Source organism: Urocitellus parryii, chromosome 5 (assembly GCF_045843805.1).
Source record: "Urocitellus parryii isolate mUroPar1 chromosome 5, mUroPar1.hap1, whole genome shotgun sequence".
Taxonomy (NCBI): Eukaryota; Metazoa; Chordata; class Mammalia; order Rodentia; family Sciuridae; genus Urocitellus; species Urocitellus parryii.
In genome coordinates, this window is record NC_135535.1 from 100,778,201 (window position 1) to 100,850,289 (window position 72,089).

Sequence of the window (72,089 nt, forward strand, 5' to 3'; positions counted from 1 at the left end):
AAAGTATCTTCACAGCAAAGAAAACAATGTATAAAGAGAAAGCCAACAGAATGGGAGAAAATCTTTGCCACCTCTTATTCAGATCATTAATATCCAGGATATACAAAGAACTAAAAAAACTTAACACCAAAAAAAAAAAATGAAACCAAATAACCTGAAGTAACTAAACAGATATTTCTCAAAAGAAAAAATACAGTCAACAAATACATGAAAAAAATGTTCAATATCTCCGGCAATTAGAAAAATGCAAATTCAAACTACATTGAGATTTAATCTCTATAGTCAGAATGGCAATTATCAAGAATACAAATAATAATAATGTTGGCAAGGATGTGGGGGGAAATGGTATATTCATACATTGTTGAGTGCAAATTAGTACAACCACTCTGGAAAGCAGTATGGAGATTCCTCAAAATAACTAGGAATGGAACCACCATATGATCCAGGTATCCCACTCCTTGGAATCTATCCAAAAGAATTAAAGTCAGCATTCTACAGAGTTGCAGCCACATCAATGCATATAGCATCTCAATTCCCAATAGCCAAGCTATGGAACAGCATAGGTGCCCTTCAACAGATGAATGGATAAAGAAAATATAGTATATATATACAAAATGTAATATTACTCTGCCATAAATAAGAATGACTTGTGGGATTTGCTGGTAAATAGATGGGTTTGGAGACTATCATTCTAAGTGAAATAAGCCAGTGCCAAAAATCAAAGGTCAAATGTTTTCTCTAATATGCAGAAGGTAATTCAAAATAAAGGGGGATAAAAAAGAAGAGAAGAAATATAAATGGAGTAGACAAAAGGGAATGAAAGGAAGGAAGGAAGGAAGGATGGCTTGAGGGAAAAACAATGGAATGAATCTGACCTAACTTTCCTTTGCACATATATGAATATACCACAGTGAATCTCACCATCAAGTACATCCACAAGACACAAAAAAAAACTGTAAGTAAATAGTTGAAAGATGAGCAGAGTTGAAGAAAGGGAACAAGGGAAGGGAAGAGAGGAGGGATAGAGAAAATACTGAGGACAGAATTAGAACAAATTTATTCCATGCTTTATAATCATGTCAAAATGAATCCCTATTGTTATGTATAATTTAAGAGAGCCAATAAAAAATAAATAAAAACAATATCATAAAATAATTCAAAAGAAATTTTCCAGTTATTTCTTCTAATAAAAATCAACATTTTTGCTTTTTAATACAATTAAAATGTATTAGCATGAAGTGAGTTACATTGTGATGAATAATTAATGTCATTTTTTTTTATTTTTTTTATTAGTTGTTCAAAACATTACATAGCTCTTGACATATCATATTTCATACATTTGATTCAAGTGGTGATTACTGCCAAAAGCAGAGTTTGATATACACATTACATAGCATGTCTTTTTTATATCTTTGTTACTTATAACATCTGATTTTACCTAATATACGCTGCATTATTTCCAATTAAATAATGAGTCAAGCTCAGATGACCATTAGCATCTTTAGCAATATTTTTAATTGAAAAAAGTTTACAAATTTGAAACTTGTATTAAAAAAATAGTATATACACATGACATGACAGCACATCTAAAAACTTTTAAACATATGTATGCTCTTTGACTTTGCAAAAATCTATAAATTATGAGAGCTATGCCGTTTAAAACTTAAGAACTATGTTTTTTGTCTGTACCATTACTCTATTGCTTATGTTTCCTGTTCCAATGAATACAGTAAACTCTTCTTAGAAAAGTAAGACACTTGAAAGCCTTCTATGCAAGTTCCTTATTATTTTAAAATTCTATTGGCTGATAAAAGCATTTCCACTACAGAACTGGAGAGATCTGGGAAAGTACAAGATGCACTTTGGGGCAGAACACTCAAATCATTACATTATGCCTCATGGCAAAATTAGCAGGCCAGCAAACTTTCAATAGTTTCTTTATACAATGTATTTCATAATTTCTTTAAAAAGGTTTTACAATATTACTATAAACTATCAGCATTGTTGTAGCTGTTATTACTATCAGTATCTTCACAGCATCTAAGTAAAACTTGGCAAACAATTTTGTTCCCTTCCTTCCCCCCAATTTTTTTCTGTTCTGGTACTGGGGCTCAAACCCAGAGCCTTGTGAGTACTGAGCAAATGCTCAACCACTGAGCTACATTCCCAGCCCTCTTTATTCTCAAAATCTAACTCTACTGTCTGCTCCTAGATTAAATAGAATCCTCTAAAATGAGAGTTCTGACACTGGAAAGTTCCACAGTAAACAAAAGAGCCACAGTGAGTACAGGGGATTCATTTGGTTAATAGTCATGAACCAACCCTGTGTGCATGCACACAGACGCATTTCTTATTTGCTAAAGGAAAATTAATCCTGCAGCATTTCCCCTACATTGCTTCATATTCAAAAGTAAACTGCAGACAGTTGAAGATAAGAGTTTCTACACAAACATTTAACAGGAAAAAATACAAGAGAACATTTTTATATGCTATGTGTACAGAAGGACTTCCTAATCAGAAAATAAACCTCCTAAACAAGATAAAGGACAAGCAACAAACAGAGCTCCTAAAAGTAACAATGATCTTAAGCATCGTAATCACAAACTTGATTATATATAATTATAAAAGACAAGTTGTGGAGAAATACATACTCTTAAGAATTGATGGTAAGAAGGTAAATTCACAAAGTCGTTTTAAGAAAGGTGACATGACAGCACATCTAAAAATTTTTAAACATATGTATGCTCTTTGACTTTGCAAGTTCCACAGCACAGATGAATCAAAATACCTCTACCCATACAAAAGTATGTATATACAGGATAGTCATTGGATTTTATCAGTTGTATAAACTTCCAGTTCCCTTGTATCACAATGTCGACTCCAGTAACACCAATCTTCTTAAAAAAACAAAGAGCAAATAGAATTTTAATTGAAAGGATAAAACACTTACTAATATTCTGAAGATTTTCGAAACTATGGCAAGCATATTGTTAAGAGAAAAACAATTTGAGAATTTATTATAATTTTGACTTTGTACATGAAAATATTATTCTTATTAAAAGTTAAGGGGAAAAAATGTTAGAGGAAAACAATGCTAATGAGATAAACAAATGAGAACACTCTGATCTTTGAGAACATCTCTGTTGATACATTTTGCTCCTCTAACTCCAGGTTTTGTCCAAGATAATATGCAAAAATAAAGCCAGTACACTCTCTGATAGCTTAATATAGTTATGTCACCAACTGAATAATCTGATTTTGAAGGTAGTTAATATGCAACCAGCTGAAATGTCCTTGTCTTCACTGACAGGAAATAGATGAATCATAAATGTTCTATTTTCTCAGGCAAAGTAGACTAAGTGTATGCTGGTATGATTAGATAAGTCACATTCAATCCCTAGCAAGGACATTGTGATCCAAGGAGAAAATATTTTTCTTATCTATTTTTATGAAGGCCCATCTACCTCCTAATTTTTCTCAATGCCCCAATATTCCTCCTTTGTTCTTTTTTTAATTTTCTTTTAGTTGTAGGTGGACACAATACCTTTATTTTATTTATTTGTATGTGGTGTTTAGGATTGAACTCAAGGCCTCACATGTGCTAGGCAAGCGCTCTACCACTGAACCACGACCCCAGCCCTCCTCCTTTGTTCTTAATGCCATGTGTTTTTCTGTACTTTGCTCCACTACTTTCTTTTCCTTAAAATTTTCCCCTTTCTTTTCTCTTCTTGTTTTGCCTCAGCTTTCTAGCAGTAAGTATTTGCTTAGTTTTCAAAAGCTGTGCAGAACTTGTCCAAGTCAGATGCACTATTTTCTGTCAAAGACTTGCTACTCTAATAGCCTAAAGCATTTTTTTTCCTAGAATGGCTGTTGGATGCTAGTCCTACAGCAAATCCCAGAGCAGATATGAAATGACCTCTTTCTTAGTCATTATAATGCAAAATAAAAATCTATACTGGTACACTAAAGTTTACAACTTTAAAGCTCTGCTACATATACCACTTTATATAAACTACTCGCACAGAGTTGATGACACAGATATTATTACCACAAAATTTACTGACAAGGAAACTGAAGCTCAGAACCATTAACTAATCCAAAACTACACAGTTCAGTCAAAGCTACAACTCAGGTGTTCTGGTAACTGACTGGTCCAGTCATTTTTATTTTTTTTCCTTCCAAATTTTTCCCTTTGGTGAAAGGGAATTTTCATAAAACTTTTCTTTTTACAAATATACAGAAAGTGGAGTCCCTCCTCCCAAAGATAATTTCTCCATACACATTCTTTTTTAAAAACTTTTTATTAACATATATTAACTTACATATTGAAGGGTTTGAGTGTGGTATTTCCATACACACATATAAGTGTGCATTGATCAAATCCAACCTTCCTTCTGACACCCACCCCTACACATGCACCCTTTCAAGTCTCTAGTGATCACTATTCTATTTCCAGGTTGAAATATTTTTAGCTTCCTTATTGAGAGGAAAAACTTCCATACTTGTCTTTGTGTGTCTGGCTTATTTCACTTAACATAGAGTCCTCTAGTTCCATCCATTTTGCTCCAAATGACAGGATTTCATTCTTTATAGCAGAATAATACTCCACTGTATACACATTCTCTAATACATCTGTTCATTTCCTCCTCAGAGGCCTCACTCTGGGATTATCCCTTTTTATTATACATGGTTCCGCTGCCTGCTTTTTATCTGCTCCTCCCACTCAGCATTTGTAGAAGCAACATTTCCTTTAAACTTGTTCAAGTATCTCTCCTTCTAAATATATCTTCCTTTCAGCCTGCATCTCTAATAAATACTGCCCTATCGTTTTTCTCCCCTTCACATAAGCCAAAGCCTGTTTCTCACAGTTTCACATTCCTTAGGAAGCTACAATCAAGCATCTGCTCTATAGAGACACTGAAATAACTGGATCACATTGTTTTTGTCTCTAACTCCAGCAGAAAAATTATCAATCCATAATTTGATTTCACAGTGGCATTTGAAGGAATAACCAAGAATTTAGCAATAATAATTTATATCATCTTGGCAACTTATGAGTCATCAAATCAATGCTATTAATCCCTCCTATTTGAAGTAGTTAATCTTACAAGTAAGTGTTATTTCTAGCTTCTTAAAGACAGTTTAAATTCTGTTATTTTTAAAGAAATACTTTATAAAATTATACAATTGTTTATGATTTTTAATTTAGTAGTCTATTAATAATGATGTGTTGGCATAGTCACAATTACTCTGACCTAGTAAAAAAAATCTTCTGTTGATTATTATTTTGTTAAAATGATCCTCTTCGTAGGAACTCAGAAATCCCACTCTCCTGTATTTCTCCCTAAACTGACCCATTTGTTTCATTTGCATGTTTCTACACATCACAATGACAAAACTTATGTTTATCAGTTTTCTGTTGCTATGACAAAATACCTGAGGTAGATAAACTTAAGAAGGAAAGGTTTATTTCAGTTCATGGTTTCAAAGGTTTCAGCCTCTGGTTGCTTGGCCTCATTGCTTTGGGCCTGAGGTAAGGCAGAACTTTGGGGTAGGGAGCACATGATGGAGAAAATCTGCACACTTCCATGGTGTCTTACTGTTCTGCCTTTCTGGACACATGATTTCCATTTTATGGTCAAATGCTAAACTCCTTATGCATGTTAATATCACACAAGCACTTTCTAAAACTATGCTCTTTACTATTCCCCAGGCCTCTGTCATTCCTTCTGTTCTTCCCAATTTGTTTCCTCTGTTTTACCCACTAAGTTAAAAGCAACATCCTTTACTCAGTAAGCAGCTGGAAATTTAAAAGGCACATTTTTTGTTCCCCTGAAGATTATATAAATTTGCAATATTTTGCAATATTTTTCCAAATCTATCATGAATTCCCCTGGTTTCAAATGCGATCCGCTCTCACCAATATAATCACACCAATTCCCATCTGGTCTCCCTGCCTCCCACAGCACCTCCTCCAGTCAGTCTCCCAAATTTCAGGAAGAGCCATCTCTCCAGAAAACAAATCTGAAGTCAATCCACTGATTACTCCCCAAAAACCTTAACATTGCTAATTCCTTCCTGATTTGAAGCCAGCTTTCTTGACCACACTTCTAAGTATACTAAATAGCTCTCATCTCACGGAAAGTGCCTTAATTGTTGCCACCTCCTGAGATTTGAACACATCATTTCCTAAGCTTAGAATTCTCTCTTTATCTCCTTCATCTCACAAACACCACTCATACTTCAGAACTCAATTTACATTTTTATCTCCCCTAAATTTCCTTTCCAAGGCCCCAAGTTTGGGTTGTATGCCCCTTTATATTTGGCCATTCTATCTCTAGGATCTTGCATGGTATCTAGCTCTAGTAAGATCAATAAGTGCTTACAAAATAACCAACTAGCCACATCAATGAATGGACAGGTGAATGAATTAATAAAATTGTTGTAAATAACTTAAAAATAGGTCTGTCATACTTAGAAGAAAGGAAATTCAAATGTAGATGTTAGGAGTAGTTGAGATCTTTGTTAGTTACAGTGGGTTGAAACTTGTTATGAAGGTCCTGTTACTTCTCCTCTTTTCATTTTCTTAATAAATGAAACCCCATTTTCTGTTATCATTCTTCCAGTGCCTGGATTTTCATTTGTGACCTAGTAAGATCACTAAAGTCAAAACCTACTATCTTGATCTAATATTGTTTCCACAGAGGACCACTGAGCTCTGAAACAGCTTCAGCATTGAAGGAAGGCGTTATCAGATGGAGGCACACTGACTTAAAGTGAACTATTTTTTTTTTAGTAATGAGTTATTGGCTTTTATTTTATTTATGATAAATGTCTGTCCTGTGTTTTATTGCTCTCTCTTGAATACTGCCAGATTCTAAGAGTCTTACAAAGTTGTCAATTGCATAAACTGCCCTTTCCCAGGAGATTTACTATAAAATCAGTGCTATGAGTTCTAAATTTTCTCTCAACAAAGCTATAAAAGTACATTAAAATTAGGGGTACTGAATTCCATTTTAAAAGCATCATGGATTATTTATTCCGAGTCATTCTACAATGTCTTTATTTGTTTAAGTTTGAATGCAATAGTTCTAAAACGCCATTTATTTATTTTATTGGTTGTTCAAAACATTACAAAGCTCTTGACATATCATATTTCATACATTTGATTCAAGTGGGTTATGAACTCCCATTTTTACCCCGTATACAGATTGCAGAATCACATCGGTTTAAAGTGAACTATTTTGAGCCTCCCCAGTGTTACTTAAACGGCAAAACTTCCTTGCCAACAATTCATACAAGACACACAAGAAGAGTTGTAAAAGGCACTATGGAAGGTGGTGGGGACAGAGAGAGAAGTAGTTGAAAAGCTGATTAGCTGCTTTACTGTAAAAGCTAGAGAAAGTGAGCATTAACGGGAATATGGTTTTATCCCTCCAAGAATTCTATTTAGCCTGCCAGGGATTAACCTTGACTGAAATTAGACCATCAATGACCCTTTCAGAGAACGTTCAGAGACCTCAACTTTGTTTAGAGAACTTTATGCTGTGCAAACAGGAAGTTTGCACAGAGAGCAGCATAAAGCCCCATTGCTTTGCAGTGTTTAGGACCAGATCAATTGGAGGGAGTAGGGTCCAAGACAGAGTTTGTTCTCCTCTGGGCCTTTCTCCCTGCAGCATGAGGAAGAGCAAACTTCTTCAACCAAGTCTTGTTCTCCTCTTCCTGATCCTCCTGCCCACAGATGCCTCCATCTCTGGAAAACCGTGAGTTCCTCCGACAGCCTGACAACGGAACTTAAATAATTTTTTCCTTTATTTCAGATTCTCCTTTATTTCATTCATCTTTCCTCTGAAACTGTCACCATTATCATCTCTAAGTTTCCTTCCAACCATGAGATTTTGTAAATTTGGTATATTTATTTTTCACTTAAGTCTTAGCCATCTTTCTCTAACTCACTGGATCTCTAAATCTTTAATCCCCCCCAACGACATGCAAAGCTTAAGGAACATCCAAAATTGATACTTTTAAAATAAATCAATTTTCAGATACTCTTGTTCCTATAGATCTGATGAGGACATGCTATTTTTTTTTTCTTCTTTCCCTTTCTTAATTTCCTATCTTCTACGTCATAAAATAAGGACAAAACTTTCCCTAACCAGACCTGACCATGGAGCATTGTCCTGGACTATAAAAACTCTCTAGGGTGCACTGGTATTCCCAGTGACCAGGGAGGCTGATGCCAGCGGACCACAAATTCTAGGCCCACCTAGTGAGGTCCTGTTCAAAATAAAAATTAAAGGGGCTGGGGTGGTCATGGCTCAGTAGTGGAGTGCTTGCCTAGCATGTCTGAGGCACTGGGTTTGATCTCAGCACCACATAAAAAATTAATAAACAAAATAAAGGTATTGAGTCCATCTACAACTAAAAAAATAAACAAATAAATAAATAAAATAAAAATTGAAAAGCACTGGATGTGTTCAATAGGCCCTGGGCAAAAAAAAAAAAAAAAAAAAAAAAAAAAAAAAAAAAAAAAAAAAAAACCCTCTAGGGTTCCAAATAAACGAACAGGTGAAATACAGGTATCAATGTTGCAAAAATAAAGGACTCTTCCTAACAGTATCAGAGCACATGGTAATGTAGTCTTTGTTTCACCAAAAGTGAAAAAAGAATTAAAGGAAATACCACCTGACAGATGATGAGAAACTATTCTAAGTAATACAGTACTGGGTGATTTGGGTCATAATACAGAGTTGCAGGAAGTAATGGCAATGACATGATTTTTTTTTTAATCTGACATTTACTTACTTTTCTGGGACCAATTCTTTATATCTACATAAACCAAAGGAGTAACCAAAGTAATGTCAGCCCTTATTTATTTCTTAAAATAAGAAATATCTAAAGATAGATATATAAATTCACTTGAAGGAAAAAGTTTATCATTCTCACTGAATATGTGCTTCCAAAGAATTTTAATTTTATGTCTAAGATGTATAAATCATAATTTGTAAGATATTTATTTTATTTTTATCAGTCTTACACTACAACTTTTGAAAATAATTCAATCAGAAGAACAAATTTAGTACTTACAAGTTTATAGTGGCGTTATATTTAAAAGTTAAAGTTAAATTTCTATACCCACATAAAATATTGTATGTATAAACTCATATAAATTTATGTATATACATATGCATACATATTTGTAAAATGTAAGAGTGATGTATAAAAAATTTTAAAGCATAAAAATCTTAGAATAAACTTCTGTGTGGATAAGTGGCCTGAAAATTAAAGTTCAAGAATAAGAATGAAAAGGAAAGATGTTAAATTTTTGATCATAAAAAGAAATTCTTACTTTTAAGTAAATGATATTGAGTATATTATCTCTATACTATTTAAGGTTCTTTGGGAAACTTGTGAATATAATGTAAATATTAATTGAAATAGCAAAATAATATGCTTCGCTATCATTTAAAATTGTGATAAAAATAATCTTCTCCTTTGTTGTGGGTTAGTATCCACATATCAGAGAGAACATTCTGCCTTGGGTTTTTTGGGACTGACTTATTTCACTTATCATGATATTCTCCAGTTCCAAACATTTACAGGCAAACTAGACAAAGAGGAATTAAGGGAAGGGAGGGTGGGTGGGAATAGGAAAGACAATATGAGACATAACTTTCCTATCCTCATATATGAATACATAACCAACGTAATGCCACATCATGTACAACCACAATATTGGGATCCTAATTAGAGCAAGTTATACTTATTCTATATGTATAATATTTCAAAATATATTCTACTGTCATGTAAAAAATTTTAAATAAATATAAAAATAAAATTGTGATGAAAACAGATGCTTACTTGAAAGTATTTAAGAGGTTGCACAATGTCTAAAAATTATTTTAGGAGTTCTATAAGAAAAACTGTTTAAAAACTACAGAATCAACCTTACATTATATTTATGGGTATTGAGAAATTTTCTGTCCTGTTCATAAATTACCAAGATCTACATTCATCACTAGAGGACCATTTTTGGATGGAGCCATCCTCTAGTCATGGGTTGAAAAGCAAATATTTAAAATTAAAATGACTGTGGCTAGGGAAAGTACCAAGATTTCATAAGCTGCTTTCCACAACTAAGATTTTAATGACTCACTTTCTTTGAGCCTCAGTTTCCATATTTATAATGTGAAAGCAAATACTTGCCATGTAATTTTCAGAGTTGCTGAATCCACACTTACACACGTTTCACAAAAGTACTATGCTTTGAATGGTTTTTCTGGTGCTCAAATGCCTGAGAGCTTGCTTGCCTTTTATAGCGATCCTAAAATATAACAGATTTACAACATAAGTAAATATAACTAACATTTTTATTCAGATTTTAGATGTGTACATTTTTGTGTTTCTTAAAGTGAGGTACTTATAAAGTTTAATCTGCTTGAGGCCCACCTCAAATAAAGTATTCACTGCCATGGTGTATAATGGAGAGGGGAAATAATTCTTATGCATGCCATTCAACAACAGTTTCATACTCATGAATATGTTCTTCTTAGTATAAAACTAATGATGATAACAACAATCCTGAAGGAATATAGTGCTGTTGATAGCAATGTCTCCCTTCTTTCATTCTCTTCTAACTGGACTTCCCCATTCCCAGACAATATATGGTGCTGGTCCCCTCCCTCCTCCACAGTGGGACCTCTGAGAAGGCCTGTGTACTTCTGAGCAACCTGAATGAAACAGTGACTGTAAGTGTCTCCTTGGAGGCTCTAAGGGAAAACAGGAGCCTTTTCACTGACCTGGTGGCACAGAAGGACTTATTCCACTGCATCTCCTTCACTGTGAGTGTGTCTGTTCAAATATACTCAGTTCTATTGGTCAGGGTCTGGGGATCTAATATTGTCAAGAAAAGGCTTTGGGAGGCTAGTAAGAACTTCAGGAAGGACTCTAAAGGAGAAACTAAGTGTAAGAATTACAGAGCAGTGCATAAATTTCCAACCATAAGAGACAAATATTTATAGGCATGTTGAAAATTAATTTAATGGTCAAGGAAAAATTATATTAACCAGGGAAAGAAGTATGCTGTAGACAAAGGAAAAAATGTGACTTCTTAAAATTCAAATGGAGAAAACATTTACAAAACAAACCAGGTCATGGTTCAACACAAGCCACCAGTAGTGGACTTAACAGGAAAACATCACACTTTTTCTAATAATAAAAATTGTAAGCCAGGCATAGTGGTGCAGTCCTATAATCCCAGTAACTCAGGTGGTGGGGGATTGAGGCAGGAGAATTGCAAATTCAAGGCCAGCCTCAGCAACTTAGCAAGACCCCCAGCAACTTATCAAGGCCCTATCTGAAAAAAAAATAAAAAGGGCTGGGAATGTCACTCAGTGATAAATTACCCCTGGGTTCAATCCCCAGTTACTCTCTCCCACCAAAAAAAAAAAAAAAAAAAAAAAAAAAAACTCTAAAATTACCCTGAGCAAATACCCAATATCTCTTTAGAGTCAACTATATAAGGATACTTGCAACCTAGTGCCAATGAAATATCATCATGCTTTATTTTCACAACATTAACACATGCTTCTACCATGCCATTTTAGCATAAAGCATCAACTTTGTAAAGCTTAGTGTATAAATGAATCAAAATTGTTTGGTATGAGCTCTATGAAGATATGATTCTCAGTTATAAATTTTCTTAATAATCTACTTTTTGAAAACCTTGTGTTCTGTCTTTCCATTTGAAAAAAAAAAAAAAGTAGAAGCACTTCCTGTCTATGCCAACTTTCCCAGATGGGAATGAGGGAATGAAATTAAGTGAAAAGGGAAAGATCTTCAGACAGGAGTGGAACGGGGAATGAAGAAGACTTGAGAGGCTGAATGGGTTCCCAGGATCTCGTCTGTATTTCAGGTTCCACAGTCTTCATCCAGTGAGGAGGTAATGTTCCTCACTGTCCAAGTGAAAGGACCAACTCAAGAATTCAGGAAGCGGAACACAGTGGTGGTTAAAAACCAAGAGAGTCTGGTCTTTGTCCAAACAGATAAACCTATCTACAAACCAGGACAGACAGGTATGAAGAGATTTACAGTCAAGACAGCATCAAAAAGGAAAGATCTTCCTCCCCTGCCTAGTACCCCAAATCCCTAAAATCCTGGTGCCTTAATAGCTTGTCTTACACTAAGCTATGGGCCCAGTCCAGGGTTTGGGAAGCTCACGGAAAATACTTTCGTTTCAGTGAAGTTTCGCATTGTCTCATTGGATGAAAACTTTCACCCCCTGAATGAGTTGGTGAGTCTCCTGCTAATATTTATGTATAGTCACTATTATTTGTATAAACTGGATGGGAACCTCTTTTTTGTGTTGAAGTGATAACCAGGGAAAGAAAGAATCTGATATCACTAATTTCTGATGTTAGAATAGCACAAGATCCTCATTGAAAACATTATCCCAGGTCATGAGTACATAGTTTATGTCTTGGTCTGATAATCAGTTGTCAAATACTTAAACTTACTCTTTAGATTCCAGCTAGGAAAATTAGAAAAAATTATTAAACAACGGATGCAGAAAAAAAAAAGCCTAAGTTCAAATTGACTTCTCAGAGATTTAACGTTTTTCTAAACACATTTACCAAAATCTCTGTGAAGGAATATGAAGGTAATCAATGTGTTCCTCAGTATTGAAGCTTCAGAATTTGTGATAGGAAATAACTCTTTCTATTATAGTGTAGATATCAAACCAGATTATTCATTTTTTTCTCTCAAATTGACAACTTCACATTTTGTCATCTCAAAAAAAAATTCTTCTCTTCTAGCTCCTAAGACAAAAGATGATGAAATAATCCTTGTTTCTCTTTCTCACATCCACTTCCCCTTCACCAGGAAATCTTTGGCTTAAAATACATCCAGACTACTTCTCACTACCTGAATTGTAACAACCAGGCCAATACCAGCTGTAAACAAGTTCATTGCAATTACTTTGAAACTCACCTCCCAAGCTCTACCTTCACTCTTATATACAAAATCAAATACCACATCCATTATTCTATCAGCTTTATACTTCTTTGTTCTTTCTTCTTGGCACTTATATCTATATTATATATGTATATGAATGATATATATAAAAGCTCTTTTTTATCCATCCATAATAAGCTTACATTATTGAAATGTAAGCTTCATAAGAGTAGATATATTGTTCTTTTATGCTTTGCTATATTCTCAACATATAGAATGATACAAACACATGAGTAAGTACATAATAAATATTAGTTTTAAAAAATGAATACTCAGACGTGTTATCCCATTTAGCTTTCTAACTTTGACCTCTTTTTTAATTTACAATATTTCTATGATTTCTTATTTATAGAAGCCTAGTCTTATTTTATATGCCCTTAAATCTTTTTTTAAAATATCTTTTATAGTTGTAGATGGATACAATATCTTTATTTATGTATTTTTATGCGGTGCTGAGGATTGAACCCAATGCCTCACACATGCCGGGCAGGTGCTCTACAACTGAGCTATGGCCCCATCCCCCACTTAAATCTTTCTAAGGTTAAAAAATTGAATTACATGAAAAGAAAACATTGATTAGGAGAACTATTTCCATTTCTTCTAGCTCTTAAAATTACCTAAGAATTCTGTTAGCCATATTAATAATTAGACTTAAACATGATTAGATAAGGATCTAAAAATTAATAAAGATATCATAAGTATGTCTTCCTCAATCTGTAAAATTGCATAACAAAAGAATGTTTTTACTCTGCGATTGTATGATGCAATTTCCTTTGGGATCCTCTGGATAAATTATTGGCCAGGTTGTAGCAATTCATTCTGAACGCTATTCGCACTTAAGTAATGTTAGTAAATCCCATTCCTAATAAATGGCAATACACATATATATTTGTTGATGGTCTAGTATTTAACATCAATTATTAATTAAGATGGATTAATTAAAAGTTTTATAAAATTTAACCTGGAGTCATTCCATGATTTATTATAGAGTGTGCTATTCTTCATTTACATGGAATTACCCCATAGAAATGAGAATAGGGAATATTTGGGAACTATTATCAACTTCTTTCTTTTCTTTTTGTATTTCAGATACCACTACTATATATTAGGGTAAGTAGCATGAAATATTCCATTATTAGAAGGAAAAAATAAATTCAGAGAAAATATTCTTATCGGACAGGTTCTTACAATATCTCAGAAATTTGTCATTAAGGGAGATGCCTCCAAATTCACACAAGGCTACTTGGTTATAACTCATCTCCCCTCCAAACCCTTCACTACTACCCCATTTTTCCTCTTTGTGAAAAATGAATATAAGGTAGATTTATAGATTCCTTTGATTATCTCTGATGTTCTAAGCAATTTTGTAAATGATAACTAATTTATCCATAGGATCCCAAAGGAAATCGCATCATGCAGTGGCAGAATCTCAAGCTAGAGAGTGGTCTCAAACAGCTGTCCTTTCCCCTCTCATCGGAGCCCCTTCAGGGCATCTACAATGTTGTGGTACACAAGGGATCAAGTGGAACAACAGAACACCCCTTTTCTGTGGAGGAATTTGGTATGGATCATGGAAAGTCATGGAACATTTTTCTTCATATTTAAACTTTTAGGGACTAAAATTTAAACTTATTTATAGTCCTTCCACTTCCCATGGGTGAAACTGGGCTTGGAGTAGAACTAATGACCTCCAAGGACTCCAATGATCTTTGAATAAGTCTTCATATAGCTTGGTTATTTTTGCAGTACAGTTTAATATCCAAAATAAAACATCTTTATTTTTGTAGAAGCATTCATAATTCACTAAGGTTCAGGGATCCGTCATAGTCCCTCAACCAAAATCTTCATTTGAGAGTAAAATAGATAACAGATGTATTAGAGAATAAAGCTACCTTTTTCAACGCCCCAAAGTATCACTAGAGAATTGTTATTGAGAATCTGAAAATATTAATGCCCCAAGAGTTAACAATCTTCAACCTCCTTTTTTACCAATTAACAGTGCTTCCCAAGTTTGAAGTGCAAGTAACAATGCCAAAGATAATCACTATCATGGAAGAAGAGGTGAACGTGTCAGTGTGTGGCCTGTGAGTTGATTTTTTTAATCTTTTAAGGGAAATTATTTAAAGGAGATTCACCACTTGAGATATTTTGGCTTGTTTCTCTAGCAGTAGCCTCAACACAAATACTTTCAGTACTCTGGAAGCATCCCCATCTCTAGAATGTTCTCTTGTTGTTTTTCTACTCTTCCTATTTCCTTTCATGTCTTTTTCAGAATTATTGTAACTATCATGGGGTGGAGAACTGTTTCCAGAGAGGCTATTCTGCTAGGAATGACTGAAAGTGGCACGCACCCACACATGAGTGTGTGCACACACACAGAATAGTGTTGAAGCGTAGTGACTTTACCTTAACCAGAAATAACAAAACATCTATGTGGGAAATAATCAATACATGGTTATAAAGAAAATTCTATCATCAAGATCATCTACCTGCCCTGGAAAGCACAGTGAGAAAACAAGACTAGATTCAGAATGTATAGAGATAATCATGTAACCAAAATTTCATCTAGCTCAGCAGTCTACCTAAAGCATGTCACATATCTTTCTGTAGCCATTTTTACTGAGATAACTGAACACAATAGCTCAGCATAGTTCTTCCCAACCTTAAAAATTCATGTTTCCAAGGTCTTAGATCCCCATCCATGGTAGCCCCACAGTAGCACAAAAAAAAAAATAGGCTAAGTGAAGAGGTAGGTCCTAAAGCCTAAAGAGTACTCATGTATGGCAACTGGGCCCCTCTGCCTGTGCTATTTAAAGGTAATGGTCACCAAGTGCCCAATCCCACATAACTTATGAGCTAATTCTCTTGCAAATAGCAATATAGAAAATACTCTAAATAGGGAAGGAAAAAATGCCCAGAAAAAACACAGTAATCACCTATCATATATTTATGCCCAATCCCATTTTTATAAAAGCAAATAAAATGCAATATAAACATAGGTTTATACTGAGGAAACATCATCATACTAATAGTTTAGATTCCTATGTAATTTTCAGGTGCTCAATACTTCTATTTGATTTTATTTTCTTTGTTTTGTTTTTATTGGTATTGCTTTTTCTCTTAAGAGTATTTTTAGCTCTTGGAGGAGAAAGGAAAGGGAACATGGGGGTAGGAAACATGGTGGAATGAGAAGGACATCATTACCCTAGGTACATGGATGATTGCACAAATGGTGCAACTCTACATCATGTACAACCAAAGAATTGAAAAGTTGTGCTCCATTTGTGTACAATGAAATGAAATGCATTCTGCTGTCATGTATATAACTAATTAGAAAAAAAAAGTTTATATAAAAAAGCAAATATGAACTGGTCAACATAAAAAAGTTTAAATTCAGCTTTTTAATAATAAAGACATTATTAACATGGTATTGAAATGATAAAGTCAAAAAACACAATGAAAGAATAATATAGTGAATTTCAGCATATTCCACTGGAGATTTTCTAAAATAGAAGAGTAAATGCTCAGTTTGCTTGCCCTCCACAGGTTTTGAGCCCTTCAGAAGCAGAGGGAAGTACAGAGGGTGAATATACTGTAGCTAAGAGAAGTTTCAGGTAAGAAATAGAGGTGTTCCGTGTCTGCTTTGACTCATTTGCAATGTTCTCGTGGCAGATACACATATGGGAAGCCTGTCCCAGGACATGTGACTATGAGCATTTGCAGAAAGTATAATAATCCTTCTGACTGTTTTGGTGAAGAGTCAGAAGCTTTCTGTGAGAAATTCAGCCAGAAGGTAGGTTGAAAACATGGCCTCTTAGGGGACTAATAATAAAGGCATATTGATAAGCAGTGAATAACAGCATGATGTTAACTTGGGAAGAACAATCTAGAAGAAAATCCCATGCTAGGTATTATAATTTTCTCTAAATCAATGACTTAGCACAATAGGAATTATCTTTTGTAATTGCCCACTTGAATGCTCTAGAATGCAGGAGTCCTCCAAACTCTTTGGGCATTTACTTCTAGGAAAGGAGGAAAAAAACATACATCTTTTTAATTACTTTGCTGAACAGGTTCTGCTCTCTTTCTATAAGCAAGAACTTATCACATGGCCCCATCTAGATCCCAGGGAGGTAGGAAAGTCTTCAGATGGGCAGCCAATTCCTAGCCACGACTGTCAACTATGAGAGGAGAATCCAAACTGTGGTGAAGAGTTAGCTTTATACCATAGTAAGATTATCGCCAAAATTTTAATGCATTCTATCTCATTGTCTCTAGAGAATTTCAGATGCCAAAGAATATATGTAAGAATTTAAGATATTTTTATATTATGTATAAGGATATAGATGAGATGTCATTGTGAAATACAATTAGTTCCTAGATAGTATATATGTTGTACTTATCATAGAAAATGCCTAGATTAAGTTGTCTCAAAAAATCCATTAACTGAGCACTGATCTGTCCAGTACAGTTATACATGTTTTTGTATTTTATTTTCTCTGCTCTTAGCTCAACAGCCATGGCTGCTTCTTCCAACAAGTAAAAACCACTATCTTCCACCTGAAGAATACAGGGTATGAAATGCAACTGCAGGTGGAGGCCAAGATCCAAGAAGAAGGAACTGGTTTGTGTACCATGTGGATATGGAAAAATGACAATGAGCATTTATTCATTTCCTTAGCCAAATAATGAATTAAGGGAAGGGTAGTATAAGAAGTTCAGGGACATCATCCTTCATTAAATCATTTTTTTCCAGGTGTGGAAGTAACAGGAAGAGGGTCCAGTGAAATCACAAACACCATAACCAAGCTCTCATTTGTGACAGTGGACTCACATGTTAGACAAGGGATCCCCTTCTTTGGACAGGTGGAGTATTTTGCAGTTCACTAGTCAAACCACATATGGTTTCTGATCAAGTTATACTTAATTTGTTATCAATCAACCACAGTAGGAAATATAACCAAAAGCAAATAACCACATAAAAATACATCTATTCATCTTAAATTTGTATACAAAAATCTATAAAATCATTCTAAAATTCTATCAAAATTTAAAGTTTTTTCTCTCTCTTTTGGAACAGCAATGTAGGATGTCACTTGTTCTCCTTTTCTTGATTTGTCAAGCAATCTCAAATTTTTAGTCTACTTTCTCACAAGAATCTAGAAATTCAGGATGACCCATTACCTTATCCTGCTAACACTAACTTTGTATAGAAATGGATGAGCACCTACTGGTGCTTATATTTTTTGTTTGGAAGTATCCAAGATTCTGTTATTCCTAGTATTTCACTTGTAAATATATTTACATTAATTTTCTATTAAAAGTATATTTTAAAAATATTAAACAGGAATAAAGTTCTATTTAAGGTTCCCAGATTTTAAAAGTATAAATTTTCTCACAAATCAAAAAAATTATTTTTACTTTTAAAAAATTATACTTTTAAAAATGTTTACTTGTGTTTAAAATATATATCATTTTCAAATACATTTATTTGAAAATAAAGAATTGGAATTTTGTGCCTATTATGTTTGTACATACAACTGATATTTCATTGACAAACTTAAGATTTTGTTAATCAATTATGAATACTGACCCAAGTCAGTGTATTTTGCTTGTTGCAACCAAAAGTAGCTTATAATTTAAAAAGGATTTTGAATGTTCCCACCACAAAGAAATAATAATTGTCTGGGGTGATAGATATGCTGATTACCCTGATTTGATCATTACACATTGTAACATGTAATGAAATGTCATATTGTGCCCCATAAATATTTACAATTACTATGTCAATTAAAAATAAAAACTTTTGAAGTACTTCATTGTGAAAAACAAAGTCACCTTGTGGAAAATATGAACTGTGCTACACTTCTCCTGTACTACTCAGGAGAAGGTAATTTGGCTTTACCTCACTAATACTTTGTGCATCACTTCACTTTTATATTTTTAATATGGGAAGCGCATCATAAAATCTGCCTACTTTCCAAAAGATGGAAAAATCTAGGTTGAGAAGAAGATACCATATATAAACTACCTAGAAAAGCACACAGGATAGTGTATTAGCCATTCCTCAGTTAGGTACTTATGATACTTTATGACACTAATTGTAAAAGCTAATAATCTACCTGAAAATAAGTGTTCAAATCTCAAATAAATTTGACTCCTGAATTAAAATTTTCTATTACTATATTATTCTGGTGTCCTGTCACTCTCCAAGAGTTATAAAAATTCTCAGTGTTTCTAAAATACCCAGAATACATTCTTCAGATCATCCCTATTATTCTTGTCACTTTCTATTCCTTCACTCTGCCTTAGTTTTCTTTGCAGAACTGATTACTACTAAATAAGTGTATATTATTTTTGAATGTATTTAACGTATGTCTCTTTTACTTGACCGTAAGCTCTGTGGTGAAAGAACTCTTTCTTGCTCACTGCTATATCCTCAATACCTGAAAACTATGTGCAACATATAGGAGGCATTCAAAAATTATTTGTGATGAAATGAATATCTTTGCTGTTTTTAATCTTCAGGTGCGCCTTGTGGATGGGAAAGGCATCCCTATGCCAAATAAAATCATCTTCATCACAGCAAATGAAGCTAACTATCACTCAAATGCTACCACTAATGAGGATGGCCTGGTGCAGTTCTCCATCAACACCACCAACATTATAGATACCTTTCTTAGTATCACGGTAAGTTTGGAAATAAGTTACCAATGACATGAAGTGTCCTTAAAAAAAAGTTGCAACCTAGAAGAGATGAAATTTACAAATTGTGTTTAATCGTATAAAAAGAAACAAACTAGAAATTAGAAACCAATTTAAGGTCAACTTTTAAAAATTTTGTGAAAAAAATTAATATATTGTTGTGGTTAAAAGTGTGGGTTTTCTGCCTGCTTTTACTCCCTCTATCCCAACCAACACAAACAAAATTTGGTGAGGCTACATTAATATCAGCCAATAGAATTGAAGGCAGGAATATTATGCACGATAAGAAGATTCATTGCAAAATGTCTGGATCATTTCACCTGGAAAATACAAACATTCTAAATTTATATTCACCTAATTATATGGTTTCAACATGTATAAAGCAAATACTGACAGAAACTGAAAGAGAAATGGGAAAATCCACAATCATAAAGTCCATGATGCATGTTTCCAATAAAGGGTAGAAAAAATGGGAAAACTTCAGAAAAGTGACAGAATATATGAACAAAATAATTAATAAATATAAGTAACTGATTCTATGAATGTCAAATAATTCCCAAAGTCACATTTTTTGAATTTATATAGAAAATTTTCTAAAATTAACTACATACTGGTCCTTAAAACAAGAAACAGTAATTTCTGGATTTAAAAAATCATATCAAAGATGTTTTCTGACCATCAAGGAATTAGAACTGTAAATTGTTAACAAAAAGATAAATATAAAATTCCCAAATGTTTTGGTATTAAATAATTATATTCACTATAATCTATATGGAGGAAAAGAAATTACTATGTAAATTTAAAATGTTTTAACCAAAAGATAATAGTTTGTCTATAGCTTGAAAAAATATTTTCTATACATAAAATTGTGCCATTTGAAAAAGAAAAGTGTGGGTTCTACTTTAGCAACATTTGTGGAATGTAAAATGTTACAGCTACTATGCCAAATAGTATGACAATTCCTCAAAAAAATTAAAAAATAGAAATTACATATAATAATATATATAAATATATTACCATAAATACTAGTGTGTGTGTATATATATATATGTATATACATATATATATATGCATGTGTGTGTGAATGTATTGGTGATGACCCTATTCCACACTTGGGTTACAATAAATAATAATAATCTATTATACATTTCAAAAATATGTAAGAAAGGATTTCTAATTTTCCACCATAAAAAACATGAAAAATATTTGGATAGATATGTTTAACCTGATCTAAATGTTACACAATGTGTGTGTGTATATATATATATATATATATATATATATATATCTCTCAAAACATCACATGGTGCCCCATAAATATGCACAATTATTTCATGTTTATGTATGAGCTAAATTTTTTTAATTAAACTTAGTCAAAGAGTTGAGAGTAGGCTTTCAAAAGAGATATTTGCACACCCATTTTTTAAATTCTTTTTTATTGATTTTTTAAATAAATGACAGCAGAATGCATTACAATTCTTATTACACATATACAGCACAATTTTTCATATCTCTGATTGTACATAAAGTATGTTGATACCAATTTGTGTCTTCATACATGTACATGGGATAATGATGTCCATCACATTCCACCATCCTTGCTAATCCCCTGTCCCCTCCCTATCCCTCCCACCCCTCTGCCCTATCTAGAATTCATCTATTCTTCCCATGCTCCCCTCCATCCTACCCCACTATGAGTCAGTCTCCTTATATCAAAGAAAACATTAGCATTTGTTTTTGGGGATTGGCTAACTTCACTTAGCATTATCTTCTCCAACACCATCGATTTACCTGCAAATGCCATGATTTTATTCTCTTTTATTACTGAGTAAAATTTCACTGTGCACACCCATTGTTTATAGTAGGGATTCACCATGGCCCAGGAGTAGAAACTACCCAAATATTCATCAACCTATGAATGGATAAATTTTTTTAAATGCAGTATATATATCCAACAAAAGATTTTTCAATCTTAAAAATTCTATCATATGCTACAATATCAGTAAACTTTGAGGACATTATGCTAAATAAAAATAAGATGGTCACAAAAAAGACAAATACTACATGATTCTACTTCCATGGTCTCTAATATAGTCAATGTCATAAAAACAGAAAATAGAATTAATAGTGGTTGCCAGGGGCTGGACAGAGAGAGAAATGGCTAGTTGCTGTTTAGTGGATGTAGAGGTTTAGTTTTGTTAACTTGAAAAATTCTGAAGATACTTTGCACAATAGATATACTTAACACTACTAAACTGTACACTAAAACGTGATTAAAATGATAATTTTATGTTGTGATTTTAACCACAATTTTTTCTTAAAGTGTGGGTTCTAAAGTGAAAATCAAATAAACTGGATATAAATACTGACTCAACCCTACATTAAGGGCAAATAACTGGACAAACACTTATGTTTCATTCCTTCAGCTGTACAATAGGTAAAATATGATCTAGTTCTTAGGGTGGCTGTGAGATTAAATGACCTAGTGCACTTTAAAGTACTTAGTGATGCTCCCTTTAACTGTTACATACTTTTACTCTATAAATGCCCTAACATAATTAGCATTTAGTTTCAGAAATACACCCTCGATAAATTGTCTTACTTTGCTTTTGTCCTGCTATTTTCCCAGGTGGTCTATTTCTACCCATTTAACTTGTTTTATATAGCATGCAGTCTATTCATTAATAGATGTAAATGTGGCTACACAATAAATATTGCACAGTCATAATGATAAAACCCTCTGCCTTTTAGAAGGTTTCATGTTGGTGTACAAAGAAAGGATAAAGAGTATATTTTACTGATTCAGCTTTAAATGGATCACATAAAAATTGCTAACAACTAAAACTTGAATATTTGCTCATTTATCAAGTCAGAAGTATCCTGAATGCTTTCTACGTGCCACGGTACTAGTTCTGACAAAATATTTTAAAATTTTCCTTCTTTTGATGCTCTCATATATTATCACTAGAAAATATCATAGAGATATATTATGAACAAAGCATTTTGCTGGCATAAAGATTCATTCGTGCTACTTGGGACCTTGAGGAAGCTTGGAAAGTGCCAAAGAGCAAGATCTGCATGAAGAGAAGTTGAAAATACAACTGAAATTGAGCTATGAAGCATAAGAATCCAGAACCACTAGAAGCATTAAAAGTAATCAACTTAAGATAGTCCTGGAAAGACAGGCTTCCACTAATTCACCAACTCTTTAAATAATCCTTTTTATGACTATAATGCACCAATTTTAAAACTTGGAAACTGGGTGCAGGATGCACACCTGTAGATCCAGCGGCTCAGGAGCTTGAGATAGGAGGATCACAAATTCAAAGCCAGGCTCAGCAACTTATCGAGGCTCTGCGCAACTCGGTGAGACCCTGTCTCTAAATAAAACACAAAATCGGGCTGGGGATTTGGCTCAGTGGTTGAGTCCCTTGGGTTTAATCCCTGGTAGCAAAAGAATAAAAACAATAATTTTAAAAAGTATTAAAAGTGTGGAAAGAAAAAATAAAATAAACAAATGAATAATGCTTTTTACAGAAAGTTTTTTCAGACCCCAAAGGTTGCAATATTTCCTTTATTCGTAATACTCACTTAAACCCCATCATAAAAGAAGCAACTGCTTTATAAAGCACAACTCTTCAATTTCTAGAGAATATTTACCCTCTTTAATCAGGTTTCACAGCCCAGTGCGTCTACCTGCATAGTAAAGTATCCAAATTTCAAGCAAGCTATTCAGAGCAAAGAATGCTTCCTTTGATGCGCTTCAGATATATAAATACCAAACCCAGGATGCTCTGTAATGTAAAAGCATAAACCATGCCTGCATTTGATACAAATCTTTCTCATCTCTTACTGTAGAGCAAAATATTTCTAACTACTAGTTAAGGTACAAAAGTAAACTTACACAGTTCTGTGAGAACATTGATCCTTGATACATAATCTATAAAATAACATTGTTTTTTATTCATTAGGTCAAACACAAGGATCACAGCTCCTGCTATAGCCACCAGTGGCTCTCAGAGGAAAATGAGAATGCATATCACACTGCTGATGTTGTGTTCTCCCTGAGCAAAAGCTTTATCCACCTTGAACCTATTCCTGGTAAACTGCCATGTGGCCAATCTCAGACAGTCCAGGCACATTATCTTCTAAATGAACAGGTCCTACAGGAGCAGAAGCAGCTCGTCTTCTATTATCTGGTAAGAAGGGAGGTCCCTGCATTGACTCGTCTATAGAAGGAGCTCTCTGTGGGGCAAGTAATTATATAGCTCTTTCAACACCACTATTTTGACTTCTTATCCATGTTCATTTTGAAAGTTTGACTTTTCTTGTGGCAAATTATTGAGAGCAGGGGCTAAATAAAGCAAGCATATGGCATGGAAGTCAAGACTGGAGGAAAATCTCTTTTGGGTAAACTAAATTTCCTTTTTTATTTTCTTTATGCAGATAATGGCAAAGGGAGGCATTGTCCGAACTGGGACTCATGTCCTGCCTGTGGAGCAGGGAGACAGTATGTATTTCTAAAATGTCCATATTTCTGCCCTATTCTGACCCATTTAACCTTACACTACAGAAATATTTTCAAATACAGATAATTTCCATCTAATCTCTGTAAAAAGAGGAAGTTGAAGGAAGGAAAGCAATATTTCTTATTTTCTCCCTTTATCATATATTTGTTTTCTTTTTATTCCAGTGTATTCTGTTTAATTATTTAAACTATTGATATTATGGTGCATACCATATACTTAACTGCAAATATTTATGGATGTCTTCTCAAAATGAGAGACATTTTAGCATTGCATAAAGAACGGGGAGGAGGACAGGAAAGTTCTGGGAGTCCTTCTATATTCTAGGTCTTGTTTGAAATCATTGATATCTTAATAAGTATCTTATTTCTCCTTTGAAGGTAGTTATGATTTTCAAATTTTAAATTGAGTACTTTCATGGTTGAATGGGCCTCTCCCCATAAACAAATATGGAACAATATAAATCTTTGAGGTTTTCTCCTATTCTAAGGAATCTAAGCAATGAGTTACTGGAAAACTATAAATGAACTACTCTTTTGACATCTCTGAACCACACAAAGCACCAACTTAGAAATGTTTCATGCAACCTCTAAATAGTCTACAGAGGCATTAAAAAAAAAAAACTTCCAAAGGAACATAGTCTTCCTCTGATAAAAGGACGAAATATTTGCTTCACAGAAGGGGAGAGAAGATATGAGCATAAATACAATGTGCTAAACTCTTAGCATAATTTCAGTTTCTATTTCCCTTTAATCTAGACCTCCTAGTGTGAGGTCTAGATCAAATGGTACCAAAGTTAGATGTATCCACACCTTTAGTTCAGAGTCTTATGTAGGTGAGCTAAAGCTAAAATTGGTGAGAAATCAACATGTGATTTATGTAGGAGAGGAAGGTTTTCAAAAGTTAGGATTCTTATTAACATGTACTGTTTATTATATCTACTCATAGAAGCAGTTATTAACGAGACCAAGCTCCTAAAATGGCTGTGTGACACAATGATTTTATTTCAGCTTTGGGGAGATGTATAACACATGACTGATCCTCTCATTCTCTCTGTTCCAGTGAAAGGCCATTTTTCCGTGACCTTCCTTGTGGAGTCAGACTTGGCTCCAATTGCTCGATTGCTAATCTATGCCATTTTACCTGATGGGGAAATGGTTGGAGATTCTGCAAAATATGAGATTGAAAATTGTCTGGCAAACAAGGTGGGTGCTTCATACCATAAAATTTCAACATTCAAAATTGATAGTTACTATAATTATGAATTACTTCATAAGTGTGAGCATTGAAGCCAAAGGGTTTAAATGAATTCCCCAGAGACAACCAGCAAAGTAACAACAGAATCACACTAAGAAGCCATGTCAGTTGACAAAGTCTGCAAAATTCTATATATACCATTGTCTTTAACATTTCACAGCTCAAAGTACCTTGCTCCCTTCTTCTATGAAGAAATGTTGGGAAGTATGCAACCAAGTTTTTAAAACCACAAATATCCAAAACAAAAAAATAGGAGCACTTAGATTCGTTTGCATTCCATCCTAAATTAATAAGCACCTCATTGTGTATGAAAGAATAAAAAATGACACCTCAAAATTAGTAGTTTATAAATCATAAGTCATTTCAATGCCTCTACTGAATCTTGAGATTCACAGTAAAGTACAGAAGACAAAAAGCCTTAGTACTTACAAAATACCAGTCACCAGGAAGGCAAACAAAGTAGTTATGCATTAAATTGAGGAACACTCAGGAAATGCAAGTGAACCCACAGTTAATCTGGAAATTTGCTTTTCTGACATCTGCACCAAATTCACAGGTGGATTTGAGCTTCAGACCAGTACAAACTCTTCCAGCCTCACATGCCCACCTGCGAGTCACAGCTTCTCCTCAGTCCCTCTGTGCTCTCCGAGCCGTGGACCAAAGTGTGCTGCTCATGAGGCCCGAGGCTGAGCTCTCTGCATCATCGGTGAGTTCCTGACAGCCTCAGAGATCACGAAGGACTGTGCAATGGGCTTAGATCAGGAAGAAATGCTTGAGTCGGACAGGATCTATTAACATTATATCTATCTGTTAATAATTTTGAGCTCTTTCATGTGTGCTTTCTTTAGAGAGAAAGATAATTGTACATAATTTCTCATGTTCTCTTTCTCTCTCTCTGTACACACACATACAAAACTAGCTTCTGCAGCTGAAAAGAATTAATAAAAATTTGTTGCACCATGTACTGAACCAAATAAAAGAATTTTTAAAAACATAAAATATAATAAAAACTAACCAAAAATGAACTTATGATTCAGATATAGTAAAGTTCTTGCTCTACATCACATGGCATTACAAACCCAAATATGATTGTATAAGACCATCTATATATGAAATGCTGAGAGAATACAGGGCAGGTTGCAAAAAGAAAGGGACAGATACACAAATAAAGAAAGGGGCTGGGGATGTGGCTCAAGCGGTAGCGCGCTCATCTGGCATGCGTGCGGCCCGGGTTCGATCCTCAGCACCACATACAAACAAAGATGTTGTGTCCGCCGAGAACAAAAAAATAAATATTAAAAATTCTCTCTCTCTCTCACTCTCTCTTTAAAAAAAAAAAAAAGAAAGTAACTCTGAGCAATCAGAAAAGTTATTTGTAAATTATATTTATTAATGTAGAAGAGACCATGTATTACACAAAGCCTCTGAATTCCCTCAGCTTCGTGAAAGCAATAATAGTTTTAACATTTTGAAAATCCTAATGAAAGTGATACATTTGCCTGCACTAAGACTGCACAGACTAGATGAAATTTCAGATTCATGTTTCTATAATTAAATCTGTTGAAATGATGACTATCTCAAGCTGATGACTATCTCAATAATTTCTAAAAAATTATATATAGTCTCTGATGATTAAAAATTACCAAAAGTGAACTGCTAAATGACATTGATAAGTCAGATATTTTTAAATACAGTGTTAATAAAAGAAATAGCAAAATGGTATGCTATCTCACTTAACTACTTAATAACATGCACAGGTTGCTGCTCATATCTTCAAATTTTCAATATGAGACAAACTGGAAAAACAGCTTATTGAAGTTTTTTCTATCAAAAATTTACAAAGGAAAATTTTATATTTTTAATTCCCTAAAATAGAAACTTATGAGGATATATTTCTTACTTTTTTGGTTCTTCTAAGTGGGATTTTAGTTGAAGCTATTAGGTATTTTTAAAGGAAGAATTAAAAGTATATTGCAATAGTGGAAACATAAGTATATATGGAAAAATTAATGTTTTATGTTTGCATAACAATTTTAAGTTCTCAAAGGTTTTTTTAAACTGTACAACTCTTTTTTTAATGTTGTTTTTTTTTTTTTTAGTTGTCAATGGACCTTTATTTGTTTATTTATATGTGGTGCTGAGAATCAAACCAGTGCCTCACACATGCTAGGCAAGTGCTGATCGACCCCAACCCAAACTGTAACAACTCTTTATTATTAAATTATTAATAATAACACAGAAGCTTTCAAGTATTCGTAGGATGCTAGTTCTTCTCAATCCGTGATTAGTGTTTTATTAATGAAATACTTTGCTCCTACTACTAAGAAGTCATTCATTTAACACATATTTAATACCTACTGGGTTCAAGACACTACGTTAAATGCTGCGAGTCTGGTAGTGAACTACCAGAAAGATTAAAAAAACAGGTCTGGCCAGATACAGTGTCCACCACCTGTATGTAACTCCAGCAGCTCAGGAGGCTGAAGCAGGAGGATCACAAGTTCAAAGATAGACTCAGCAATTTGGCAAGACCCTAAGCAACTTAGCAAGATCCTGTCTCAAAATTTAAAAAAATAAAATAAAAAGGGGCTGGGGATGTGGCCCAGTAGTTAAGTGCCCTTGAGTTCAATCTCCAGTACAAAAATATATATGTATCTATATGTGTGTGTATGTTATATATATATATATAGGATTTACATTTTCAGAGATGAGACCGACAATATATACTTTGGAGAGAAATAAAAGCAGGAAGGGGCAAGGGGGAATGTTAAGAGAACTGCCCTTGAGAAACTGTCTGAGTTCATCACAACACGTACTTTGCCCATCTATTCAGTTTCAAGCTTCGATAAATATCGTGCCATGCACCTATCAGCACTTTTATGTCTGTCTTACTTCTATCCTTCAAATGAATCTGAAAGTGTGGTTTTCAGTATTTTGCAGATTTATGTCTTGTGTGAATCTGGAGCATTTTGCTTCTATAAATAATACCTTAGAAAATATTATCCTGTCTTATATAGAAGATGCACACAATACTTAGTCATATGCCTGTTTAGAGTGCGTGTGTGCCTGTTTAGTGTGTGTAAATATGACCATTAAAAGTTTAATATTAAGCTATTTGTACTGTTAAATACTGAGTGGTAATTATTCTTTTTCTTTTCTCCTTGCTCTAAAAAAGTATGTTAGCCCCCATGTCCTTTGTATTTACACAGGTTTATAAGCTTCTACCAGTGAAGGACCTCACTGGCTTCCCTGAAAGTTTAAATGAGGCTGAAGATCATGAAGAGTGTGTCAATCGTGATAATGTCTATATTAATGGAATCCTGTATTCCCCAGTGTCAAATACAAATGAAAAAGATATGTATAGCTTCCTACAGGTAAATTTTTGATGTTGCAGAGAATCCTTAAGGTTCTTATAATATCACATATAGAGAAATTATTTACTTTAATGCCTTTTATCATGGTTGAGGTTAATGGAACAGAAATATCAAATGACTTCCTCCAAAGTCAATAACAGCCGTAGCTCTGCTAAAAGCAACAGAACCAGGACTGGAACTTCTGGACTCTTAATCAAGTTTCCTTTTTTATTAAAGTTCATTGCTTTTTTAATTTTTTAGATGTATATGGACACAATTCATTTGTTTTATTTATTTTTATATGGTGCTGAGGATTGAACCCAGTGCCTCACATATGCAAGGCAAACATTTCTACCACTGAGCCACAACCTAGCTCATGCTTTGTGATATTTATAAATTTACTTTATATAAAATAATTACTGTTTAATACAAAATGAAATTATAAGTATACTAATATTCCTTCTACAAATATGACCATTAAAATTTTAATATTAAGCTACTTGTACTATTTGTTGAATTCAATATATATGTGTGTGTTATGTACTAATCAGGTGATCATTTTCTTTATAGGATATGGGCTTAAGAGTATTCACAAACTCAAAGATTCATAAACCAAAAGTATGTACACAGACTGTAGAATATCAATCGAGAATTTCAGCATATGACGGTAAAAAATTAAATGATTTACTGCCTAAAGTATTAAATCCAATAAAAGTATTGTTTCTAAGACAATATGTGATAAACATTAAAAAAAAAGAAAAAAGAACTTGTGATTCAGATATACTATAGTTTTTGCCCAAGGTTACATAACAACACAAGCCCAAATGAGATTATCTCAGATCTCCCACAAATGCAAATCTGAAAGGAACACAAGGAAGACTATGTAAAATGCTATAAGACAGGTATAGATATGCAAAATAAAGGCAAGATTAGCTCTGATTAAGGAAGTCTTTCATGAAGAATCTGCTTCTGGTAAATGGAGATGTTTGGGGTTGAAAGGGAAGAGAAAGTTTCCAGGCATAAGATCAATGTAAACAGAAATAGAAATGCTCACAAGACTATATTCTCATCAGTCAAGTAAAGAAGCTCTTCAGCTTTCCCAAAACATCAGCCAATGTTCATGTGGAAACACACATTCATCAATGATGTAAGCTATTTCGTTGGTGAATCAGTAATAATAATCAAGGATTTATTTGTAATCTTATATTGTAAAAATAAGGTTGAAGATAAGTTTAGGACATAAAAAAGAAAGTCAAAAATACTTTGACTTTCAAAAATACTGAATCAATTTTCTTTGTGGAATTTAAAGATTGTATTATTTATAAATTATATAATCCTTATCAGTAAGATTTATACTAAAATTGTGTAAGTACAAGTATACTTATGCAAATTTTCTGCAAAGAACTGGCTGTTAGCCAGGTGTGGTGGTTCACACCTGTAATACCAGCGTCTGGGGAGGCTGAGGCAGAAAGATCATGAGTTCAAAGACAGCCTCAGCAACTTAGCTAGGCCTTGTCTTAAAGTAAAATAAATAAAAAGAGCTGGGGATGTGGCTTAGTGGTTATGTGCCCACAGTACAAAAGCAAAAAAAAAAAACAAAAAAAAAACCTGGCTACTAAATATTTACTTGTACTTGTACCTAACTCTGACCTGCTTACATACAATGAAATAAAAAGCCTTTTTATCCTGACGCTTTCATACTTATCAACTATTTCTCAAAACTCTATATCTATTACAATTTTTTAAAAGTATTTTGTTTATTTAGTTGTAGTTGGACACAATACTTTTATTTTATTTTTACGTGGTGCTGAGGATCGAACCCAGGGCCTCGCACATGCCAGGCGAGCCCTCAACCGCTGAGCCATACCCCCAGCCCTACAATTTTTCTTTGCTTCACAGAGGAACACACCAATGGCAGTTTGGCCTCCTGGCCGCCTCCTGTGCCATAGGTCTCCACTTAGCACAATGGGTAGTAGTCTCATAGGACTCCGCAGAGTCTTTCTGCTCCAGAACAATTCAAGGCTTTCTACCAAGGTCACTGTGTTCTCTGTGATTCTCTTCCTCTAGCTCAATTTATTCTAATACTTCATATTTGACTAAAATATCACCTCAAACAAATTTCCCCTAACTATGTAAGTGTCTCCTCCGGGTTCCTCTTTATTTTATGACCCTATTTATTCAGTAGCACTTATTACAATCTCTCAGAAGCTTTACCTTTACATTTATTGTCTTTTCTCTCACCACCATAGCACCAGTTGCACTTTACAGAAGCCAAATTCAGGAGATAGATGAGCCAGTATCTCACAAAGAGACTGTAAGAAAGTACTTCCCTGAGACATGGATCTGGGACTTGGTGGTGGTAGAGTAAGTAACTTCCTTTATCTGTAAATGCAACAATATAGATTCCTTACAATTTTTACTTCTGGGCTAATTCCTCTTTTTATTGTAAATATTTTTAAGTGTACAACATGATGTTTTGATATATACATGCATAGCGAAATTATTATGACAGTCAAGTAAATTAACACATCATTTCTTGTTGTTGCCTTGGGGGTGGGGATAAGAGAATCTAAAATCTATTCTCTTGGCAAATTTCCAGTATATAATATATTGCCTTCAACCATGGTCTTCATGCTGCCAATTAGATCTCTTAATTTATTCCTCCTACATAACTGTGATGTTGTACCCACTCACTTGTCTCTCCTTACTCACCCCTGCATTAATCACCATTCTATAGTCTGTTTCTATGTATTCAACTCTCTTAAATTCTCCATACAGTTGTTTTTGTGTCTTACTTCATTTAGCATCATGACCTCAAGGTTCATCCAGATTGTCACAAGTGGCAGGCAGTATGACCCTTTTCTTAAGACTGAAAAATACTTCATTTTATATATGTACCACAATTTCTTTATCCACTCATTCATCAACAGACATTCTGGTTGTTTTCAAATCTCAGCTATTATGAATAACACTGTAATAAACATAGGGGCACATGTATCTCTATGAGGTGATGATTTCAATTCCTTTGAGTAGATACCTTGAAGAGGAATTTCAAGATCATATAGTTGGGGTGTTGTGTGTGTGTAAACTCCATACTGCTTTGCATAATGATTGTGCTAACTTACAGTTCCTCTAATAGCACACAAAGATTCCCTTTCTTTATGTCCTCCCCAACTTTTTAATCTCTTATCTTTTTGATAAGTCATCCTAACAGGTGTGAGGTGATAATAGATGTGAGGTGATAACTTCTTGTGGTTTTAATATGTTTTCCCCTGGTGTTTAGTAATGTTAAGAACTTTTTCTTAGGTCTCTAAGCTATTCTGTCTTCTTTGAAAAAAAAAAAAGTCTATCTAATAACTTGCCAATTTTCTGATCATTGGAGTTTTGCTTTTGAGCTGTGTGAGTTCTTTATACATTTTCAATATTAATCCTTTATCATATATATGGTTCACACTTATTTTCTTAATCCATGGGCTGATTTTTCATTTTGTTAACTCTTTCCTTTGCTGTGAAAGGCTTTCTAGTTTACATAATCCCATTTGTCTATTTTTGCCTCTGTTGGCTGTGCTCTTGGTGTCATATTCAAAAATTCACTGCCTAGACCAATGCCAAGATTTTCTCTATGTTTTTACATGAATTTTATAGTTTCAGATCTTACTTTCAGATCTTTAATCAATTTTGACATGATTTTTGTTTACGATCAGATAAAGACCCAATTGCACTCTTGTGCATGCACACTCTCTCCAGTTTTTCCAGTATCATTTATTAAAGAGACTTTCCTTTTCCATTGTTTCTTCTTGGAGGCCTATTGAAAATTAGTTAATCATATATGCTTGAGTTTATTTCTGTGCTATTGTCCTTTTCCTTATTCTATACATCTTATTTCATGCCAGAATCATACTATTTATTATTATGACTTTGTAATATAGCTTGAAATCAGGAAGCGTGATTCCTCCAACTTTTTCTTTTTTTAATACACAATATGTTTACATATTTATGAAATATAGTACAATGATTTGATATATGTATACAATGTGTGATGATCAAACCATGATAGTATTTACACCTCCTGAGATAAATTTATCCTTTCTATGTGTTGGCAAATTTTGGACTCTTCTAATTTTTTTGAAACCCATCATGTACTGTTGTAGACTGCAATTATAAATTATTATGCTATAGAATACTAAAACTAACTCCTTAGGTAGAGGTTAGAAAATGAGCACCAGTCATCTCTACCCACCACCGTTTCTAATCTCTAGTAACCATTATTTTACTCTTTTTTCCTATAAAATCAACTTTTTATATTTCACATGAGTGAGATCATTTTATGCCTGGCTTATTTCACCAAACATATCCAGAATTAATCCACAAATTATCCAGTAATCCACAAATTACTTTCTTTTTTATTTAATATTTGTGTGTATGTGTGTGTGTGTCTCACTTTTTCTACTTTAGAATTGCTTTTTGCTATTCAGGATCTTTTGCAGTTGTATACAAATCTTAGAATTACTTTTCTACTTCTATGAAAAAAATGCAATTGTAATTTTGATAAAGATTATAGTGAACCTATATATCCCTTGGTTAGAAGTGTCCCTGGATAGGTCTCTCCAAGTGAGCAGTGGAACCTCCACTCAATCAGGGTAGGTTCTTGACTTACAGCACTAAAAACAATTTCAGGACATGTCAAAAGCAATATACATGCAAAGATTTATTAAAAGACTGCACTTATTTCTGGACATCCAAGTTTCTGCTAGAAATCCTAATAGTCTTATAGAAAGTCCCTTCTATGTAACAAATGAAATTTTCTTGTTCCTTTCAAAAATATTTTTATCCAAATTTTGTCAATTTTATAATGTGTATCAGTGTGGATTTCTGGATTCATTTTATTTGGTGTTCTCCAGATCTCTTATATCCAGTTTTCTATTTACTTCTTTTTTTAAAATTGATTTTATTTTTAAATACACAACAGCAGAATGCATTACAGTTCTCATTACACATATAGAGTACAATTTTTCATATCTTTGTATATAGAATATGTTCATGCCAATTCATGCCTTTATACATGTACTTTGTTTTTTCTCTTTTTTTGCATTGCAATTCTTATTACACATATATACCATAATTTTTCATATCTCTGTTTATATATAAAGTATGTTGACACCCAATTCGAGTCTTCATATATGTACTTTGGATAATGATGTCGATCACATTCCACCATCCTCGCCAATCCCCTGCCCCCCTCCCTTTCTCTCCTACCCCCTTCCCTATCTAGAATTCATCTAATCCTCCCATGCACCCCCCACCCACACACCCCACTATGAGTCAGCCTCCTTATATCAGAGAAAACATTCGGCATTTGTTTTTTGGGATTGTCTAACTTCACTTAGCATTATCTTCTCCAACACCATCCATTCAAATGCCATGATTTTATTCCCTTTTAATACTAAATAAAATTCCATTGTGTATATATGCCACACTTTTTTTATCCATTCATCTACTGAAGGGCATCTAGGTTGGTTCCACAATGTAGCTATTATTAATTGTGCTGCTATAAATATTGATGTGGCTACGTCCCTGTAGTATGCTGTTTTTAAGTCCTTTTGGTATAGTCCAAGGAGAAGGATAGCTGGGTCAAATGGTGGTTCCATTCCCATATTTCCAAAGAATCTCCATACTGCTTTCCATATTGGCTGTACCAATTTGCAGTCCCACCAGCAGCGTATACCTTTTCCCCGACATCCTCGCCAACACTTATTGTTTTTTGTATGCATAATAGCTGCCATTCTGACTGGAGTGAGATGATATCTTAGAATAGTTTTGATTTGCATTTCTCTGATTTCTAGAGATGATGAGCATTTTTTTCATATATTTGTTGAACTTTCTATCACTTTCTCATTTCTTCTCTTGAGATTCCAGTAATGTATACATTATTCTTCTTGATGGTGTCCCACAACTCCCTTAAACTATCTTTTCATTCTTTCTTTTTGCTCCTCAGATCAAATGATTTCACAAGACCTGACTTCAAGTTTGCGTGAAGTCCTTTTTTTTATTTGATACAGTCTGATGTTGAAGCCCTCTAATTAATTTTTAAGTTCAATTATTGTATTCTTCAGATCTAAGATTTCTACTTAGTAGTTTTTATATTTTTCTTTGTTGGAATTCTTACTTTGTTCATGCATTTATCTTCCAATCTCAATTAATAGCTTTATGACTATTCTTTAAAATTCTCTGTTGAGTGTATCATCTGCCTCTATTTCATTAAAGTCACTTTCTAGAGATTCATCTTTTTCTTTTGTTTGAAATTTTTCCTGATTCTTCCTTTTCACTGACCCTCTATATTGGTTTCTCTGTATTAGGAAAAGCAACCATACCTCACTTTTGTCAAAGTGGCCTCATGTAGCAGAAGGACCTCACTAATAAGCCCAACCAGATATTCTAGGTGCCTCTTAAATGTTTGTATTTATCCATATTGTCTTATTCTTAATGGACCCAAGGAGATTAAAGTATAACAAAGTCTGTCAATGTCTTGAGATTAGCAAGACAGAAGCTAATTTCTTGAACTGCAGCAGAAAAAGTTAGCATATTAGGTAGATACTTTAATTACATTGATCCTCAAGGAGAAGCTGGGAGTTAGAATAGATCTTTCATTCACTCTATTCAAAGCTGGGAAGAGGATCTGTGACAAATGCTTCCATTCTTATTCATACTACACATACATTCAACTTAATGCTTTGTTCTTTATTTTTTGCTCCCTGAGACAGGCAAGTTAGCTGGACACTTAGCTTTATCTTGGGAGCCAGCCAATCAGAAGAGTTATTGGAAGGAACCACATACTCATTCATGTCCCTAGAGACAGACTGACTGCCTGATCCTTCGGCTACTAAATGCAGGCTAATTGAAGGCCTGATCCACAGAGAGCATCTGGGAAAGTTGAGGCATTAAGTATGTAGTCAAGCCTTCTCCAGGGAAAAGCTGGGTGCTGAAAAGTTTTTACCTGTTCTCTTTGCACTGAGCCCTAGGAGAGAGCTGCTGAAAGTGCTCATGTACCCCATTTAAAACCACTTTTTTGTTCTCTGTGGTTTCAGAGTACTTGAGAATGAAAGCACCATCCAATCCTAGAATCATCTAGAGGTAGATGATTTAGGAGCCAGACACTTGGATAGGAGCTATAAAAGTTGGGGTGCTTGATGTGTTGAACAATTTCTTCCAGGAAGAAGCTGGAGACCCAGTTTTATCACTGAAGCAAGCCAGGAGTGGAAGGCATGGGAAGTGCCCACACTCTAATTCTGTACTCCAGAAGTCTACTATTAACCTGTCCCTTCTCTCCCAAACAAGGCCAATTAGAAACCCAACCCTCAGGAATAACTGGGAAAGCATGTAGATAGACCCATTTCAGGGAGAAGTAGGAACTTTCAGCTAACTTTTCAAAATCCAAGCACTTTTAAGCTTATTGCTGTTTTCAGGAGAGGTTTAACATACTATGTCATAAAGTATCACTAGTATAATTAAATCGAAACTAAGAAATTTTACAAAAATTTAATTCTAGGATTTACAGAAAAAGAGGAATGGTTCTAAATATAACCAAGCATTGAGTGGATTAACAATTATGAGATCTTTTATTGGTCAGCAATCTTAGGTTAAGTACAAAATCAGGCCAAATAGGCACAGTAATAGCAGAAATAAAAAATGATAAATCTGCCCGTGCTGAACCTGCATTTTATAGAAAAAAATTTAACGATACTTTCCAATTACTTATTTAATCTATAATTATATTGTCTATAAAAAGTATACTACAATGATATATCTATAGGAGGTTCTGATAGAGACAAGCCTTGAAAAAAACAGGGTTGGAAGAAAAGCCTTATATTTTTCAATGCGTGGTCTGAATTATGCTCTTCATTATTGGTATTTCTATTAAGTGCATTCAAATCATGATAACAGAATCATTTTATAAGACCTCTCTTCCTTGAAGAATTTATTTCACTTATTTCCTGTTCTTCACATTACCTTCCTCCCAGCTCATCGGGTGTAGCTGAAGTAGGAGAAACTGTCCCTGACACCATCACTGAGTGGAAGGCAGGGGCCCTCTGCCTGTCCAATGACACTGGGCTTGGTCTCTCTCCCACTGCCTCTCTCCGAGTCTTCCAGCCCTTCTTTGTGGAGCTCACAATGCCCTACTCTGTGGTCCGTGGAGAGGCCTTCACGCTCAAGGCCACTGTGTTGAACTACCTTCCCAAATGCATCCGGGTAAGGATGTCTTTTCTAAATTGAATATAAGGCAACAGTCAAGTAAATTAAAAATTGCATTTCTAGGAATAGTGACAAATTCTTTTATACAAGATGTGATCAACAGAAAGTGAATACCATCAGAGAGATATTCATATCTTATATATATATATATTATAATTGCTATTATCTCTAAGTACTGAATTGCAAAAACAAGTTTCTAACCCTTATTATAACCCTTTAAAGTTAGATAGTTTGGGCAATATAATGATTTTGAGGTGGGCTGAAGTATAGCTCAGTGGTCAAGTACTTGCTACCATGTACAAAGTTCTGAATTCTATTTCCAACACTTGGGGGGGGGGAATGCAGATTTCTGACATAGACAACAAATACCAATGCTATTCCTGCTCATGTCAGATTTTCTAAGATTCACCTTCTACATTCCTTCATAGTTAACTTTATTCATTATGCTCAACCTCATTTTAAAAGTTCTTTGTGAGCACATTACCTGTGCTGAAACCATAACTATTTATAGACTTGTAAACTCTGCTGGGAGAGCTTAGAAAAATGACCAAGCTTCCAGATCACAGAAGCAGAGCTCACACAGGCAAGGAGCCAGCATTACCTTGCCTCACCTTTGGTCCCACCATCTGGAAGAAGAGGCTCCCCTAGAATACTAAGATCAACCAACATTACTAAGATTAAGTTGACTCAGGTTCTAAAGTTATTCAGTGCTCACTGATAAAATCATTAAGCCTAAGTACCCCAACACCTAACCATTCCCTCAATATCCTTTATTTCAATACCATTACCCTTCTGGTCTCCTACTTATAAACTTTTTGTCTGTTGTGTGGTTTCAGGTCCGCATACAGCTGGAAACCTCCCCCACATTCCTAGCTGTCCCAGTGGAAAAGGGGCAAGGGTCTCATTGCATCTGTGGTGATGGGCGGCACACTGTGTCCTGGGAAGTAACTCCAAAGTCATTAGGTGAGGAACAGACTCCTGGAGTCTCTAATTCTCTACTCAAGGATTGTGTGCCTCAGTGTTACTTTCCTCAAGCCAAGACCTCCAGATGGTAGGAGGTCTGTAATTCTAGGATTCCTAGAAGAATACCCTCACTTCCTCACCTCCATCTCCACCTTATATTCTCAGTATCAGAGGCCTCTAGGTTATGTTGCTTGATTTCTGCTCTTATGTTTTTATGAAATATAAGCCTACGGAGCATTAAACATTTATAAATCTTGAAATCAGAAGCACAGAGGAAAAAAGAAAGATGGTACTTATCTCTACTGCTTTTTTGTTTTTGCTTTTTTAGGAAATGTGAATTTCACTGTGAGTGCAGAAGCACTGGAGTCTCAGGAGCTCTGTGGGAGTGAAGTGGCTATGGTCCCTAAACATGGAAAGAAAGACACAATCATCAAGCTACTGTTGGTTGAAGTAAGTGAACCTGTCCATTTGGTAAGTCCTACAAAAACAGCACTGAATCAGGTTAGGGAAGAAGAGATGGATAATATATAGTCCATAATAACATTCATACTACACATATTTGGATATAATTAATAATTATAATAATAATATATGATGGTTTCTTAAAATTTTTCTTCTCTATTCCTATCTACCTATCATCCCCATCTCAGTCTCTGTCTCATGTATGTGTGTGTGTGTGTGTCTGTCTTTCTAATCTGTCTGTCTCTCTCATGACATGTTTTCTGTATTTTTCCCTCATGCTGTCATCTATCAACATGTCTCCTTCATAATGCTTATATTTAACTTGATAATATAATGCAGTTCAAATCCTTCTCTTTAGTATTCAAAATTCTGTTGTTTATCAGTACGCATGCCCTGAGAGTCAGTTTATGATTATCTCTAACTTCTTTTTCTTTTCCCTAAAGCCTGAAGGACTAGAGAAGGAAGTAACATTCAACTCACTCCTTTGTCCCTCAGGTAAGAGTCAACTATTTTGATTAAAATAGCACTAAATACAGCTTGTATAATGTTTGAAGTCCAAAGAATTTTTGTATATTTTGTCCCTTTCACTGTGAGGTAAGACCTGATAAAGTTTCTAATTCTGTAACTTTCCTAAGTACAAAGATTAATGCTTGCATAGTCTTTAACCTGATACTGAGATATATATAAAGATTGCGGGCATAACTTTTTAGATCTGCCTCTCCATCAGAGGGCAGCACTCCACCTGATCCCAGCTTTATTTCAAACTCTGCATGTGTGAGTCTTTTATTTTCTAATCCTCCATCGCCCTTTGCTGCAACCACAAGTCTGGCCTTGCTGATTATGGCACATTGCCTTTATTTTACTGAAGTATATTCCTGCTGTACTTAATCTGATGAGAGTTTTTTCATGAAAGGATGTTGAATTTTGTCAAAGCTTTTACTTCATCCAATGAAATGATCATGTGTTTGTTCTCCCTTTTATTAAAGTGATATGTAACATTTATTGATTTGTTTTTGTTAAAATATACTTAGAGATAAATCACACTTGATCATGGCAAATGATACTGTTAATGAGTTGTTGAATTCAATTTGCTAGTAGATTTTTGAGGATTGTTACATCTATGTTCATAAAAGATACTGGCTTATAATTTTCTTTTCTTGTAATACCTCTGTCTGGCGTGGGTAGTGCTGTCGCATAAAAAGCTTTTGGTACAGAAACACATACATGGCACCAAGATCCATATGCTTTTCACCATGAGTTCTCTTTTTTTTTTTTTTTTTTAATTTCTGCCTGACTCATGTGGTCCAGCTGTAATATTATCCCCTGGATTCCCAGGGAGGTGAAGCCAGAGTGGGCTCCCTGGAAAGCATCTTGGAATGCCAAGGCAGCTGGATAACTGCCTCTGATTCTTTTCCTCCTGTAGAAACCATGGACCCAGGGAAAACTTCTCCTCTAGTATTGTATCTACCTGGAGGAGAGAGTTGATGTGGTTAAAGTGAGATAATTCTTCTTATCCTTCTAATTTGGTTTTAATTCAACTCTGTGGACCACACAGTTTTCTCAGACTTATTTCCAAGTATCAGAGGTTTCAAAAAGATGTTCTTGTCTCCAGATATCTGCTAGTTCAACTTTCTATGGAAAAGGTGGACATATGCTATAGTCTTAGTTTTAATGGAACTAAAGAAATCCCTTCTTTAGTTTACATTTATACTTCCAACAGTATACATTTCCATAATGTATACTTAATCATTAATTACCAACTTTTTGCAAAAAAAGTTGTATTAAAAATATTTTGTTGTGGTTTTAAATTATATTTCCCTAATCACAAGTGAACATAAGCTTATTTTTGCATGTTTATAAATTGCCTTTATATCACTTGACCATTTGTGTTTTGAATATTTTAATGTTTTAGCCTTACTTGCATGACACTGGATTTTTTATCAGCTGACTATATTGCATATATTTTCGTTTATGTGGCTATTTTTAAAATTTTTCTTATGATATCTTATTTCTTATATACGCCTTAAATATTATGAATAAGAGAAGATATATACCACACTTCTCTAATTTTCTTCTTCTTGTACTTCACCAAGATTAAAAACAGCATTAGATATATGTTCATCACTAGCAATTATTTAATTTTAAATGAGTCAAAATGTTGTCCTGCTCTTGGTTATTTTTCTTTTCAGTTTGCTAATGATGTTTGTTGACTTACAAAATTTTCAATATTAACTTTATGATAAGGGATGCAATATGAAAGCAAATACTACACTTCTCTCATTTTCATCTTCACATAATCCACCAACATATAAACAGGAAACATATATCCATCTTTAGTAATTATTTTATTTTCAAGAAGTCAAATGCTATTCATCTTCATCTCCTCATACCCATTTTTAGGTCTTCATAAAAATACTAAAATCATTAAGGTGAAAATTGAAGAAAGAATATAAGATTATTGTAGAATTTGAGTGCTTTGGGGGAATTTTCCTTTGCTTATGTATATATACAGGTTTTGTTGGGGGATTTTTTTCCTTATACAATGCATTATTGATTAAGGAGGGTGAAGGCAGCCAAAAAGAAAAATAGATGATCTTATCATAGCCATAGGATGAACGCAACTGAACCACAACATTACAAGGGTCTTATCAATCTGTTTTGAAATGAAACTCTGCATACAGGGGAAAAAAATGTGTTCAGGGATGAAATTCAGAATATCTTAGAATCCCAATAGCCATGTATAAGATGTTAAAGAAAACTGTTCTACAAAAAAGAAGACCAACTTTTCAGGAATAATTTAGGAGTAAGTCATAGTTTTAACTGAGGGATCATAAAATATATATATCGCATCTTCAGAAACATATATTGCAGAAATAGTTTCCCTATGACTGATTTGTTTCTTCCCTTAGGCCCTGGGAAATCTGAACAATTATCCCTGAAGTTGCCACCAAATGTAGTAGAGGAATCTGCCCGAGCCTCTTTCTCAGTCTTGGGTGAGTTTCCAGTCCCTAAGTGAACTTGGATATTAACAGCTTCTACTATATTTCTTTTCCATAAATATTTATTTAAATTAACAGATATAATTTTAATGTTTTTCTTCTTTCCCTCTTTGGGTTTGTTTATTGCTTCTGATCATACTTCTATGAAATACACCTTCCTAAAAATCCTAATTATTTTCAAGCACAGCTAATTACTGTTTTCCTTTTAATACTTCAGATAGAGTATAATCTCTAAACTTTATGACTTCCCTCTCTCCCATTTCATAGGAGATATATTGGGCTCTGCAATGCAAAACACACAGAATCTCCTCCAGATGCCTTATGGTTGTGGAGAACAGAATATGGTTCTCTTTGCTCCTAACATCTATGTTCTGGATTATCTAAATGAAACACAGCAGCTGACTCCAGAGATCAAATCCAAAGCCATTGGCTATCTCAACAATGGTAAGTTACTGAATGAGTGAGTGGAAAGCTGACAATATTATTTCAATGTATTTCCCAGTACGCTTGAATTAATTATCAATGCTATGTATTATACATCAGTTTATCCTACCATGTTTGCTACTATGGTATGAATACTCTGATGGTTAATTTCACGTAAACTGTCCAATCTCCAATAAAATTTTTAGCACTCAAAACCTTCTAAAGTATGACAGAAATATTCAACAAAAGGCACAAGAGAGGCCAAAGCATTTTAATAATATCTCTAGCCTGTGAATACACATTTATCTGCCATATTGTTTCACTAACCTTCCATTCCAGGTTACCAAAGACAGTTAAACTACAAGCACCATGATGGCTCTTATAGCACCTTTGGGGAGAAATATGGCAGGAACCAGGGCAACACCTGGTAAGTGAAGGGCAATTTTATGAGCTCTCATTTCTGTGCCAAATTTTTTCATATATTGCCACATTTGTATTCACAGAAACCCTAGACATATACTAGCTAGATAAATACAGAAAAATTAGCAAAGTAACAAGCCAAAAATCTGATGTTTACATACAATGTGTTAGATTTGTTCCCCAAATTTACCCTGTTGATAATATACATAGTGTTTTTTTCTAAATTGGCTCCCATAACCATGAGTTTTTAAATGACATTGTCAGTGAACATATTACTTCCAGATAAACCATGTTAACTCAATTTTTATTGTTTTCTTAGATCATGCTTGTCTTGACTGAGAAAAATATCACTAAAAGGAGAAAATAATTAAGGAGACTGTGATATGAGACATTATCCTTTAAATCCCTCAGGCAAAAACCAGTTAAAAGTTATTACATAAAAAAGCTGATTATAGAAGATTCTGTCAGGTATAGAAGAAAATCTCTGAAGAAAAGAGAGATCTAAAACCTTTCCTCCTGAAATAACTAAGAAAAATAAGTTAGAAATGCTTAGACTTCCTGTGGCAAATACCAGACCTATAGGAAAAAAATGAGACCTACATATACAAGGAGACTAAAGGAGAGAGGAATTCTAAGTACACAAAAATTCCTGTTATGTTACTCTTTATGTAGAGAAGTGTCATAGGAAGCCTATTGCTGGTATGTGGTTATAAAATCCTTCTGACAATATAACATCATCATCACTTGCTCCCCCACAGGCTCACAGCCTTTGTACTGAAGACTTTTGCCCAGGCTCGAAAATATATCTTCATTGATGAAACACACATTACCCAAGCCCTCACCTGGCTCTCCCAGAAGCAGAAGGACAATGGCTGCTTCAGGAGCTCTGGGTCACTGCTCAACAATGCCATAAAGGTGAATCATTCCAGGGCTAGTTTTGATGTGTCCATTAGGATATCTATAAGGGTGAAGAAAAGAAGTGACAATGTAGAAATTCCTGACAGAAGTCATCCAAGGAAAATAAAACCTGGATAACACCAAGAAAGAGGGAATGGAACTTAGAATTTTTGTGATACTTTAGGTCATTGGGGATGGATATGAATAAAAATAAATTCTATGACACAGCTCAATAGAAAAATCTGTTCAATGAGATTCTGAAAAGTTAAATTATTCAAGTCTTTTCCTTTTCCATATTCACAGGGAGGAATAGAAGATGAAGTCACCCTCTCTGCCTATATCACCATAGCCCTTCTGGAGATTCCACTCTCAGTCACTGTAGGTACCACCTCATTTCCCTGGTAAAGAGTAGTTATGCATGCAACAAAACCCCTTACCTGCTCTCTGAAACACTAACCTACCGAAACCCAACTGTCAGCCTTTCATCTAAGCAGTGTCAATGACTTCCAGACCAATAGAGAATTTGGCCTATCTATTAAGACAGACTTGTACTTTCCCAGTCATGCCTCTGGGCTATATTCCCCTTTAGGATTTTTCTCCGGAGAATCCTAAAGATATGGTCTATGTTTCTGGGCTTGCATAGGTAAGAATAGCACCCTGGCACAGTCACACATGCCTGTAATCCCAGCTACTTAGGAGTGGAGGCAGGAGGATCATAAGTTTCAGGACAGGCTAGGCAAATCAGCAAGACCCTGTCTCAAAACAAAACAGTTTTTAAGTCTTGGGGCTGTAGTTCAGTGGTCAAACACCCTGAGTTCAATCCTCAGTACCACAAAAAAATGTATATGTGTATATGTGTGTGTATGAGAATGGCAGAGCAAAATCTATTCTTTCAATATCCATTAGAATGAGGAACAGATGAACAAATGTATTCAAAAAACTTCTTTATCTCCTGTGTCATAAACTGTGTGATAACCTGGGAATGCTGGCACCCCTGTTCACACAGCTTAGTTTTACTTTTTGTTCTCCTATCACAGCATCCTGTTGTCCGCAATGCCTTGTTTTGCCTGGATTCAGCCTGGAAGTCAGCAAAGGAAGGAGCCCATGGCACCCATGTCTACACCAAGGCACTGTTGGCCTATGCATTTGCCCTGGCAGGTAACCAGGACAAGAGGAAAGAAATATTGAACTCACTTGATGAGGAAGCAGTAAAAGAAGGTGAGAGAACACCTGATATCTTTCTTTCATCCCACATTCTCTGTATCAAGAACTACATTACAAAACTTCCCTACTCCTGCCTCTTACCCCCTCTTCTTTTATCTATACTATATATAAATATAATATATATATATATATACATATATGTATTTCACATCATATTTATATATATTCCACATCATATTTTTATAAGATTCAGGATACCTTAATAAAAACAGACATCAAAATATAAGAGATGATAGATTTAGTAGTGAGAAGTTTGGCCTCTGGAGACTAGCTTCAAAGTATCTTATGTATGTGATCATGGGCAAGTCAGCAACTTGTCTGTTTCAGTTCCTTCCTCAGTAGAATGAGGCTAATAATATAATTTATCTCATAAGATTGTTGTAGTAAATAAATGAATACATGGAAAACACTAGTAGAATATATGGCCAAGAGAATTCTTTAAAAGTACTAGCTATTATTACAAAGATATCAGTTCCTTATACCCAACCCTTACACAATGCCATCATATCATCTTAAACATAAGGAAAGAGTCATGGACTTGCCCCATGAACAAATTCTGATATTTTAATCTGATTTCACAATACCAATAATGTTGACCAATCTATTCATATTCACAAAATTCTTCTACATATACTGTGGTCTATATGAGGTATTAAAGAAATAGAAAATAAAATGCAGATATTAAAATGGCCAGTAAAATGTATTCTACCTTTGTCTTTTAGCAGTGTACTTTAATATTTGGTAAATGTTTCAGATATACCAAGAAAAGCATAAAGAATATTTAGAAACACCCATATAACTCCCTCCCAGTATAAGAAATAAAGTATTACCAATGCAGAAAAAAAAATCCCTATGTTACCACTTCTACTATCAGAGGTTGTCATTATCCTGAATTTTTCATTACAATTTTCATGGATTTCTTTATATTTCTGCTACATATTCCTAAGTAATATTATAATTTTCACATTTCACACCTTTAGATATGCAGTATTACATTTAAGTAGCTTATTTTATGTTTGTTCATCTTTTATTTTTAAAGTTCAACATTATACTAATGTCAATCTCCACACATGTCCCTGTAACTTTAGTTCATTACTTTTCACTGCTGTACAATATATTATAATATATAATTAGGTTATAATTTATATGTTGAGTTTCTCCTCATGAATCCTTTGTTACCTTTTGCTGTTACAAACAACACTACAGTAAATATTCAGGTGTTTATCTCATTGTACATGTGTTTCCAAAAATTATACTTTGATCATAAGCTAAACACACTTTCTCCATTTCTGAATATTGCCAAATTGCTCCAAAGGAGCAGTCGACGTCCCATAGTAGTGAACATCAGCTCCCACTGCTCCCAATGTTTCACACCCATGTGGTATTTCATTAGTAGTTCAATTTTTAGTATTTTAAGGATTAATTTTTTTTCTTTTTAAATCTAATGAGTGTGAACTGTATTATTTCATGTGATCTGTGATACTCACAAGAAACCTCTAAGGACAGGCCTGACAAAAATCTTGACATATTCTAGATATGGTTTAAACAACATCAGAAATAGGAAATAGCCGTGACCAGTGAGAGAACTTGCTCTGCCATCCCAACTGTAGTAACTATTTCAAAGTACAGATGGCAAAAGGTTCTGACTCTGGCAACAGTAGCTGCCTTTACTTGGTTGAAATACACCAAGTTCATATTTTCATTGAGGGGAACGTGTCTCTATGAGGTTTGAAATATTACAATCAGAAAGAAACCCTCTCTTCAGCTCCAATTTGGATACTTTCATCTTAAAATAAATATGAATATTTAGTCACTTATGAGTATCTATTTCTCCCACCCAGATGATACTATCCACTGGACACGGCCTCAGAAACCCAAGGCACCACAGGGACTTTTGTACCAACCCCAGGCTCCCTCTGCTGAGGTGGAGATGACGGCCTATGTGCTCCTCACTCTCCTCACAGTCCAGCCGGCCCCGACCTCAGAGGACCTGAATTCTGCAGTGCCCATTGTAAAGTGGATCACAAAGCAACAGAATTCCCATGGTGGCTTCTCCTCCACCCAGGTTGGTTATTTGCCAGAATCTTCAATTAACCTTCAAGTAGAAAAAGACAAACACAGGAGAAAAAAATGAAAATACCTTGAAGGATTGTCAGTATATAGGGATAATTATATAAACCAAAGAACACTAAAAAGAAAATGCATAGAATTCTGGCACCCTGTCCCTGTGCTATCACAGTCTCCTGTTTTCAAAACTCTGCCTCCCTAAAGTAGTGGTGTGGCATCAGCAGAACAAGGGGGAAGTCTCCTACCAACTCTTCTCCAGTTTTAGGAATCCCTTCACAACTGTTCACGGGAACTCTAAATACAATAATCTTGCCTTGAGAATCTCCATTCTCAGGTCCTCTGACACATTTCATGGCCCCCATCTGCCTCTTAGTACACATTCATTCTTAGACGCATAAGGAATTGTTTTTACCCATCCAACTTCCTAAGTCTAACTATATAACCATGTATCTAAACATGAAGACAAGATAACATCTCAAAACAAGGAAGCCATATATCTGGATGGGGCTAGGGTTCTTTTTTTTTTTTTTTAATAATACCCACCTTACAAGAACTACCAAGGGGTCCTATAGGAACTACCTTCATCCCTTCCAAGGGCAGTGCCCTCAATGACTTAAGGACCTCCCACTAGGCCTCATCTTTTAAAAGATTCCACCACCTCTCAATTTCATCACTCTGAGGACCAGACATTCAACACGTGAACCCAAAAGGACAAACCATTTCCAAACCATTGCAATATCTAAGTGGGTTCTCCCACTCCTCTTTCAGGACACAGTGGTGGCTCTCCATGCTTTGTCCAAATATGGAGCAGCTACTTTTACTAGGACTGGGAAAGCTGCACAGGTCACCATCCATTCTTCAGGGAAATTTTCCTCAAAATTCCAAGTGGACAACAACAACCGCCTGTTACTACAGCAGGTCTCCTTACCAACAGTGCCTGGGGAATACAGTGTAAGAGTGACGGGAGAAGGATGTGTCTACCTCCAGGTGAGACTCTCAGGGGAAAGGAGGACAAGGGTTTACACAGTATCTGTTATCACCCAAAAATCCTAGCTCAGCAAACCAGGGAGGCAAATCAGAACTGAGGAAGATGACGGGAATTCTGATAAGAGGAAAAAAGAGATTCTGTCTTTAATATTCCACAGACATCCTTGAAATACAATATTCTCCCAGACAAGGAAGACTTCCCATTTGCTTTAGAGGTACTGACTCTTCCCCAAACTTGTGATGGACCCCAAAGCCGCACCACCTTCCAGATCTCAATGAATATCAGGTAAGATTTTTTGACTATATCACCTAATTCTGGGAGTAACAACCAGTCTTCTTACCTGGACTCCTCATCAAGCTAAACATTGTGACAGTAAGTGCTCATAATGCATTTATTTAAAAGGTAATGTATTCTTTTATATTGATGCAATAGAATTTCTTGGTGATGAAGTTTAAATTGTCCATCCCCTGCCTCTAGGACCTATTATTGTCTAATGTTACTTAAAAGTTAATGTTTCTCCTCAATTAAAAAAAAAGAATATCACATTACCTATGACCTGAATTCCTTCAATCTAATGATATCCTGAAATCCTGTTGTACTTGATATAGTTATGGCAAAGAGAGAATTCTTGCAAAGCTTGAATAGGAGAAAAGAGTGAATCTTTGGTTGTAATTCCAATGGGCAATAAATAAATCTCAAGTTACATACAATACAATCAATTTGGGAAGGAAATATATTTATAGACATTTAAATAGCTACCAGCCTCACAAAAAAAGTATCTGTCTGTAAGAATATTATAATTTGGTTGGGAAAAGATTGAGATAAGTTTATGTAATAAACATCTGGCATAGATTAGAGGCCCCCAGTCAAAGAATCACTTGTGGTGCTTTCTTAAAACACAGATCCTCAGAATCCACACATTTGAAATTCTGATTCAATCTGTTCTGGGGTAGGGCTGGTCTCTATAGCTATAAAAGGTCCTATTAAAAATTCTTATGCACTACCACTTTTCTAACCATTGGGATGGCATATTTGGGAGGATTTAATGTGTACTTGGTAGAGTACTTAATATGACATAGAAAAACGGGAAAATTTAATAACATAGAAAACCCTAATCCCTTCCTTTGCTGGGTTCTTAGATACACTGGGAGTCGTCCTGCCTCCAACATGGTCATTGCTGATGTAAAGATGGTTTCTGGCTTCATCCCCCTGAAGCCAACAGTGAAAAAGGTAGGTTTATTATAAGCCCAGGTAATGTTTTATGTATCCCTACACTAAGAAAATACTGTTATTAAAACAATTTTAAATCAACCTCTATCAATGATTTATATTATCTCCAGACTCACAATTACAATTTGGCATGTTTGTATGAGTTCCCACCAAGTGCAGAGTATTCTGTCAGAAGTCATGATGGCTAAGGTAAAAAATATCATAGGTCCCACTTGCACAGAGCTTAGAATCTTAATGCACATGAACATGAACCCATGAAAAAACATGAAAATGACTGACATGAACTATCATAAATATTACAGAAGTTAAGAGAAGAGATTGCTCTAAGTCAAATAAAACAAAAAAATTCCATCACAAATAAACAATATGAAATAGGAGTAATTCCCAAGTTTAGGCTATTTAGTTCCTTTCAGATAAATCAATTTTACCATGGGTCATGTGCCATAATACTATTAAACTCTTCATCCAAATTACCTTTAATTTTTATTTTTCCTACACGTTTTTACTTACAAAAAGCATTTGAAGGAATTGGGAATAGGAATTTTCCCCCCTCTGGATCCTCTAGGGGTTTCATTTATTTTATTAACATTGTGTTATTTTAATTTTCTTCAGCTTAAAAGACTGAACCATGTGAACCGGACTGAAGTCAGCAACAATCATGTCTTGATTTACCTGGATGAGGTGAGAGCCCTGCCAGTGTAGCTGAAAAAAATATAGATAAAAATCCTTCTAACGATGTTGTCTTGGAAGTAAGTTCATGCATTTTGTAGACATCTAATCTAGAAATCTGAGAACTCCAATGAATGTTTTTCTTCTCTTTTATTTAAACCTGGGATTATGAGTAGAAGTAGCTTATTCTAATATTTGGATATAAATATTTCTTGAACCCTATAAGCAAGGGATTTTCTACAAAATGTTTTCATTATGTCCACAAGTTATTTTGAAGATACTGGATAATGTAAGGAAGTAACCAATTGCAATTAGTCAATTATTATATCAGCATCCCCATCAACAATATAAAAGGGGAAAACACTGTCAATCTCAGCTAGACTTGGATCATAAAATAATAAAAACCAATAGTAATTAAAGTAATGATAATCAGTTCACCAATGATAATCAGTTCACCAATAAATCAATGTGATTTTATAGATAGGTATGGCAACATAGTTTATGCATGCCTATATTGATAGGAATCACACTTTGCAAAATCATTATTAAAAACAAAAGCAAAAACAAACTTAAACAAACCAGCAGTGGTATGTCATTTACATACCTCTTCAAGTCTACACAAGTACTTCCACAAAATGGAAAAGCAAAACTATACCAAATCTTTGAATAGTTAAAAAAAAAAAAAGGACATAGCCAGTTAACCAACAAAAAGCATATAGAATTTCCCCCATGCACAGAGCCACATGATGGCACTGATGGAAGTTATATAAATTGTGTTCATTATTTAAGAAATGTTTTGGCAAATTTCCCTTCTAGTCTAAGGACTTTTGTACAATTTAAGGATCTTGTAGTATGCAGTTAGTTGATAAAGGGTTTTTTCCCCCAAAAAAAGCAGATGAATGCTTATTCATCCAAGGAGAAAAGAAAGCTTCCTGGAAAGTCCATTTAACTCTCTTTTGCTTTATAGGTGTCAAATCAGACACTGAGCTTGTCCTTCACAGTTCTGCAAGATATTCCAGTAAGAGATCTGAAACCAGCCATAGTGAAAGTCTATGATTACTATGAGACAGGTAAGTGTGGGCAACTTTCACACAGAAATTAAAATTCCTCATCAGAAACATAGGTTTAAAAAATGTATAGGGGTGATTTATTACATTAAATTCTTTTTATCACTTCATTTTGTCTCCAAGTTTGATTCTCCCCTTTTTGTCTTTGATACATACAAAATATAAGGTAGTAAGTAGTGCATCAAGTGAATGACATTGACATTTCTGATACAATGAAGTTCTTCCAACAGCAAAGATTCTTTCACTGACTTCATATAATATTTGTTTTTTCAGATGAGTTTGCAATTGCTGAGTACAGTGCTCCTTGCAGCAAAGGTAAATGATTCATACTCCTTCAAAATGAAGTCAGAATTTTTCTGGTTTGTCTCCCAAATCTCTTCCTTCATAAAATTCTGGCTAAATATTCTTCATAGGTATTATATTGCTCATACTGTGTATTGTTGCAGAAAAACATGCATTTGAGAAGAACCAAGGACTCTGTCAAATCTCAGATGGCTCAGAAGGCTGCTTATAGGATAATTATATATAATAGATTTCATTTCCTACTAATTGGGTTTCCTTAGGCATTATGATGCTCAAATTTAATGAAAGGAATGTTTTCTCTTCATGGAAATCCAAGTTTATCTTAATTTCCTTTTCTTTCCACTATCACAGATCATGGAAATGCCTGAGAACTACGTGAACAAAAAGTACATTGCTATATAGTCTCTGTTCACAGGACTTCACAGAAAAGAAACTCTTCTTGCATCTTCAAAGATTTGATAAATAAACCTTTTTTCTTATCAATTTCTTTCATTGCTTCCTCATTCATTCAATAATCATTTCTCCCTTTTCTATGATTCCAAATAGAAACCTGAGACAAAAATTAACAGCAATCGATGGCTGAGTGAGTTCAGAATATGAAAAAAAACTTAGCAATGTTGGTCTGAGTAAGCTTCACATAGGAGAAAGAAAATAAGCGTTGGATTATATATGAGGAGAATTCATAGTGTGTTTGGTTATAGAAATGCCTGAAGGAAAAAACAATGATGTATTTTTATGAGAAAATAAAAAGACAGACTTGACTAAAGGAGACTTTTTAAAAGGAAGTAAGTAAAATACAAAATTGGGTAGGTTATATTGGAAAGCAGCATAACAAATCAGATCCTGACCTGCTTGGGGGTTATATGTCCTAAGTTAGACCAGAATCTGCCAACTGCTAAGGGTGACCAGCTTTGGGTATCAGATTCAATAATGGACAACAGACTAAAAATGTTGAAGTGATACATGTATAAGCAAGTTTTCTCAGAAAAGAGAATATATATGTTATGGTACAAAGTCAAATAGGAGTGTTATATTAGGCCTTCTTCTGGAACTTTGAGTCAGGATTAAAGCACAGATACAAAGTATTTGACTACAAAGATGTTTAGATACAAAAATCAGAGCTCCCAAAATCCAAAATCTCATGGTTTTTTTTTTAAGATATCTTATTTCCTTTGCAGTCAATACTAAAATATTATATGAAAGTAGAAGCAGAAGCTTCCAGTAATTTTACAGAAAGAGTGAAAAAGAAGGTAAGAAGGGAGATTCAGAGCATGATACTTTCTAGGGGCAGTCCTAGAATCCAAGCTTTCATTTGGCACTAAACTGAAAATATTGAGTTTGGCAGAAGGTGTAGGTAATATTCCCTAAGAACTTCAAAGAACTCTGAAGTTCAAGCAATATTTAGTTCTGTTTCCAGACTGAGCCAACATAAAAAAGTAGAATTTATCTCATTCCACTGGTGATTCCTTTATATGGTTTATTTATATGGTTGTGGTAGGTAGTAAGCCCTATACCCTCATTCCTTACAATGAATATATTACACTACAGGGCAAAAGAAATTTTACAGTTGGATCTTAAACAGGGAAAATGTTGTGTGTTATCCAAGAGAATCCAGTGCAATCACATGAGCCATTAGAAGATAGAGAGATTCACTAATTGGAAAGTCAGAGAGATTTGACGCACAAAAAAAGACTGGACATGTTGTTGACTTAAAGATAAAAGGAAATATATGTCAAGAAAGCAGTGACCTCAGTTCTTAAACAGCAAGAAACTAAGTTCTACCAACAACCAAAGAGATTAAAAGATAACTACAGGCATCTAGAAGCTAGAAACCATAGTCCAAGTAGACCCTAGTAAAGTGAATATTTTACTAAACCCTAGTAAAGTGAATTCAGTCACATTGTGTCAAACCTCTATGTTGGATAAGTGCTTGCTGTTTTAAGCACATAATTTTTAAAAAATTATTAAAAAATTATTCTAATTTGTTAGGACATCAGAATGCATTACAAGTCATATTATACATATAGAGCACAATTTTTCATATCTTTGATTGTAAACAAAATATAGTCACACCATTCATTGTGGGGACAAGTACATGGAGTACTGCATACATGGCATACATTAAGGACATCTGAGTGGCAGGCCACTCCCCTCGTGCTAGGCGTGTGAGTGGCAGGCCACCCATAGACACAGCAGTGGGCGTGAGCTGCATGTGGCAGTCCCTGTGCTTCCCCCATGGCCCACTCTTCCATTGGTAACTGCAAGGACATCTGGCCAGAAATTGTATTGGTGGCTGCCTGCAATCTGCTTAGCTATGCCTGAGTATATATACATGGTAACTGCACAATAAAATCAGACCTGCTTCCTGCTTGGTCTCCAGAGGTCTTAATTAGTGACCCTGTAGCCACACTCTCCTCCACCTTGTTCCATGAACCTCCTCACTGGATGCCTGAGAACTCACACAATTCATGTCTTCATACATGTACTTAGGGTAATGATGTCCATCTCATTCCATCATCTTTCCTACCCCCATACCCCCTCCCTTACCCTCTCACCCCTTTGCCCTATCTAGAGTTCTTCTAATCCTCCCATGCTCCCAACCTCACTATGAATTAGCCGCCTTATATAAAAAAAAAAAAATTCAGCATTTGGTTTTGGGAGATTGACTAATTTCACTTAGCATTATCTTCTCCAACTCCATTTACCTGCAAATGCCATGATTTTATTCTCTTTTAATGCTGAATAATATTCCATTGTGTATATATACCACATTTTCTTTATCCATCCATCTACTGAACGGCATCTAGGTTAGTTCCACAGTTAAGCTTTTGTGAATTGTGCTGCATTAAACATTGATATGGCTGTGTCCCTGTAGTATGCTGTTTTTAAATCTTTTGGGTGTAGACCAAGGAGTGAGGTAGCTGAGTCAAATGGTGGTTCCATTCCCAGTTTTCCAAAGAATCTCCACACTGCTTTCCATATTGGCTGCACCATTTTGCAGTCCAACCAAGCAATGTGTGAGTGGACATTCCCCCCATATCCTCACCAACACTTATTGTTGTCTGTATACTTAATAGGTGCCATTCTCGGGGCTGGGAATGTGGCTCAAGTGGTAGCGCGCTCGCCTGGTATGCATGCGACCCGGGTTCGATCCTCAGCACCACATACCAACAAAAAAAGATGTTGTGTCCGCCAAGAACTAAAAAATAAATATTAAAAATTCTCTCTCTCTCTCTCTCTCTCTCTCTCTCTCTCTCTCTCTCTCCTCTCTCACTCTCTCTTAAAAAAAAAAATAGGTGCCATTCTGACTGGAGTGAACATTTGACAAAATACAGCACCCCTTCATGTTCAAAACACTAGAAAAACTAGGGATAACAGGAACATATCCCAACAGTGTCAAAGCTATCTATGCTATCTATGCTAAGCTCCAGGCCAACATCATTCTAAATGGAGAAAATTGAAGGCATTCCCTCTAAAAATTGTAACAAGGCAGGGATGCCTTCTTTCACCACTTCTATTTAACATAGTTCTTGAAACACTGGCCAGAGCAATTAGACAGACAAAATGAAATTAAAGGGATACACATGGGAAAAGAAAAAATCAAATTGGCACTATTTGCCAATGAAACGATTTTTACCAAGAAGACCCAAAAAATTCCACCAGAAAACTTCTAGAACTAGTAAATGAATTCAGCAAAGCAGCAGGACATAAAATCAACACCCATAAGTCAAAGGCATTTCTGTATATCAGTGACAAATCCCCTGAAAAGGAAACAAGGAAAACTATCACATTTACAATAGCCTCAAAAAAAATAAAATACTTGGGAATCAACTTAACAAAAGAGATGAAAGACCTCTATAATGAAAGCTACAGAACGCTAAAGAAAGAAATTAAAGAAGACCTTAGAAGATGGAAAGATCTACCTTGTTCTTGGATAGGCAGAATTAATATTGTCAAAATGACCATACTACCAAAAGCACTATACATATTTCATGCAATTCCAATCAAAATACCAATGGCATTCCTCATAGAAATAGAAAAAGCAATCATGAAATTCATCTGGAAAAATAAGAGACCCAGAATAGCTAAAGCAACACATAGCAGGAAGAGTGAAGCAGACCTTAAACTATATCAGACCTTAAACTATACTACAGAGCAATAGTAACAAAAACACCCTGGTATTGGCACCAAAACAGACTGGAAGACCAATGGTACAGAACAGAGGTCACAGAAAATAACCCACATAATTACAGTTATCTTATATTAGACAAAGGTGCCAAAAACATACATTGGAGAAAAGATAATCTCTTCAACAAATGGTGCTGGGAAAACTGAAAATCCATATGCAACAAAATGAGATTAAACCCCTCTCTCTCTACATGCACAAAATTAAGCTCAAAGTGGATCAAGGACCTAGGAATTAAGCCAGAGACCCTGTGCCTAATAGAAGAAAAAATAGGTCCAAATCTCCATCATGTCACATTAGGCCCCAACTTCCTTAATGACTCCTATAATGCAAGAATTAAAATCAAGAATTAATAAATGGGATGGATTCAAACTAAAAAGCTTCTCAGCAAAAGGAACAATTAGTGAGATGAATAGAAAGCCTACAGCTAGGGAGCAAATTTTTACCACCTGCACATCAGATAGAGCACTAATCTCTAGGCTTTATAAAGAATTCAAAAAGCTAAACACCAAAAAAATAAATAACCCAATCAATAAATGGGCCAAGGAACTAAACAGACACTTCTCAGAAGATGATATACAATCAATCAATAAATATATGAAAATATGTTCAACATCTCTAGCAATTATAGAAATGCAAATCAAAACTACTCTAAGATTTCACCTCACTTCAGTCAGAATGGCAATCTTTTATCAATAATAGAAAACTGACACAAACAGGTTGGCATAAGTACTTCAACCTTTAGAATCAAATCATAAGTCCTGAATTTGGGTTTTCATTTTTGTCTTTTGTTGTTGTTGTTTTATTGTTTTATTTGCCTCTCAAGGTCCAAAAATTCCTTATTCCTGCGCCTAGAATACAGATACACAGACTGATTATTGGTCTATACACTGGATGTTTATTTACTTATTTAAAAAAAAAAGTTTTAGAGAAAAAAGCAAGATAACGGAATAAAAGAGGTTACTTTCCAAACGGCTCCATGGAGTGTGACCAGGCAAGAGGGCAAGGATTTAATACTGAAATCTCAGAATGGCCTGAGACTCAGAAACTTTCACAGAGTAAAACAAAATAAAAATAAAGGAAAGGAAAACCCCGCCACTGGCACTGGCAGCTGCAGATGCAGATCCACTGTGGGGAGGTCTGGTAGACTAAGAGAGCCTGCACTTCAAGTGGCACTGAGGCGTGTCTTGAAGCAGAGATGACATTGATCAAGCACGTCTACAGTTGAACCAGTAGGTGAGCTACTGTTTGTTTTTGTGTGAGAGATATGCTGCACATTTCCCAGTGACCTGCAAGATCAGGGAAAGTGCCATATTTTTCCTGCTCTGCTACAGTGGCCGGTGAGTGTGGGTCCAAACCCAGGTGCCCAGATTTGTGTGATTCCATCTGGGTCCAAAAACCCGACCTAGCAGAAGTCTGCCATGTGACCCAGAGTGTCACTAGAAAACCAGATGCAATTCAGGCATGGAAAGTGATGCATCCAGTGGAATTCAAGACATTTAGACCTGAGAGATCCTGGATGTCTCTAATATTTGAATCCTGCAGTTTGCAAGACAGCCAGGAACGACCAGGGACTTGTTTGGATGGGGGAGGAGTGAATGTGTGCTTTGGGACTGAGTCCAGATGGCCAAGAGCCTTGGGAAGCAGAGGGGGTCAAAGGACTGGTTCCTCCATCCTGGAGTGGAACCCAGAGGAGACTCAAGGAATACAGATGCCCAGCACAGACTGAAAGCAGCCAGGCTCTGGAAGTGTGCTGATTTGAAAGCTTCACCAAACATCATTCCACAAAGCACGAGGGGTCTAGCTAGACCCAAAACCCACCTTTAGGAACTCCACCTCTGTGAACCCATTTCACAGAACACTACAGTGACCCCTTTCTGTGAGTGGAGAAGACAAGATCCTCCAACCTGTTCCACTTTGAAATGCTGACAACTTGCAATCTGAAGAACTCCACATAAGGAAGAAACTGACAGCGCCCAACTACTACTCTTGCACACACTACATACCTCAAGAAAAAAAAAAAAGGATAGAAAGATAATTAGGAACTGACAACCAACATGTAATATTATAGACAAATTTTCAACCATTGCAACAGAAAAAATTCCTTTATCTTCCATTAAGAACCTTTATTTTTTAACTTTTGTGTGCTGAATGGTCCATGAACATTTGTACATATACATACTCATCTCACTCCTCTAATTTCCAGCATTTCATTAAGGTAGTTATTGACTCTGTCTTTTGAGAACTGGGGCTTTTGATTAGTATCCCTTGGTTTTGCTTTATATTGTGTTGTTGTTATTGCTGTCTTATATTGTATTTCTCCTATTTCCCTTGATTCTTTTCCTCTCTTTTCTTTTGCAAACAGCCAAATTTTATTATTCTTTTACTATTTCTTTTATTCTTTTCTACTACTTTCTGACATCATCTTTATCAATTATTACATCCTACATCTCCTCTGCATTCTCCCTCTTCACCTTTTTGAAATAGAAACCCCATAGGGCTGGGGATGTGGCTCAAGCGGTAGCGCGCTCGTCTGGCATGCGTGCGGCCTGGGTTCGATCCTCAGCACCACATACCAACAAAGATGTTGTGTCCGCCGAGAACTAAAAAATAAATATTAAAAAAATTCTCTCTCTCTCCTCTCTCACTCTCTCTTTAAAAAAAAAAAATAGAAACCCCTTTTGTGAACATAGTATCTCTACAGTTGGCAATTGCTTACCATACCATTTCTGTATATAGTACCAATTAACACTGTAGATGCCTAAATAGGAACTAAGTATTTAGTTGAATGTTGAATATTAATTTCATTGAGTATTGCTATTATTTGTCTCCTCCTAAAATGTGAGGTACTAGAAATCTTCAGAAACACAATAAATTTATAGGGTAGAAGCTCTGCCATCTCAGATTCTACTGATAAATGAGTAGACATACAAACATGAAAAGGCAAGGGAACAAACCATCATAAACAACTCAAAATAACTCATTAACAGAACCCAATGATATCACAGTAAAAGAAATATCATAGAAGGAAATGAGAAGGTTCATAATTAAATTGATCTATGAATTAAAGATGATGTAAGATGTGAAATCAGAGAGGAAATCCCAAGAAGTGAAAGTCTACTTCAATAAGGATACAGAAATCCTGAAGAAGAATCAAATTCTTAAAATGAAGGAATCAATAAACCAAATTAAAAATTCAACGGAAAGCATCACCAGCAGACTAGAACACTTGGAAGACAGTTTCAGGCAATGAAGACAAATAAATAACCTTGAAAACAAAGTTTGTCATGAAGAAAAGATGTTAAGTAACATGAACAGAACCTTCAAGAAATATAGTACAACACAAAAAAGACCAAATTTAAGGGATTTTATCAGGATAGATGAAAGCTCAGAGATACAAACCAAAGGAATGCCCAACTTTTTCAATGAAATAATATCAGAAAATTTCCCAAACCTAAATAATGAAATGGAAAATCAAATACAGGTGGCTTTCAGGACCCCAAATATACAAAATTACAATAGACCCACACCAAGGCACATTATTATAAAAATGTCCAATATTCAGAATAAGGATTGAAAATTAAAAGACTGCTTGAGAAAAACAACAGGTTACATCTAAAGAGAAACCAATCCAGATCTCGGCTGATTTCTTAATGCAGGCCCTCAAAGAAAAATGCATAACAAGTGCTGAAAGAAAATGGATGTTGACCATAAACACTATATCTGCCAAAATTAAGCTTCATATTTTATGATGAAATAAAAACTTTCCATGATAAAAGTTAAAAGGAATTTACAACTAGAAAGCCTGCATAAACAGTCAATAAAACATTTTATGAAGAAATGAAAAATGAAAATGAAAACCAACAAAGGGAGGAACTACTCTAGAAGAATAGTCAATCAAAGGAGAAAGTAAGTCTAATTAAAACCCAGAAATAAAACAAAATGGAAGAGAATAAAATTATTTCTATATAAAAACAATGAATGCAAATGACCTAAACATATCAATCAAAAAACATTGAACAGCAGACTGGATTAAAAAACAAGACCCAACAATATGCTATCTCCAAGAAACTTACCTCATAGGCAAAGATCCACAGACAAAAGGTAAAGGAATGGGGGGGGGAAGTATCATTCCCAAACATCTCATAAACAAGCAAGGGTTTCTATCCTCAGATCAGATAAAGTGGACTTCAATCCAAAGTTAATCAGAAGACAGCAAGGTCATTTCATACTGCTTAAGAGAATTATACATCAAAAAAAAAACACAGCAAACATAAATATTTATGTCCCAAACAATGAAGTATCTACCCACATGAAACAAACTCTTCTCAATTTCAAGTAAAAAAAGAACACAATACAATAATACTGTGTGACTTTAACATGCCTCTATAATTACTGGATAGATTATCCCAACAAAAACTAAACAAAAAGCTATAGAAGTAAAAAATACAATAAATAACTTAGACTTAACAGACATATAGATAATATTTCATCCAATGATTTAATATATTTTCTTTTTTAAATTTTATTTATTAATTTTAGTTGTTGATGGAACTTTGTTTTTTATTTATATATGGTGCTGAGAATCAAGCCCAGTGCCTCACACATTCAAGGCAAGCACTTTACCACTGAGCCACAACCCCAGCCCTGAATATACTTTCTTCTCAGCAGCACATGGAACATTTTCTAAAATAGCAATACTTAGCAAATACAAAAAAAATACAGATAATACCTTACATTCTATCAAATCGTAATGAAATGAAATTAGAAATCAACAATGAAATAAAAAATAAAAGCTACTCTAGAACTGGGTTTGTGGCTCAGTGGTATAGCACTTGCCTCACATATGTGAGACACTGGGTTCAATTTTCAGCACCACATATAAATAAATGAATAAAATAAAGGTCCATCAACAACTAAGAAAATATTTTTTAAAAAGCTATTCTAACACCTGGAAACTTAATAATACAATATTAAATGATCAATGGATAGCAGAAGAATTGAGAGATGAAGTTAAAAAATATTTAGAAGTAAATTAGAATAGCAACACAACATATCAAAATCACTATACAGGTGGTTCTAGGAGGAAAGTTCATAGCACTGAGCTCATTCAATGCAACAAAAGAAAATCACCAGATAAATACTTTAAAAATTGATAAACCCCAACCCATGCTAAACAAGATTAAAGAGGGGAAAAAATCAAATTTCTAAAATTCACAAGGAAAAATGAAATATTAACATGGACTCCACTCAAACACAGAGGAAAATCAGAAACTACTTTGAAAACTTATACTCCAATGAAGACATCAAAAAATTTCTAGAGACACATGACCTACCCAAATTGAACCAGAAGTACATAGAAAATTTAAACAGATCAATTTTAAGCAATGAAATTAAAGATGCCATCAGAAGCCTACAAACAAAGAAATCCCAGGACCAGATGGATTCTCAGGCAAGTTCTATCACACCTTCAAAGAACAACTGACACCAATTCTCCTCAAATTATTACATGAAATAGAAAAGGAACCCTTCCAAACTCATTCTATGAAGCTAGTTATCATACCCTGACATCAAAACCATACAAAGACACACCAAGAAAAGAAAACTTCAGACCAATATCCCTGATGAGCATAGAGGCAAAAGTGCTTAATAAAATACTGGAAAATCACATACAAAAATATATTAAAAAGACAGTGGACCAGGATCTAGTGAGATTGATCTCAGGGATACAAGGTTGTTTCAACATATGGAAATCAATAAATGTAATTCACCACATTAACAGACATAAAGACAAGCATCACATAATTATCTCAATAGATGCAGAAAAAGCATTTGACAAAATATGACATCCATTCATGTTCAAAACACTAGAAAAATTAAGGATAGCAGGAACGTATTCAACATTGCAAAAGCTACATATGTTAAACCCAAGACCAACATCATTCTAAATGGAGAAAAACTGAAAGCACTACCTCTAAAAACTGAAACAAGACAGGGATCCTGTCTTTCACACTCTACTCAAGATAGTCTAGAAAAAAACTAGCCAGAGCAATTAGACAGAAGAAAGAAAATAAAGGGATATAAACAGGGAAAGAAACTACTCAAACTATCTCTATTTGATGATGATGTAATTTCATATTTAGAAGACCCAAAAAAAACCACCAGAAAACTTCTAGAACTCATAATCAAATTCATCAAAGTATCAGGATATAAAACTAATAATCATAGATAAATTGTTTTCCTATATAGAGGAACACAGAGATGAGTCAACTAGAAGAAAAATTAGTGAAAGTATTCCATTCACAATAGCCTCAAAACGAAAAAAGAAAGAAAATACCTAGAATCAATCTAACAAAGGAAGTGAAAGACAATTACAATGAAAACTACAGAACTCTAAAAAAGAAATTGAAGACGACCTTAGAAGATAGAAAGATCTCTCATGGTCTTGGATAGGCAGAATTAATATTGTCAAAATGTCCATATTACCAAAACTGCTGTACAGATTTAATGCAATTCCTATTAAAACCCCAATGAAATTCTTCATATAAAATAGAAAAAGCAGTCATGAAATTCACTTGAAATATAAGAGACCCAGAATAGCTAAAGCAATCCTTACCAAGAAAAGTAAAGCAGGAAGCTTCATAATACCAGACCTTAAATTATACTACAGAGCTATAGTAACAAAAACAGAATGGTATTAGCACCAAAACAAACATGTAAGCCAATGGAACAGAATAGAAGACACAGAGACAAACCCATGTAAATACAGCTATCTCATACTAGGCAAAGGTGCCATAAACATACATTGGAGAAAAGAGAGCCTCTTCAACAAATAGTGCTGGGAAAACTGGAAATCCATATTAACGAAATGAAATTAAACCCCTGTCTCTCACCATGCACAAAACTCAACTCAAAGTGGTTCAAGGACCTAGAGACTCTGTGCCTACTAGAGAAAATGTAGTCCCACTCTCCATCATGTCAGTTTAGAAGCTGAATTCCCCAACAAGATTCCTAAAGCACAAGAAGTAAAATCAAGAATCAATAAATGGGATGGTATCAAACTAAAAAGCTTCTTCAAAGCAAAGGAAACAATCAAGAAAGTGGAGAGAAAGGCTACAGAATGAGAGAAGATCTTTGCCACCTATACCTCAGATGCAGCATTAATCTCCAGTATATATAAAGAACTCAAAAAATTCACACCAAAAATAAATAAATAAGTGAACAGCCCAAACAACAAATGGGCAAAGGAACTAAACAGATACTACACAGGAGAAATACGATCAGTCAACAAATATATGAAAAAAAATGTTCAACATCACTAGCTATTAGAGAAATGCAAATTAAAACTATACTTGAGATTTCATCTCACTCCAGTAAGAATGGCAACAATTAAGAATACAAGTAACAATAAATTTTGGTGACAATGTGGATACACTCATACATTGTTGGTAGGACTGCAAATTTGTGCAAACACTCTGGAAAACAGTATGGAGTTTCCTCAGAAAACTTGGAAGGAAACTATCCATTTGACCCAGTTATCCCACTCCTCCATATATACTCAAAGAACTTAACAATAGCATACTACAGTGATGCAACACATCTATATTTATAGCAGATCAACTCACAACAGCCAACCTATGGAACCAATCTAGGTGCCCTTCAACAGATGAATGGATAAAGAAAATATGGTATATATACACAAGCAAATATTAATCAACCATAAAAAAATGACTTCTGCTGGAAATGGATGGATTTTGAGACTATCATGCTTAGGGAAATAAGGCAATGCCAAAGGTCGAATTTTTTGTGATATGTGGATGCTAACACACAACAAGAGTTGAGAAGAAGAACAGAAATTCAGGAGATTAAACAAAAGAGAATGAAGGGAAGAAAGAAGGGACAGGTATAGGAAAGACAGCAGCATAATTCTGGCATATCTTTCCCATGTACATATATAAATACACCACAGTTAATTTCTACATCCTGTACAACCCCAAGGCTGAGATCCTAATTAGAGTTAGATATACTCCATACTTGTATAAATAATTCAAAACATGTCTACTGTCATATAACTAAAAAGAACAAATATTAAAAATTAAAGAAAATGTTTTATAAATAACCTACTTACTAAATGAAAGCAGAAAAAGAAAAATATATCTGAAAAAAATGATTTAAAACTTCCCAAACTTGATGACAGATGTGTCAATGCATCCAACAAGTCATAAGTGGGAAAAACTTAAGGAGATCCACATAATAAACAATAGTTAAGTTACCAAAAGACAAAACAGAGAATTATGAAAGTAGAAAGAAGAGATTTTTCACATGTAAGCATCCCTCAATATAACATACAGCTGGTTTATCATCAGGAGATTATGGAAGCCAAATATGTTAGAATTACATACCAAAGCCACTGGGGAAAAAAGTCAAACAAGAATTCTATGTAAATTCTAAGTAAACTCTCTCAAGAGTAAAAGAAAAATTAAGATATTTCCGGATAAATAAAAGTTGAAGTAGTCTTACCAAAACTGAAGTTTTCCAGCCTTGCGACAGACCCCAGCAGCTCATGTGCAGTTTCTTCTTTCTGGGTTCTTGGCTAGGAATTTGATGAAGTCCAGCCCCCTAAAAATCAAAACGTAGCCAAGTAACAAGATAACTTGGAGCGAGGGAGCTAGTCCAGGGTTTTATATAGCATGTATTTTGCTGCGATTGGTCCAAACTTATGCTAATTAGGTTTTGGAAACCTACTAACGCTATTGGTCCAAGTTTATGCTAATTAGGGCTTGGAGAAACCACAGGCTATTGGTCAGCCCTGAATCCCATTTGGTTTGCCCTACTTCCATTTTCTCCCTGCTTCTGGATGAGGGAGATTGAAGTACTTGAATTGGGCATGCTCAATGGTGTGTCTGGAGCTGCAGCCTGCACAGAATGTGCTTTCGCAGTAGGCATCTTCATTGGGTGCAAGCTGGGCTGTCATGGGGTGACAGATCTGCTTGCCCTGGCTCACATAGGCAGTAGCCCCACCGCCATGCCTCAGACCTGCCACGCCTGCATGGCAGGTTCCTCTGGCCATGGGCTATGCTTGCCACTCATGCTGCAGTACACCTGAGCAGCCACTCTGATGCTCAGCTGCTCCACTGCTCCCCTGCGGCTTCCAGTATTCTGCCCTATAAGAAATGCTAAAAGGAATCCTTCAGGCTGAAATGAAAGGATACTTCAAATAGTAATATATTTTTTATTAATTTTTTAAATGACAGCAGAATGCATTTCAATTCTTATTACACATGTTCAGCACAATTTTTCATCTCTGGTTGTATATAAAGTATGTTCATATCAATTCATGTCTTCATACCTTCAAATAGTAATTTGAAGCCATATGAGTAAGTAAAATTACACAGAAAACTGTAAAGGCCAATATTATTTTAGTTTTGGTTTATAATCATTTTCCTTCCTGTATAATTTGAAGGGCAAATGTAAAAATGAAAATCATAAATCTATGTTAATGGGTACACAATGTATAAAAATAATAGAATACAAAATACAATAAATGATTCAAAATGCAATAACATAAAGGTAAGGAGATTTATAAAAGCAGTGTCTTTATGCTAATGAAACTAAGTTTATATTATCCACCTGCCTATGCCCAGGCATGCTCTGGGAACCCGGCTCTCACACACACTTCAGACCTCTGTCACTCACCAGATCTCCACAAAAGAGCACATGGGCTTTATTTTGGTTAAATTAACTAGCATAATGCATCCAGATAAGAAATGTGAAGAAGCACCTGATACAGATCCTAATCCTACGGACAAATCTATTTTTTCTAACCTAATTCTTGAGTATGCTCCAATGACTAATATTACAAGCAATATCATGGAAAGAGAGTCATCATTCCTGATGGTGCGGTTTTGAAAGACTTCATGTCTTATGAAACTCTTTTTTTTTTTTCCTGATTTGATTCTACTAACTTCTATTTATATACATCCAAGAGCTGGCTGTTCAAAATCATGTGAGGCTGCTCAGTACTGGTCCTCAGGGTTCACAGTTTAACAGGCAACCATAGATGCTGCCATCATACAGTTTAAGACCAGTGTTTCTCTTTAGTAGGAGCTAGAGTCAATGAAAACTGTGATTATGAGAGAAATTATTGTTGCAGAAATAGATACCTTTCCTCAGAAAAGTAGTTTTAGTATACTTAGTTATAGCATTTTCACCTTTTGGATATTTTTGGCAATTAATATTGTAGCAGAAAAAAAAAGTGGTCACTGCTAGACGAACCAACAGCTGGAATGAATCCCTGTTCTTATCATATTATTTAGAATCTTTTAAAATACAGAGAAGCCAATCAGGTGACAGTGTTTAATATTCAATTCATGGATGAAGCTGACATCCTTCTAATAGGAAAACTGTCATATCACAAGGATTATTGTGATGTATTGGTTCTTCAAATTTTTTTGAAAGTAAATGCAGGAGCAGCTAGCACATGGTCATGCACACAGACGGATTTTGTGCCTTATGATCTCTTTCTTCAGGGGTTAAACAACATATCCCTGGAGCTACTTTACTACAACAGAATGAACAACAACTGGTATATTGCTTGCCTTTGAAAAACATGAACAAATTTTCAGGTTTGTTTCCTGCTCTAGACATTCATTCAAATTTGGGTGTTACTCCTTACGATGTATCTAGACAACTTTGGAAGATATATTTTGAAAACTAGAAGATGAAGCAGAAATTGATCAAGCAGATTACAGTGTATTTACACAATTTATAAGACAATTACAATAATTTCACTAAAACTACCCTCCAAAGGAAGAAATGAATTTGAATTTTTTGATGACAACAGAACAGAGCTTACTTTTTCCAAAACCAAAGCTTCCCTAATGAGCACCATGAGCCTTTGGAAATAGCAGGTATCTACAATAGCAAAGCTTCATTTCCTTACCTTGAAACACGACACTAAGTCAGTGTTGTTCCTACTTTCTTTTTTTCTTTTTTTTTTTCCTGTAGTTCAGATTTTTATGTTTTTGGTACATCACTCTTAAAAATGTTGTGGTTCCCACCATAAAATGGCTTCCAATTATAAAACATTATTGTTTAATTTTCATTGCATTTACAGAAGCATAGATTCATGTTAAGAACAATCAAAGAAAACCTTACTTACTTCAATTGGCATAAATGCTATCTATGTATTCTTTAATATTTTTTAACTGACAAGAAAGTCTTAAACACAAGAGATTTAAGCATCTTAAATTTTAGTATGAAAAAAAAATTTTAGTATGAAGAACATTTGATAAAGTAAATTATAGTTAATTTAAATGATATTATATATAGTATATATTTAAATGTATTTATATTAATTTAAATTTATTTATATTATATAAATTTTTAAATATATATTCAAATATTATTAAATATTAAATATATAAAAATGTATATATAATATATAAACTTAAATTATACTATATATTTATATGTATATAAATATATTATCTCATTAAACTTTTAGACTTTAAAAGTTGTTTTTCACTTACAAAACAAATATATTTATTCAACTTCATTCACAGTTCATAATTAAATTTTTGATATCCAAAACTGTAAAAATTGTACTGGCAGGATATATCTCCAATTGCAAGTGTTATGAATGATCAAGAAATTCAGTTATTTGATTGTGTTCTTATACTTTATAAATTGCACAATTAGTGTTTAGTGGTACGAGGGGGAGAAATTTGATCCTAAATAATTATGATGCAGCAAATATATTTGACATGCATATAAAAGTAATCCAGAAATTGTTCTATCAGTTTTTTGCTATGTGATGCAGAGAGTAAAACTTGGGTGAAATAGCCTTTTATTTTCTAAAAAAGTAGGGAAGTATCAAGGAAGACCCACAACTAATAGAAAATCTGTAAGATTTCTTGCTACCTTATCATTTCCTGAGCCTATGAAAATGACACAAAATTTCATTGTGGATAGACTAAAGAATGCATTTTTCATACCCCTTCCCTCCTGACCCTCAAAAAACTTGGGAATTTGTCATTCTTATTTCTCATTCATTTACATTTGTGTGATATTATTTATAATGAAGATTATTGTTTTAGAAAAAGCTAACCGAGAGCTGCTATTTTAAACTACAAAAGAGATTTTGGATACTACCAACAATTTACAACAATTTTGCTACAACTAAAAGTTGAGTGACATGATGCATCAATCAATGATACTACCAGGCATCCATGGATATGAGGGCCACAGAGTGACGGTACAACATCAGTGCAATCCCTTTGTTTTCCTTCAACCTTACTACTCATAACCAGGCAAAATTGATGGTGGGTTACCAATAACCATAATTAGAACTGAAGAAATGAATTATTAAATGATAATATTTAACTGAATATTATGTTTTCCTATTCCTTGGCTGTATAACCTTAGTATGTTTCAGAAATAATGACAGCATACACAGTTTTAAAAGAATTAAAATTAATGAAAAATGTCTGGCAGTGCTCAACCTCCAAGTGCTCAGAGGTTGAGTGCTCACCTAGCATGCATAAGGCACTGGGTTAGATTCTCAGCACCACATAAAAATAAAAATAAAGGTATTGTCTCCACCTACAACGAAAAAATAAATGTTTTTTAAAAAATGTTGTGGTTTCCACCAAACTTTTCCAAACTTATATTTTCTAAAACCTGGAGATAAATTTCATAAATACAAAACAAGACTGGTTCTTCAAAATTCTACTGATTCCAGTATCAGTGATCTTATTAACTTTTTCACACATCTCAACAGAACAGTGACAATGTTTCATGACAGTGACTGTGTATCTGCTGCGCCCTCTAGCGAAGATTTAAATGTGGTACATTCAGAAATGACTGTTTTTCAGCTGTTTTAAATAGCACTATGGTTTATTTTTTACCTGTATTGATGAACATCATTTATAACTATTATCTCTCTCATTTAAATGTGACTGAAACCATCCATATCTGGAGTATCCTAATATTTCAACAAATTACTGACATCATGTTTAAAACTGAGCTGTATTTTCAAGCAACTGTGCTTGGCATTATTTACTGCAATTCTACCTTATTGCTATAAAAAATGCAGTGACAGGCTGGGGTTATGGCTCAATGATAGAGTGCTCGCCTAGCAAGTACAAGGTACTGGATTCAATCCTCAGCACCACATAAAGATAAATAAATAAAATGAAGGTATTGTGTCCAACTAAATATATATATATATATATATGTGTGTGTGTGTGTGTGTGTGTGTGTGTGTATATAAACACGTATATGTATATGTATATGTATGTGTGTGTAAAATGCAATGAATCATAAGATCAAAGCTTATAGTCAAACTTTCAGGTCTTTTACCATCCATATACTGAATTGGACAAGCTATTGTTAATACCCCTGATTTGTTTATTGTTCTTATTTTGATGCTAAGAAGTTTGTTTGCATTGCACTATGGATTATACTGTTATGCTGTAAAATTCCTTGTTGTGGCTTTTTGCCCTATTGGTTATGTTCCATCAGTTATTCTGTTCACTTATATTACTTCATTCACTTTTTAGAAAACTTGAAATACCAAAGAAATTTGTTACTTATCTATTCTGTGACAGCATTGGCTTGTATTATAATCACTAAAATAACTTTCTCCATGTAACACACAGTTACAGCCATTTTTCATCATACATTTTGCATAGCCATTCCAGTCTATACAGTTCTAGTTTCACTGATTTCTTTTTTTCTTTTTTTGGTGGGGATGCAGGGGGTACTGGAGATTGAACTCAGAGGCACTTGGCCACTGAGCCACACCCCCAGTCCTATTTTGTATAAAATAAAAAAATTTTATTTAGAAACAAGGTCTCACTTGCTTAGCACTTCACTTTTGCTGAGGCTGGTTTTGAACTTGTAATCCTCCTGCCTCAGCCTCCCAAGCTGCTGGGATTACTAAAGGCATGTGCCACTGTGCCCAGCTTGACTGATTTCCTTCATAAAGGTTTCTGGGAAGAATATACAAAAAAAATGACAATGTACACAATCCATAGGATAGGCTTTTAGGGACTGATATAACACCTTACCTGCAGTAGATATTGTGGATTTTCCTCTTACAGAACTATGAGAAAAAGCACAGCGGCAAATCAATAGAAAAGATCCCTTTCTCAGGACCTTTTCAACAAAGTTCAAAAACCAAGAATTTTCCAGAACCACCAAATAATATGGATGAAGATGAAAATATCAAAGCTGAAAGACTAAAGATCAAAGAGCTAATGAGTTGCCAGTATTGTGAGGAGAAACCAATCATCATGCTCAGCAATTTGCATAAAGAGTATAACGACAAGAAAGATTTTTTTTAATCTAAGAAAAGTAAAGAAACTGTCAACTAAATACATCTCTTTCTGTGTGGGAGAAAAAAAAAGAGGAAGAACTCTTTGGGCTGTTGGATCCAAATGATGCAGGCAAAAAAAAAGCCCAATTATTAATATTCCTATTGGTAATATTTAGCCAACTCAGGCCAGGTGTTTCTAAGAGATCATACTTCAGAAAGAACTGAAGATGATGACTTGATTAAGTGTATAGGTTACTATCCTCAGATAAACCCACTATGGTCAGATATACAATGTTTTTAAATTTATGGATCTATGAAAGAATGAATGCAAGTGACGTGAAAGTAATAAGTCAAATAGCAAATGCATTTGATTAAAAGAACTTCAGAAAACTATAAAGAAACTACCTGCTGGAATAAAGCAAAAGTTATGTTTTGCAATAAGTATGCTGTAGAATCCTTGTATTATTTTACTAGATGAACCATTTACAGGTATAGATCCTAAAGCAAAATAGCACATGTGACAAACAACCTGAACTGCATTTAAAAACAAAGAAGCAGGGCTGCAAGTCCAACCACTCACTACATGGAGGAGACAGAGGCTGGTGGTGATCAAGTGGTTTATATGATTTCTGAGCAGTTAAGATGCATTGGGACAGTGCAACATCTAAAGAGTAAATTTGCTAAGAAAACTGGTTGTCCAGATGGAGAAGTATGACATTAGACTCTTATCTCACCCTGCACAAAAATCAACTCAAAATGTATCAAAGACCTAGAAATTAGACCAGAAACTCATTCCAGCATATAGGCACAGACAAAAACTTTGTCAATAGGACCCTAAAGCTTAGGAAAAAATGCCAAGAGTTAATAAATGCAGTGGCATCAAATTAAAAACTTCTGCACAGCAAAAGAAACAATGAGGTATGTGAAGAGCAAATCTACAGAATGGGAGAAAATCCTTGTGAGCTACTCTTCTGACAGAGGATTAATATCTAGAATATATAAAGAACTCAAAAAATTTGTCACCAAAAAATCAAATAACCCAGTTAATAAATAGACAAATGAATTAAACAGACACTTCTCAAAGGAGAAACACAAATAACCCACAAATATATGAAAAAATGTTCAACATCAATAGCAGTTAAGCAAATCAAAACTACACTGAGTTTTCATCTTGCACCACTCAGAATGGCAGTCATCAAGAATAAAAATAATAAGCCAGGCACAGTAATGCACACGTGTAATTCCAGCAACTCAGGAGACCGAGGCAAGAAGACTGCAAGTTCAAGACCAGCCTCAGCAACTTAGTTAGCGAGGCCCTAGGTAACTTAGAGAAAAATGAAATTATGTAACTTTCAGGAAAATGGATAAAACTTGAGAGCACTATAATAAGTGAAATAAGAAAAACTCAGAAAATTAAGTGTCATCTGTTTTCTCTCATATGCAGAAGCTAGAGAGGAAAAAGAAAAAGAAAGGTGACTGCGGATCTCATGAAAATCAAAGGAGGATTAGTAGAGAAAAGGGACCAAGGAGTGGGAGGCAGGCAGGGAGGGGGCACTCTGGGGAGTGATATTGGCCAATTAAATTATCTTGTTATATTATGTGCATGTATGACTATGTAACAACAAATCCCATTACTGTGTACAAGTGTAATTCAACAACAAAATGTGGGGAAAAAACAATTTTCTTTTTAGTTTTTACTTATTTATTTATTAATATAGAAAAGGAGCCCAAGGCAGCTGGACCAGTAGTACACAGCACCAGGAGTTAATACTATTCTGGTGAAAGGGTTGGCTTTACAAAAGTGAAGGAGCAGACAGGAGCTGCCCTGCTTCTGGGGCCAAGCCCAGCCTACTGCCCAGACCTCAGAGCAGCACATGGAATGAGCCCCTGGGAGAGAGCTGACAGGTTCTTTGCTGGATGAGCTGGAGACCATGGGGACAGATGGTAGGGACAGAGGGTCAGGCAGTAAGAACCATCCTGTGGATGATAAGGGCAGGGACCTGCTGGCTTGAGGCTCCCTAGTGGATCATGAGCAGGGGCTCTGAGTGGTCCTCAGCTCTGGGGGCAGGTAGAAAATGCTGTGAAAAGTGGTGGGCATGGCGAATCCAGACGTGGCCCTGGGATGAAGGGTTTTCCTCCCTCTCTCCACCAGGAGCCACCTTTGCTCTATACCACACATGGGGCTTCACGCCCAGGGCACAAAGGGAGACTCAGAAGTCTCATAGGGAGGAAGATGGGGCAAGAAAGGAAGTACTTGAGTGTCCCTAGTTTAGGCAGCCAGGACAGGCACAGGGCAAGACAGCAGCATGTCTGCATAATGGGGCTAGAATATGGGATAAGGATAGGCTTGAAGTCAGTCGGTGACCAGCCCCTTGGTGTCTGCCATGAATCTGCAATATGCACTGTGCACTGCATTCTAGTCTTCACTCTGCCAGAACTATTATCACTCAGGGCCGTGTCACCATGTCCTGCCCTGGTCTCTTTCCTCATCTGCCATTGAGGGCTTTGGATACGACTTCTGAGGTCCTGGAAGTGAACAAAGCTTCAGGACCTGTTCTTGGTGGTGAAGTGGGACCTGATCCCAACCAGAACCTGGATGGAGTTGGCATGGGATAGGAGTGAGGAGGTGATAGAGAGGGAAGATGTTCTTGCATGGAACCTTCCCCCATAAACACTCCAGAGCTAGGAAAGGCTGTTGGGAGATCTCCTCTACTCAGAGGAATGAAAGGCCACATAGAGAGGCAACGTGAATTGGTGCAATTCCTT

The 72,089-nt window shown here is 34.9% G+C and overlaps 1 protein-coding gene and 2 pseudogenes across 1 annotated transcript; all 3 read left to right on the forward strand.

Annotated features, from left to right (window-relative positions):
• The first annotated feature begins 7,623 nt into the window (after positions 1-7,623).
• On the forward strand, positions 7,624-51,300 carry LOC113175129 (alpha-2-macroglobulin). The gene is made up of 36 exons (XM_077799026.1): positions 7,624-7,763; positions 10,658-10,841; positions 11,915-12,074; positions 12,240-12,292; positions 14,104-14,124; positions 14,407-14,575; positions 15,014-15,098; positions 16,687-16,807; positions 17,524-17,638; positions 17,771-17,880; positions 19,543-19,704; positions 23,691-23,918; positions 24,166-24,229; positions 25,308-25,450; positions 26,059-26,208; positions 28,712-28,876; positions 29,426-29,522; positions 31,105-31,219; positions 36,874-37,102; positions 37,942-38,068; positions 38,397-38,518; positions 38,974-39,025; positions 41,440-41,523; positions 41,797-41,973; positions 42,292-42,379; positions 43,131-43,287; positions 43,573-43,647; positions 44,307-44,487; positions 46,335-46,558; positions 47,329-47,547; positions 47,706-47,833; positions 48,688-48,778; positions 49,391-49,459; positions 50,415-50,517; positions 50,788-50,829; positions 51,169-51,300. Exons 1-36 carry the CDS (start codon positions 7,678-7,680, stop codon positions 51,183-51,185), a joined length of 4,413 nt encoding a protein of 1,470 aa, XP_077655152.1. The 5' UTR covers positions 7,624-7,677; the 3' UTR covers positions 51,186-51,300.
• Positions 51,301-64,720: 13,420 nt separating this feature from the next.
• LOC144249024 (cholesterol transporter ABCA5-like) lies at positions 64,721-71,939 on the forward strand (annotated as a pseudogene).
• LOC113175127 (cholesterol transporter ABCA5-like) lies at positions 65,269-70,038 on the forward strand (annotated as a pseudogene).
• Positions 71,940-72,089: the final 150 nt, after the last annotated feature.

What these genes read in the sequence shown, in the direction of transcription:
- LOC113175129 (XM_077799026.1), top strand. Translation starts at nt 7,678, where the DNA reads ATGAGGAAGAGCAAACTTCTTCAACCAAGTCTTGTTCTCCTCTTCCTG. An exon ending in GATCCAAGAAGAAGGAACTG is followed by an intron (nt 17,639 to 17,770) that starts GTTTGTGTACCA and finishes ATTTTTTTCCAG; the next exon opens with GTGTGGAAGTAACAGGAAGA. An exon ending in CATTGGCTATCTCAACAATG is followed by an intron (nt 41,974 to 42,291) that starts GTAAGTTACTGA and finishes CTTCCATTCCAG; the next exon opens with GTTACCAAAGACAGTTAAAC.